This window comes from Vigna unguiculata, chromosome 9 (assembly GCF_004118075.2).
Source record: "Vigna unguiculata cultivar IT97K-499-35 chromosome 9, ASM411807v1, whole genome shotgun sequence".
Lineage (NCBI taxonomy): Eukaryota > Viridiplantae > Streptophyta > Magnoliopsida > Fabales > Fabaceae > Vigna > Vigna unguiculata.
The window spans coordinates 25,195,988-25,268,076 of NC_040287.1; the positions used below are offsets into that span (position 1 = coordinate 25,195,988).

General features: G+C 34.5%; 5 protein-coding genes and 1 non-coding gene across 8 annotated transcripts in view; 2 read left to right on the forward strand and 4 right to left on the reverse strand.

Moving 5' to 3' along the window:
- The window catches only part of LOC114196219, a 4,921-nt gene extending 2,221 nt beyond the window's left edge, over positions 1–2,700 (reverse strand). The window contains exons 1-6 of one of the 3 annotated variants that reach the window (XM_028086783.1): positions 2,291–2,700; positions 1,706–2,022; positions 1,267–1,359; positions 1,062–1,152; positions 457–508; positions 102–172 (exon numbers count right to left, since the gene is read on the reverse strand). In XM_028086783.1, coding sequence (XP_027942584.1) covers positions 102–172; positions 457–508; positions 1,062–1,152; positions 1,267–1,359; positions 1,706–2,022; positions 2,291–2,494 — 828 coding nt within the window. In that variant the 5' untranslated portion in view covers positions 2,495–2,700. Of the gene's footprint in view, positions 1–101; positions 203–456; positions 509–1,061; positions 1,153–1,266; positions 1,360–1,705; positions 2,023–2,290 lie in introns of all 3 variants that reach the window. The other 2 variants (XM_028086781.1, XM_028086780.1) reach the window with 2 other exon arrangements.
- Positions 2,701–18,659: 15,959 nt separating this feature from the next.
- LOC114163761 lies at positions 18,660–30,429 on the reverse strand. The gene is made up of 12 exons (XM_028048065.1): positions 29,740–30,429; positions 28,893–29,230; positions 28,712–28,804; positions 28,515–28,605; positions 27,628–27,706; positions 25,453–25,550; positions 25,121–25,190; positions 24,890–24,993; positions 22,872–22,985; positions 19,848–19,924; positions 19,669–19,713; positions 18,660–19,571 (listed from the first exon to the last, which is right to left on the reverse strand). The coding sequence occupies exons 1-12, from the start codon at positions 30,040–30,042 to the stop codon at positions 19,085–19,087; spliced, it is 1,899 nt and encodes a 632-aa protein (XP_027903866.1). The 5' UTR covers positions 30,043–30,429; the 3' UTR covers positions 18,660–19,084.
- LOC114163596 (protein MAIN-LIKE 1-like) lies at positions 30,152–33,279 on the forward strand. Its single transcript, XM_028047901.1, has 4 exons — positions 30,152–30,163; positions 32,139–32,345; positions 32,422–33,078; positions 33,223–33,279. The coding sequence occupies exons 1-4, from the start codon at positions 30,152–30,154 to the stop codon at positions 33,277–33,279; spliced, it is 933 nt and encodes a 310-aa protein (XP_027903702.1).
- Positions 33,280–49,868: 16,589 nt separating this feature from the next.
- On the forward strand, positions 49,869–49,940 carry TRNAH-GUG. The gene has a single exon. It is a non-coding gene; the product is annotated as a tRNA-His (tRNA).
- Positions 49,941–50,370: 430 nt separating this feature from the next.
- LOC114164532 lies at positions 50,371–52,598 on the reverse strand. The gene is made up of 5 exons (XM_028049242.1): positions 52,532–52,598; positions 51,821–52,345; positions 51,494–51,716; positions 50,703–50,785; positions 50,371–50,617 (listed from the first exon to the last, which is right to left on the reverse strand). Exons 2-5 carry the CDS (start codon positions 52,325–52,327, stop codon positions 50,537–50,539), a joined length of 894 nt encoding a protein of 297 aa, XP_027905043.1. The 5' UTR covers positions 52,328–52,345; positions 52,532–52,598; the 3' UTR covers positions 50,371–50,536.
- Positions 52,599–71,474: 18,876 nt separating this feature from the next.
- Positions 71,475–72,089, reverse strand: part of LOC114162145 (U-box domain-containing protein 26-like) — a 1,859-nt gene continuing 1,244 nt past the window's right edge. The window contains exon 1 of the mRNA XM_028045932.1: positions 71,475–72,089. This exon is cut by the window's right edge and continues 1,244 nt beyond it. Coding sequence (XP_027901733.1) covers positions 71,636–72,089 — 454 coding nt within the window. The 3' untranslated portion in view covers positions 71,475–71,635.

Below are 72,089 nucleotides of genomic sequence, written 5' to 3' on the forward strand. Positions count from 1 at the left end.
AAATAAAAATTAGTGGGATATCTAATTGAGAATAAACAAACAAGGAGGACAACACTGAGCACAAGATAAACATTTTTTGCAGAGAAGAAATCTGAAGTTACCTCCTCCAAACTTCTAGACCAGAGTGACTTTTTCTTTAAGTGACTAATTTGCTTTTTTTGACTTTTAATTTCTGTGCTCAAGACTGCAAGATCATCAGTACCTATATGATAGAGACACAATGAAGGTCAAAAGTATATATCTAAGGTACTACACATTCCTCACTGACTAAAATGATGGCTCTATTTTCAACAACAACAATAACATTATTGCCAAATTGTTCTTCACTTTAAATTAAGTCTTTAAGAGCTTCAGATTTAAGATTAAAAATTGCTACACACAAGACAAGATGAATATTATGCTATGATCCATTGGTAACATTGAATAACTCCCTCTTTGATCCTCTAACTCACTTACGCTGAAAATCTTGTTGAAGTTTATCCCAAGCATCTAACTCATGGTACAATTTCTGCAGCCAGAGACAATTGTTTTCCAATTTTAGAACTAAACCCACATATGAAAAATACTTAGATGAATAAAAGAAGAAGCATAGAGAACTTGGTTTCGGCAAGGGAAAGTAATACAAAAACTAAAAGAAGGTCAAGTAACTGCAAAATGGGAGAAAATAAGCACAGATTACAAAAGTGCAGTAAATAAGACAACTCTGGTAATTTAATAAAACACATTTCTACAATTACTTGTAACAGTCTATTGATATGTATGCAATATAAGGTAAATAGTTTGAAATCCTTGAATAATTCCCCCTATAGTGAATTTCTAAAAAATTACAAAAAGAAATTCATGGATAAAGTATTTACTGTTAGAGGACAATCACTTATTCAACTCGTTAAAAGTATTAAAAGATTGGTTTCATTAGAAATAATTAATAATTCAATTAACCACTTGACTTATTCTTATATTGCAAATGCTTTTACCATGAACCTCTTTCCTTTTCAAGTTTTCTTACACTATCAGCTTCAAAAGTTACTATTACCAGTTAGTGATACAAAGAATGCACTCACAACTGTAAGATGAACCGAAGTCATCAATCGTTGCATTATTGATTCTGCTTCGTCTCTTGACAGTCTTTCAGTGTTTAATTGTATGCTAATTCTGAAATTTACAAAGAAAATACATCAAAGGATAAATGAGAGGCTAAATATTTCTTTGATGATGAATGAAAGGTTAGACAAATTGAATAAATTGAATGAGTACACTTTGTATTACTTCTCTAAATAACGATCTAAATTGTGCCACTGAGTATCCTTCGAACGATTTCCAAATCGAATCACCTCATTAGAAAAAACTTTTAACTCCTTCCTGACAACATAATCCAAAATCATATTACAGAGCCATGGTAATGCAAAACAATAAAGTAGTTAAGGTCTATTTGCATAAATTTCTCCAGAAACACATTGGAAGAGAAAATATGAAGAAAAGACTAAAAAATCTCTCCAAAAACTAAAATTAAGTTATGCTAATTTGTAAAAGTTCTCTCATGTTATGTTGTTAGCTTTTCCATGAGTTAATTTTAGCTTTTTGAGAAGTTTATTCCTTTTATTTTCTTCTCCAAGTAGTTTTAGAGAAATTGATCCAAACCCAAACCTCTTAGTTTATTGAATGTACAAAAGTCATTCTTAGTAATCTAATTTAACCAATATTTTACCTCTTGTCTGCTGCAACAATCCTAAGAAGTTCATTCATATCTTCTGATATTAAATTTTGCACACCCTCTGAAAGAAGCACCTTTTCTTTTAAATTCCTAATACTTCCTGGAGATAGAGATTCCAGAAGATTAAAACCTCTGACAATTGTGTTTGCAACCTCAAATGCCAAAATAGAAATTCCATTCCCCTTAATTGCAGCTCCAGAAGCAAACCCACTTCCACCATTTAAATTTGTAATGCTGCTTCCAATGGTATCCAAAATCTTTCCACATCCAATAGTGCCAGCTCTGCCCAAGAGTAAACTCATCTCTGAGACCTGAAAATCAACAATTCTTTGGATAAACTTCCAAATAAGCAGTCACAGAAGAGAAAAACAAAATCAAAATAAATCAAACACCCTCTAAAAGCTGAAGTTCACAACTTGAGGAAAAAATTTTCACAGTTTATCCAAACATATCCAAGATAAGAGACACAGTTTCAAAAATTCTAATAGTTACTAACAAATATACCTTAACCCAGTTATATTTAGCAGAACACACATCAGTGAATGATTTGAAATAAAAATTTAAAACTAAGCAAACAACCTTCGAGATTGAGCTTGACTTGTGGAGAAAGCAAACATCGGCAAAACATGGGATTCCATCATAGAAATGTTGGTCGAGAACAGTAACATGTTCTTGCACTTGCGTTTGTGGTCGCAGATTATTCTCTTCAATTATGCCCTGTGTGTTTGTTGAATCAGTGCCCCTATTGACACGATGCCTCTTTGAATTTGAACCTCCTCCCATCTGCTACACCAAAGACTAAGAGAGTTCAACCTCCACACAATGGAACATCACCTTCTTCATTATAGCACCTTCAACTATGAATTGCTTATCTACAAATAATAGCTTCTGCGCAATTTCTCATTAAAATGGAAATTGCTCAGTAACTGCGTTTCAAGATCACACGCACGCGCTCACGTTTGTATGAAGAAATTTTGCTTTGTTTTCTAGAAACAATTTATTGTAGATAGTAACTCTTTTAATATGACAACCTTAAAATTTGCTATTAAACTCTACTAGATTACTATTTTTAATAATTATTCACGTAAAAGTATATTACATTATACTAAAAAAATTATGAGAAAGCAGTGTCAGTCTTTTGGGTTGAGTTTTTAGGCTAATATAATTTATTTATAGTAAGATTATAAGAAGTTGCAAATCATTTTGTATTATTTTTCTTTGTATAAATTTGACTGATTATTATAAATAAATATAATAGAAGTAAAAAAAGAGTCAATATTTCCCCATTTTATTCATGTGGTCTTTACTTCCTCAAAAATATTGGTGGGTTAGTGTTTTAGATATCATTTTTATTTTAAAATTGTGTTTTTTATGAAAATTTTATTATTATATATGATTAATAATATTTTTAATTATGTAAATATTTTAAAAAATTTTAATTAATCAGCAATTGTTATCTTTAATTGAATAAATTAAGATTTTATTGTTTTTTTCATGTTAAATTATTTATTTATGATAAATAATTAAATTCAGTTTACAAATGTTAATAATTAAATCATACTGTTATTGTATACTTTTACTATAAAAAAAATTAATCTCTTCAATTAATTTTAATTATAAACATCGTTAATTTATTAAGCATGCTTCTTTGAACTTTAAAGTGTCTTTATATGTATCTCATCACATAGATAAGAGTGACTTAGAAGTTGTGGTCAAGTGAATATTTCAGAAAAAATCAAATGGATAAACAGAGGAAAAAATCAAATCGGATAAACAAACGAAAAAAATCACTTAACGTATGCATGAAGACACATATAAGAACAAATATAATTATAATCTAATATTAAAAGTATTGTTTATATTACTAATAACAAAAATAGACATAATTTTTCGAATTTGAAGGCTTTTGCAAATTAAATTACATAAATCTTGGGTTTTATGGGATGAGATGTGTTAATAGATAATTATCTAACTATTTGAGTAAAATGGATAAAATTTTACAAGTTGACTATTTTTTTGTATTAGGTAATTTGTATTAAAAATAGTTATATAAATAGAAGGATTTAAAATTTGATGTTATGGAAGGTTATTTGAATAAGACAATGAGTTTAATCAATGAAAAGAGACATGAGACAGGTGAAGTTTCATGGAAGAAGGTAAATGAAAGCTAACTTTGACAATTTCAACTGTCATTTAATGGTTAAAGATTAAGACAAAGGCTTTTAAATATATTGTATTTAGTGTTGTGTTTTCCACTTTTATTTTGTGTGGCTATGTTAAACCAAATGTTAAATGCTATGGTCCCCACGAGAGTTAGATGTTGGCAGTTACAGATTGCAATAACAAATTTAGTCTCACATTTCACACTACTACTTGCAAGGAAGAAATCATGATGCATAATCTATATCAATATATAAACATTTTATTTCTAGTTTTATTTTTTAAATAATTTTTTTTAATTAAAATTATTATTTTATTAATTTTAACCTTTAAATAATCATTTTTTTTCTTAAATTTTACAATTTTTTCTTAATTTGACATTTTTTTAAACTTAATAATTTTTTAATTAAAAATTATCTACAAAATATATAAAATCTATTTATAATTAAATTATAAAAATCTTTATACATAAACTATAAAAATTATTTATATTCAATTTTATAATTAAAATAATAAAAAATATTATTATTAATTTTATTATTTTTTATCATATAAAAAAAGTGAATACTACGTTTCTTTTGTTTTTACTTGTGAGTACACATTAGTAGTATAAAAAATCTATCCACAAATGCACACCAATGTAATGTAGCCAAGAAAAAAGAACTTCTCTTTCTCATAATCCATTAATAATTCGGACCCAAGTCAAAAATTTTAACGCTTTTGTTTTATTTTTTATTGTGTAATTATTTTTTTTTCTGGTTTATGTATTTTTTAATCTTAATATTCTTAGTATTATCACTCTTCAAATTATGTCATTGGATGCAATCATATAATATTAATTAATGTAATGTCCACTTTTATTGAGTGTCTTAATATTTAAGGGTTGTCACGATGTTGGACCTAAAGACTGGCCCATAGGGTGCTAAGGCCCCTAAAGCAGCCAAGGTCCCTCATTTGCAATTCATTATGAAAAATCAGTGTCCTAACTCTCCCAGTTTCTCTCCATAGAATCTCTGCTAGAGTTTGGAGATCTATCCAAGTTCAAGTAAGCTCAACCTCCGTCTTCCGTTCGCGTAAGTTAATTCTCGAACCTAGCCCTTTCTAAGTTGTTTTCGTGGTTTCACTAGTGCAGATTTGGGATTTTACCTCGCCTTATAGGCCTCGGTTGACGAGCAACCGAAGCATATAACGGTGCGGTGGCAATTTTGAAATTAAAGGCAACTTATAGGCCTCGGTTCAGTCAAAAACCGGTGCCAAATGCTGCTTTAGGCCTCGGTTCTTAAGAAACCGGTGCCAAAGAGGGGTTATAGGCCTCGGTTAAAGAGGCCCGAAGCCAAAAGGTTGCCAGAAATTGACCTATAGGCTTCGGTTAGGGAAAAGCCGGTGCCAAAGAGGGGTTATATGCCTCGGTTCTACGTGGAACTGAGGCCATATTGTTTAATTAGGGCTCAAAAACAGAACCCCTTCTTCCTCGCGCGCGCAGCTGCCATTTCTCTCTGCAAATTCCGGCGACGCTGTTTCTTCTTCTCTGCGCGACTTCCGGCGAGCCCACCACCAAGACCACCACGCGAGCCTCCTACCACCACCGCCGTCTCGTCTCGCATCCAGCCACCGCAGTCTCGTCGCGCCTCCAACCACCACCACCACGCGAGACCACCACGCGAGCTCTTGCGCCGTCTCGTCTGGCGTCCGTCCACCACCACGCGAGACCACTGCCGCTGTCTCGTCCCTCTCTCTGTCTCTCTGCAAGTGTTCTGGCGTCCTTCTACCACCACGCGAACACTTTCGTTCTTTTGCCGCAATTGTCGCGCCGCAGTTTTCTTTAAGGTAAATTTCGAACGCGTTTTTGTTTGATTTTCTGTTTTTGTGTATGTTAATTTTAAATTTTAGTTATTGTGAGTGTTAATTTGGATTGAGATAGAAATTGTTTGGAGTGTTTTGATTAATTTTGTGAAAGGATTGAGTCTCAATTTAAGAGCATTGTGTCTTCAGACGTAGAGCATTAAGTCTGAATTTAATTTAAGAGAATTGTAAAAACACTATAGTTAAATAGGTAATATATGATGTTAAGGAAATTGTTGTTTTTGCTTTTATTTGTTACTTATGACTTTCTCTTGTGTTTTTTGTTATCTCTTGTAGCTTTCGAACGCGTTGAATTGCATCATCTTCCAGTGTCATCTGCTCTTTTTACGCGCTCCCAGGTTCCTAATTCTAATATTTTCCTATTATGCCAATCTGTTGTTTGCTTTATATATTTTATTAATTATTTGTTAAAACATGTTGTTTGTTTTTTCTTATATGTGAGTTAGCCTTAGTTTCCCGTTTGAGATTCAATACGTAAATTATGTATTGTCCCCGAGTTTTCATTTTGAAAAAATTACATTTTTTTAAAATTAGATATAAGGGGATACAATACTAATAATTTAAATGTATTGAATCTTGAATTGTCCGATTGGACAGTTTAAGAAGATTAATCACTTTCTAGTAATTTATTAGTGCATATATATTTAAAATACATATCTTAAAATTCATGAATATTTGTCAATTGTGTTTTTTATTGATCTTCGGGTGCATATTTGATTGTGGTTTATAATCACTTTCATTTCGTGTATCCTGAAGGCCAATGCGAAATGCTGGCAAAATTTCGTGAAATTTAAGATATGTATTTTAAAAGTAATATGTACCAATAAAATAAGGAAAGTGAATCTTCTTAAATGGGATAGGGTCACACCTTGATTACGACGTGAGCATTGATTCAAAGATTACTGAAATTGTTCACGCAATTTCAGTATGGATCGAGATTGGATTAATTTACCACGTATTAGCGCTGAGTATGAGAATGGAGTAGAAGAATTTATAAAATTTGCGCAACGTTATGAGGGGAGAAGTGATGATGAAGTGAAGTTCAGATGTCCGTGTGTCAACTGTTTGAATGGAAGAAAATTGAATGCAACTCAAGTTAGGGAACATCTTATTTGTGATGGTTTCCTTAAAAGTTATACAATATGGACATGGCACGGCGAATTAATACACATTCCAACTATTTCTCGATCTGAATATCTTGCCAATTCCTCCATGAAAGAGCGACGAGAAGAGCGACGGGAAGAGCGATGTGAAGAGCGATGTGAAGAGCGAGTAGAAGAAGACAATATAAAGGACATGATATGGGATGTTGGCGTAGAAGCTTTTGCACAAGCGCATGTGTATGAGACGATGTCTGCTGATGCGGAAACTCCGTTGTATGTTGGTTCAACTAAGTTCACGCGATTATCAGCGGTTTTAAGACTTATGAATTTGAAAGCGACCAATGGTTGGACAGATAAAAGCTTCACAGAATTGCTCGTGCTCTTGAATGAAATTCTTCCCGAAGGAAATACTCTACCCACTCGAAACTATGATGCCAAGAAAATTCTTTGTCCGATGGGTATGGAGTATAAAAGGATACACGCATGTCCTAATGATTGCATATTATACAGAAAAGAATTTGAAGATTTGGAAAAATGTCCAAAGTGTGGGTCATCACGGTACAAGAAGAAAAGAAACAGTGAAGATAATGGTCAAATAGAGAAGGAAGGATCTGCTTTGAAAGTAGTCTGGTACCTTCCAATCGTGCCTAGACTTAAGCGTTTGTTTGCAAATCCTAAAGACGCTAAAAACCTTAGATGGCATGCAACTGAGAGAAGATGTGACGGACTCCTTCGTCATCCAGCTGATTCAATGCAATGGAAAAATATTGATCAGGAATTTCCCAAGTTCGGTGAAGAATGTAGAAATATTCGTTTTGGCTTAGCTACCGATGGAATGAATCCATTTGGTAATTTAAGTACAAATCACAGTTGTTGGCCTGTTATATTATTCATTTACAACTTATCTCCTGGACTCTGCATGAAGAGAAAATACATGATGTTGTCTATGATGATATCTGTTCCAAAGCAGCCTGGAAATGACATAGATGTATATCTCAATCCTCTAGTTGAAGACTTGAAGGTGTTGTGGGTTGATGGTGTTGAAGTATTTGATGCTGTTGCTTCTGAAACTTTCATGATGCATGCAATGTTATTTTGCACCATTAATGACTTTCCAGCTTATGGTAATTTGTCAGGGTACAGTGTCAAGGGTCATAAAGCATGTCCTATATGTGAAGAAAACACTGCATCTCATCAATTGAAAAATGGAAGGAAGACCGTGTATCTGCGCCATCGAAGGTTTTTACAAGCTAATCATCCTTATCGAAGGTTAAAGAAAGCATTCAATGGACATCAAGAGAATGACAAAGCACCAACTCCATTAACTGGCATTGAAATTCATGAAAAAGTTAATAAAGTACATCATGTATTTGGTAAAACGTCCAAGAAGTCATCTGCATCGAGCCCTTGGAAGAAAAAATCAATATTCTTTGACCTTCCATATTGGTCGAAGTTAGAAGTTAGGCATTGCATAGATGTCATGCATGTAGAGAAGAATGTGTGTGATAGCTTGATTGGTACACTACTCAACATTCAGGGAAAGACAAAAGATGGAGTAAATGCTCGTTTGGATTTGGTTGAAATGAAGATCCGAGAAGACTTGGCACCAAGGGAGGTTGGTAGGCGCACTTATTTGCCCCCTGCATGTTACACTATGTCCAGACAAGAGAAGATAAGTTTTTGCTTATGTTTAAAGAGTGTCAAGGTACCTCAAGGATACTCTTCAAATATTCAGAGTTTAGTGTCCATGCAAGACTTGAAACTTGTTGGCCTCAAGTCTCACGATTGCCACATCTTAATGCAACAATTGTTACCTGTAGCTATTCGTGGAATTTTACCCAAAAATGTTAGACAAACTATAACGCGTTTGTGTGCATTCTTCTCTTTAATTTGTAGCAAAGTCATTGATCCTTTAAAGTTAGATGAACTTCAAGCCGAAATTGTTATCATCTTGTGTCAGCTAGAGATGTTTTTCCCTCCATCATTTTTTGACATCATGGTACATTTACTTGTTCATGTGGTGAGAGAAATCAAGTTTTGTGGACCAGTATACTTAAGATGGATGTATCCCATTGAACGTTACATGAAGATTTTGAAAGGGTATGTGAAAAATCAATATCGTCCAGAAGCTTCAATGATCGAAAGATATATTGCTGAAGAAAGTGTCGAGTTCTATTCAGATTACATGGCAAAAGCAAAACCGATAGGAGTTCCTCACAGATCATGGTTGAACAGGTGTTCTATAAGTAACAGCATACGAGGTGTGAGTGTGGTTACCAAAAATCGCGAAGAGTTGATGCAAGCACACCTATACATTTTGAACAACACAAATGAGGTAATGCCTTACTTATCTGCACACAAAGTCATTGTGAAAGAGAACAATCCAAGACAATCAGAGAAATGGCATTTGATGGAACATAATAGAACATTCATGCCTTGGTTTAAATCTGAGGTTTTGAAAGATGCGCAATGCTCTGAGACTTTGATGTGGTTAGCAAATGGGTTGAAATTTGATGTCATCTGTTGTACAGGTTATGAAATCAATAATTGCACATTCTATACAAAGTGTCTTGATGATAAAAGCACAGTACAAAATAGTGGAGTCAGTCTTGAAGCCGAGTCGCTACAATTTTCTACATCTAAAGATCAAAATCCCGTAGTAGGATCAATGACATACTATGGTGTAATACAAGAGATATGGGAGGTTGATTATACCATGTTTACTATTCCACTGTTCAAATGTAAGTGGATTGACAATAAGAGTGGTGTCAAAATAGATGAATCAGGAATGACTCTAGTGGATTTTCGAAAGGTGGGTTATCGAGACGAGCCATTTATCATGGCACAACAAGCATCTCAGGTTTTCTATGTTAAAGATCCTGCGTCTGAACATTGGTTTGTCGCTCTTCATGGAAAAAAACAAATTGATCCTAATGAAGAGAATATGAGTGATCTTAATATTGCTGTCACCCACCCATTTAGAAGAACGACAAATGTTGATGAAATCCATCTAGTTGATGATGTACATGCAATTCGAGAAGATCACGATGAAGGAATATACATATGACCAATCAATAACTTTATGTATGAATTTCATATTCTTGTTAACATTTAGGTGTTTTGCTAAATAATGTTTTATATATTAATTTGTCAGTTGCTTATTAATGTTTTTTTATGTTTTTATTTCACAGATACATGGCTGAACATACTTCATCAGAGGATGAAGCACCTACTAAGAGACCCACTAGAGGAGCCACTAGGTTGAGAGAGCTCTTAATTAGAAGAGCTAAAGGTCAGAAAACACATGTTGATATTAACGTCGACACTGGTGAACCTAGTGGTCGTTATGGGGACGTCTTCAAAAGCTATTTAGGAATGTTGGCACAAGAGAGAATATCAATCCTTACGCCATCTTTTGATCATGTCACTGAAGTTGATCGGGAAATGATATGGCAAGATTTATTGGTAACTAATATTAATGTTATTAAAGTTATACTTTGACTTTGTTGATAATATGATAAATATTGTTGATGACATTTTCTATATTGCAGCTAACATTTGATATTCCAAATGTGCCGACCTTAAGACAAAAATGTTTGTCATCGGTGGCTGAGAAATTTCGTGGTTTTAAGACCAAGTTGACGTTAAGGTATGTCTTTGGACATAAAAAGAATGAAAATCCATTGTTGAAATACACTTGGATTGATGAAGACACATGGCGTCAGTTTCTTGAGCTTCGGACATCTGAGGGATGGCAGGTATGTTTATTTGAAATCATCAATAGCACAATTGATAATTATGCAAAATTTTAACTAATTCATAAAATGGGTTTTATATGTTACAGGTTAAGAGGAAAAAGGCTCAAAGCATAAGTGCTCAAAATAAAAACCCGCACATATTATCTCGTGGTGGGTATAGAAAACTTGAAGAGAAGATAATGACAGAAAAGAAAAAATCTAGGCCCCCACCTTCTGAGGGTGAAGATACTGAGCCTCCTTCACCACCATCACGTCATCAGAAGTGGAAGTTAGCCCGTTTACGCTCATCGGCAACTACACTTCTGACTCTGCACGAGAAATCTCTGAGAAAATTGTAAGATACAATTCTTATCTAAATTGCTCGTTCATGTTTTATATTGTATTTTGATTTATAAATGTTTTTGTTACCTTGTAGGATTCGTTGGTTGAGCAGACCTCCCAAGGAGGATTCATTCCAGAAGGTCGTCATGACATACTTGCTGCTGCAATTGGACGACCTGAGCACCCTGGACGTGTGCGTGGTGCTGGATCAGGAGTCGACATACGCCAATTTTTTGGTTCCTCCTCTCGTTAGTCTTCATGCAGTCACGGTGCTGATTATGAACAAAGACTAAAGGAAATGATCACGGCGCAAGTGAGAGAAGAACTAATGCGCCAATTTGAGCATTATGGCATTCGTTCGCCAGTGGATCATCCGCCAGAACTAGACCCATTTGTGCCTCCCACGGGTAAATTTGTTTTCTATAAGTTATGAATTGAATAAATGATATTTAATAAAGTAATTGAATAACATTAATAAATCATTGGCTCTAACAAGTAGAAGCGGAAAGGGGAGTTGTTCAGCTCCACCCGGGGATGACATGGATGACACTCATCCATGTCAGCTATATATTTGGGATGGTACAGAGAAGACACTAGTGGCTCGTGGAAAAGTATTTGAGGCAGCCACAGTTCTTCATGGCATGGAGTTATCAGAGGATGAGGTTAAGGTCACGGTAGAGGAGGTTCTCATGCCGTATGCTTTAGTTCCTGTGCCAACAGATGAGGTGTATACTGTGGCACAGGCATTCCAGTTTTTCCTCGCCTGGCCTAGAGATTTGGTTGATACTGACCCCCCGGTACAGACTCTTAAACCCACAAATATACTACATTTTTAAGTTTACATGTTTATTATATTCAAACTTAAATTATATTCCATTTTAACTGAAATTGCATCAATATAGGAAAAACCTCAATCAAAGAAGATTCTTCTCTCTTTGGATGATCCTCTTGGTGCATTGCTCCAACTTGCAGAAATCATAGCTGATAAGCCGATGCAGGTTCCTTGGGATGCTAACATTTTTGGGAGAGATCTTGACATCCCACTTTACTTGCATTCCCAAGATGTCTTGGAACTTGCACGAGGACAAGAAGAACTCAATATTACCATTATTCAATTATGGATGATGTAAGTCTTTTAGTCATTATATATAGTTATTTGATATATTTATGTATTAACTTATATCAAATCAATTTTTGGTTTAGGTATCTGTCTGGTGTCACTGAAACTATGGGGCTGAATGATGTATATGGGTTTATAGACCCCCAACTCACCCATGAAAGCAACAAGTTTGATGACATCCAAGCATATGTGACCAAATGCTTTCAACGTGGAAAAGAAATTTATTTTGTCCCTTATCTTGCTGGGTAAATTATTTTTGTTAACTTATGAATATAATAAGTCATTTTAATGCATAACAATGAATTTATTTTCTTATCAGGCGTCATTGGCAGTTACTTGTGGTTTCCCTAAGGGAGAACCTTGCTGTGTGGTTTTGCTCTTTGCATCGCCCTCCCCCCAACCATCTTAGACAAGTGATAGATTGGTAAGAACCTCAATATCAATCTTATGAATATGACATGTTATATAAAAATATCCTAACTTATTCCCTATATCATAGTTCAATTGCTGCACATAACATGTTGTTAGGGAGATCAACGGCTAAGGCAAAAGGTCTTGTATGGTGTTCTCTCCAGGTTTTATATTTCTATCCATATCTTCATGATTGTTTGCTTGATTTTCTTCATTAATTAATTGTAACGTTGTTAATATAATGTAGTGTAATAGACAAACCGGCTCATATGAGTGCGGTTACTATATAATGCAATGGATGACAACCACTGTGCGTGCTCGTATTACAACAAATTGGGAAACGGTAATATATATTTGAATTAAAATGAATACTTTGCAATATTTCCTTTTTATATACTAACTTAACTTAATCTATTATTTTGTAGACATTCAAGAGTCCTGCAGCAATTCCCGCAAAGTCCATCAAGTTTGGTAGGATAGCATGTGCCAAATATATAATTGAAATGTACCATAGTATTGATTAGAACATGTATGTTGATTACAAAAGATTTGTAATTGTCTTTTAAATGAATTTGAATTGTAGATGTGTTTTAAAATATTCTGTTCTGCTCTATTCTGGTCTGTGCTGGGTGCTGAATAAAATTAGCAGGTTCAAATGTGGGAATAACACCAAATCAAAAACTGCATTAAAAAAAAAACAGCGTATTAGGCCTCGGTTCATACCAAAACCGAGGCCAAAAAGGGTATCGAATTTAAAAAAAAAAAAAAAAAAGCCCATATGGCCTCGGTTCACACCAGAACCGAAGCAAAAAGCAAACTTTTGGCCTCGGGTGCAACCAAAACCGAGGCCAAAAAGGGTATCGAATTAAAAAAAAAAAAAATAAACCCATATGGCCTCGGGTGCAACAAAAACCGAGGCCAAAAGGGTATCGAATTTAAAAAAAAAAAAAAGAAGGTCATATGGCCTCGGGTGGCACAGAAAACCGAGGCCAAAAGGTGGGCTCTATGGCCTCGGGTTTGTCTGAACCGAGGCTGTGCTCTTTTGGCCTCGCCCCAATATGCTTCGGTTCCCGAACCGGTGCAGAATATGATAAACAACCGCTGCCAAAGGCCCTTCCTGCACTGGTGTTTATGTCGGGACTCACTGTGTGAATCCAATCTTCTTTGTCGTGCCACTGTTTCAGTTCATAGATTTGCCCTTGGAGCTACTGGTTTCGCTGGCTTCAGAGTTGAAGTCCAATATTAGCCCCTTTTCAGGTAAGGGAAGCTAGGGTTCATCTTTTTATCGTGCTTTTCTGCTTGAGCCATTATTATATCGCTATAGTATGCTTTGTGTGTTGATGTGAACCTGTGAATGGCATTGTTGAACTATTTGGAACTTGTGGTGTGTTGGTGCACGAGAGAACAGTGGTGAGCACTGGTTTTCTCGCCCAAGCGAGCACGTCTCGCCTAGGCGAGATCAACAGAGGCTCGCCCAAGCTACTTTACGCGCGTAGTCACTTAGGCGACCTACGCTGTTTTTGAGCGAGCGAACGTCTCGCTCAGGCGAGAGGGGTCTCGCCTAAGCGAGATCACGCGTAAGGTTATTGTTCCCCTTTTCGAGCCCTCGCCTAGGAGGCTCGCCTGAGCGAGACCCTTCAGCCTGAGCGAGGAGTTGAGCGAGGGTAGTGTGATGTTTGGTTGTTTCTTTGATCTTGAATGGTTAATACTTGCTTGAATTTAATTATTATGTTAAAAGCATGAGACAAATGATTATGCATGAGTGATGTGGTTCATGGGTTGTGAATGATGGGTTTGGTATGAACTTGGCATTTGATTTAAAATGAGATGGTTGGTATCAAAGAGACATGGTAATGATATGAAATACAAATCTATATTCATGGTTTAGGAAGGATGAGTTGGTATGGATTCAACATTTGGATATGGTTTAAAAAGGTTGGTTTAAAAAGGTTGGCATGAGGTTATGTGCATGATTGATATATTACTTGGTTGTTTGAATATGTTTGGTATCTGGTCAGTACGTAATTCCTTGAAATTCTCTAGGTGAGATTTCATGGTCGTGCTTCAATGGTCGGGATGTAATTCCATGACCCATGTTAGTGGGAATTCATGGTGGTGCCCCATCTATATAATTTGGTAAGGATTCAAGGTAAGGTTGCATCCTGACACTCTAAGGAGTCAGTTAGTCTCACTTAGAGCAGACTGACTCTTGTGATGAGAGTAGCAGGAGGCCTGAAATTCATTAAGGGCTAACCTTGTGTGTGGGGGATTGAAACATTGTAACACTTGTAACACTTAGCTCGGGGATGAGCAGCTCGGGGATGAGTAGGGTAATCCACCACAAGTGCAAGCATCCGCTGAATCTGACCAGATTATATGTATCTGAATGAGTCGAGTCAGAGTCTAGTGTATTGTTTGAGAAGTCAGAACATGTTTGGATGATGTATATACTGCTTGGATTGTGTAATGGCATGTGACTGCTTGATGAACTGTTTTTACTCTAGCTTACCCTATTTGCTTGTCTGGTAGTCTTGTATGTGGTTCTTCTCTTTTTGCAATGATCATCAATTTATTGATGTGAGCAGATGCGAGAGGTTCTCGCGGTCAACAGGGAAACAGTGACTTAGCTGCTTAGTCGCCTGGGTTGGATCCTGCTTAGTGGACTTTCTTTTAGGGCCACGACCCATGTATTGCCTGTCCTTTAAATTTCCTTTTTATTGCTATCAAATTTTTTGTATCTGGTTTAGTTTGGCATCGTTGTATGCATGGGATAACTGTAAGGAGTTATGTGGGAACTCTAAGACTGTGCTATTATATCTTTGGTGTGACACTTCCTTTAATTACGTTATTAATTAAATGGGGTGTTACAATTAATGTCTAAAATTCTGCTAAAAAATACACATTTTCTGAAAAAACATGATGAACTTATTTTTTTATAGATGAAAATTAGGTTATTTTTAAATAAATATTAAAAAATATATAAATATATGAAAGTATTATAAATAATTAATTAAATGAAAATAATTTCAATGCTCAATAGTTAAAACAAACACAAACTAAAAATAACATAAAACATGTAGTTATGAGGAGAGAATGAGATAGTTTAAGAAAGAGAGAATTACTCATGAAATCACCCACAAGGAGCTACTTAGGAAATCATTCTTCGTGGAAGGCTAAGGAAAAAATTATGAAAGGACAAGATATTTATAATCCCACCAAACATAAAAAGGATGAATCTTCAAATGGTAGAATTTATGGAACATATTCCTTATGTTGTTAATGCATTATCTAGGAGTAATGCATTATTGTTGTTTATGACGGAAACTAAAACAATTTGTCTAGAAATGCGTAAAGAATCATATGTCGATGATCATGAATCTAGTCACATTCACGTTTATAAGAATTGTGAAATTAGCACTTTCAAAGATTTTTATAGGCATGATGATTTTCTATTTAAAAGAACTAAATTGTTTGTGCCTAAAAGTTTTTGTTTTTATGGATTTTGTTTTGGGTCTACCTAGGTCCAAAAGAGGAAAAAGTTTTTGTTTTGGTGGTGGTTGATAGGTTTTAAAAGATGGTCCACTTCATTCCATACCATAAAAGTGATCATGCCAATCAAGTGGCTAATATATTCTTTAAAGAAGCGGTGAGATTCCACGAAATTTCAAGGAGGATTGTATCCGATAGAGATGTTATGTTTGTTAGTCATTCTTGGAAAGTGTTATGGGGAAAATTAAGTACAAAACTTTTATTTATACGACTTTTCATCCTCAAACGGGTAGACAAACCGAAATGGTAAATAGAACTCTATCTCAACTTCTTAGATGTTTTGTCAATAAAAATCTGAAAACATGGAAGGAATGATTACCTCATATAGAGTTTGCTTACAATAGAGTGGTTAACTTTACTACTCAAATGTTGCCTTTTTGAGATAGTATATGACTTTAATCCTTTAACTCCCTTAGATTTGTTAATATTGATGCTACAACTAACAAAGATGGTTTTGCCAAAGCAACTTTTGTCAAGAATTTATATAAGGATGTAAAGGTACATATAGAAAAAGAGATGGAGAAGTTAGCGTCTAAGGCTAACCCAAGGGAAGAAGCGGATCAAGTTTGAAAGCGGTGATTGGCTATGGGTACACCTTAGGAAGGAAAGGTTTCCTTCTAAAAGAAAATCTAAACTCTTTCCAAGAGGAAACAAAACATTTCAAGTTCTTACGAAAATTAATGATAAAATTAATGATTTACTTAATGACTATGGTGAAAGTTCTAATTTCAATACCAATGACTTATTTCCATGTAGGTATGAATTTGAGGACAACCTCGCTTCAAGAATGAGGTTATGATTAGGGATGGCAACAGGTCGGGTCGGGCATGGATAGTTCCTACCCGCAACCCGACCTGCAAAAAGAATCTGTTTGTTACCCGTCCGTTTACCTGCCAAGTATCCGCTTAAAAAATACTCGCGAATATCTTTAAATCTCGTGGGTACCCGTGGATACCCGATATCCACAAATATTTAAAATATATATATATATATATATATATATATATATATATTATAAATTGTTTAATATAAAATTATAAAAATAAAGTATAAATTAAATTAACTTAAATTAAATTTTAATTATAATTAAATTTGACATAATAAAATATACTGCTAACTTTAATTTTAATTAAATTTAACTTAATAAAATATAAATTAAATTTTAATTTTAATTTTTTTGCGGGGTAACGGGTACCCGCGGGTACGGATAATATAATACTCGTACCCAACCCATTTATAAGCGAGTATTAAAATACCCGCTACCCGCAGGTACTAACTATCCACCGCGGATTTTATCCACAGATATCTGTGGACACGGGTATTTTTGTCATCCCTAATTATAATATAGGACTATTTTCAAAATCTATATAAGAGAAACTTAAAGAGGAATCATGACAATTTAAAGGACCTATGATAAGTTCAAAGAATAATTAGAAGAATAGATTTCTAATAAGCTTGCGATGATCCAAGAAGCTAGAAATTCACATAATTCAGGTTACATAAATTGTTGGGTGAACCACAAGTCACTAGGGAACACTTGAATGAGTTCTTACGCATTAATAATTTGTTGGGCGCTTCTGGTCACTAGGCAGCATAACCAAGCACAAGGCGATGAGTTCCGTCATTTTTAAATTCGATTTCTATTTTTTAAATTTATTGAACCTAAGTAATTAGGCTTATTTTTATCTTTTAGTTTTTAAACATTAAAGATTTATAAATACATAAGTCTATAACGAAATGTGAATACTTTCAATCATATATTAAATTTTATTTCAAAAATAAATAATCTTTTTTGTTCATGACTTAGACATCAAATTCTTATTAAAGATTGAGATCTTTGTAACGAAACTTCCTTAACTAATTAATCCTTTTAATTTAATTGTGATATCTCTATTATTGGTCTATTATCAAGAAATGATCTTTGGAACAAATTTTTCCTCAACTTACCATTATGCTAAATTGTGACATTCATCCATTTCTAATTTATTCTACAACTTTTATAATTATAAAATTATAAACTTTGATTTCTCCAGTCTAATATTTCACCTATAAAATTCAAATTCAGAGAAGATCATCATTTACATTTAAATTTAAATAGCAGATTTAAAAAGTTAAAATCAAAATAAAATATTCAAATATATACTATTTTTTGTTATATAAATTTTAGTTAATATTTTATTTGAGCTTATTCTCTTTTTTTTTTTTCATATCTTATCCATATATTTATGTTGTGGGCAGGTGGTCAGATCTCTCACAGCCATCTCTACCGGTATAATACGGTATCTTAACTTCCAATATGCGCATTGAATAACTTCCACTGTGGTGACGCTCCATCCATGAATTCCAATTAGCATGCTCCCAGCTGAAAAGGGGCTACAAATGTTGTATCTCATTTACAAAAAGTCATTTTGCTTTTATGGATGCGATTTTTAAAAATTTTCTTTTGCCATTAGAAATGTAAAAAATCATCTACAAAGCACGATGCTTATGCTCAACTTAGATGCAACTTAATTAAACCTCCTTATTAGTACAAAAGCTAGATGCGATTTCATAAGAAATTTGTGGTGTTCTACTTAATCTACCTAATGATTGTAAACACTAAATGTCAATAAACATGATAGATGTAATATATATATATATATATATATATATATATATATATATATATCGCAATTAATTAAAATAAATAAAATAAATGTAAAAACTGAGATGCTGAAAACTCAGTTAAAATTTTCTACATTGGACAGTGACCATGGGTAGCCAAAAACAAAAGAAGAAAAAGCCAACTGTGAGAAAGGATGGGCAGTGTATCCTGGCTACATCATAATAATATATACACTCAAGGATGAACTAGTCCACTCCGCTCCTACACTAAGTGGGTTTTGCAGTCACATTCATTCAAGAATGAATGCCTATCGTCTAAACAGTTACCTTCTTGATGCCGTATAAAGATATCTACATCACATGGAACTTCACCCAAAGGTTCCGCAAAAATATGGCATTCAACAGCAAGAAAACCCACTACCATGTCTACATGTACTATTGCTCCTTTCAATTCATTTTAAAGGCAGTCAAGAAAGCTTGCAAATTACCTTATCACATCCAGTCTGTCGATCACGTTCAGTGCTCTTTCTTTGTCAATATCAAAATCAATCACTGGAAGCTTAGACAAAATCCTATTGAAACATATCTCCTTGCTTTTACTTGATGAATGACTTCTACTCTTGGTCAATCTGTAGTTCTCCCTGAATCTAATATTCACACTGCCAAAATCCAAGCTTTTACTGATTCGCCTAACGGGTTTCTTCATATTTACATCCTGCAGCATGTTTTGCTCGTCCAGTGTCAACAATGATAATACTGCATTTGTAGACTGTTCATCTGTCTTCAAAGAAACCCCAACAGGGTACTTGGTGACAGGCCTTACTTTGCCAGTATCACTTCCTGCCTTACTTCTGATGACCAAGCGATGAAGCCATACAAGAAGTTCAAGAATATAATGTTCCACTTTGTCTTTATCTGCATGGTGGAATGTCTCAACCCGCATTGCACCAGACTTCCTGTTTATCTCAGAGCTTCAAGAACAAAGCAAGTATGAAAATAGGTAAGGATTAAAAACACAGACAATACAAAAAAGGAAAAAACGTACAAATTTTAACTCAGAAAACTTACCCTGTGTTTGCCCACTCCCCTACCCAACCAAAGCCATGATGTGCTCTGAACCAATTTTAAAACAACCAAAAGAAAAGGCCAAAAAGGACTTGAGTTAGCTTATGAATGAGGTCAATAAACTGAGGATAAAAAACGCACGGATAATAAAGAGCTAGTGGACAAAATGCCAGATATCTTACTTGGATGTGTTAGTGGCCATGGGGGCCAACCATTGTAGTGTTTTCTCCATCTCATCAGTGATATCGGCTACAGTTAACTGCAAGAATCAGACATTATGAGGAACTAGCAAATAAAGAAAAAGTTAAGGACACTTTCATCTTTGGCTGAAAGTGGAAAGCTGAAAGCAAAAGAAAATTTATATACAAAAGTTGTTGATCATTTTCCTTGTCATTCCATATATTTCATAGTATTGACTTTTGCTATAACTCAACACTAGAAAATCAACCAATAAGATAAAACGATTGTCCAAACTTTAAACGTACTATTCAGACCTAATCTCTAATTGAGGTGGGATTTATCATCGTATGTGTTGACGTCTCATTGTCTCCACACTACGACACTTCAATCGGCCTTTTCCATAATATCCATTTAGTATTGGCGAACTCATTACCTAATCTCTAATTGAGGTGGGATTTATCCGAACTCATTACCTCCCACATATCCATTTAGTATCCAATACAGGTTTACTCAAAGATATTAAGGGTACACATACTTCGTCTACACGGGAAAATATTGCATGCTAACCCCATCAGGTATTGGCGAAAGATTACCTGTGAATTTTTGTTACTCCCCGGGTGTCCAGGTGTCGACGAACATATACCCCACAAAATCTTTTTTTTTTTATTTTAAATAAAATTATCTAGAAGCAATTCTTTAAAATATAAACTCAGATAAAAAAAATAATTGTAAAGTACAATTTAAATAAAATTGCACAACAAAAAAATTAATGCAAATAAATTTAGCCTTTTCAAAAAATCAAATTTAAATGAGTTACACCTCAAAGTACAAGTTTTAAAACATGCTTTTTTCTTAAAATAACTTCAATATCTTAAGTCTAAATAACAAAATATAAATATCTAAAATAAAAATTTGACAATCAATTCTTGAATGGTTAATAAGTTTATTTTGATCACTTGATGTTTTAGAAAATACTTAATAAAATTCACTATCAATGATTAGCAAGGACGACCATGATACCCGTAACATTCCCATCAACAAATAGGTAATTAAAATATCCGAACTCATTACTAGCAAATATCCATTTAGTATCCAATACAGAATTACTCACAGGTATCAATGAGTACAAATTTTCTTGTCATCCCTAGTTCCTCCGTATCCTTCCAAAAATAAACATGCAGATTACCTGTGAAATGATTTTACTAACCGGGTGTCGACGAATATATACCCACAAATATTTGTTTATTTTAAATAAAATTATTTAAAAGCAATTCTTTAAAATATAAAATTAGATAAAAAAAAATTAAAATACAATTTGAATAAATTGCACAATAAAGAAATAATGCAAATAAATTTAGTCTTTCTAAAAGACAACTTTAAATGAGTTGCACAACTAAGTACAACAAGTTTTAAAAAATTAATTTTTTTAAAAGCAACTTCAATTTCATGGGTCTAAATAAAAAATATAAATATAAAAAATCTAAATCTAAACAATTCTTCAATGGTTAACAACTTTATTTTGATCACTTGATTTATTAAAAAATACTTAATAAAATTCATTATCAATGATTTTAGAAAGGAACATATATCCAAAATGTTAGATACCATGATATCTGTACCAGTCTCATCAACAAAAAATATAATTAAAATATCAAAACTGATTACCCACGAATATCCATTTAGTATCTAATACAGATTTTACTCCCGGATATAATTGGGTACAAATTTTCTTGTCATCCCTAGTTCCTCTGTACCCCTCCAAATATAAGCATGGAGACAAATGCTTTGTCTACACAGGAAAACATTGCATTTGCATCACAGTAGTACTAGACACTTTCACATAGATAATTCTAAAAATTATCCAAAATGCAAACCCTGACACCGCATTAGAGATATCATTGGTAACGGTTGGAAGCTGCATGGGAAACCCCTTCAATATTTTCCATACATCTATTGTTGAGCCTAACACTCCTACATTACCAGCTAACTAATCTTGCCTGACTCCAACAACATAAGAAAGCTTTGTCAAATGGTGAGACTTGCCAATCTACTAGTAACACAACCTTGGCAGCACACACTCCAACTACTCAAAAAGCTTAAATTTGAAGAAAAATCTCGAATACACCTTACATTTGACAATTGCGTAGCATTGTCTCTAGAGGAGCAAACATAGAGATAGATAGTCGTTTCATAAGAGAAAAGTTGGACTCCGGAGGCATCACTAAATTTGTCAACTATAGTCAATTTGGCTGACATAGTCACCAAGCCAAGCGCATACAACTAATATGCTCCAGTTTAAAGGGCAATCTTGTAAGTATATAAATAAGGTGCAAATCCTTTACAATCAGAAATACCTGGATTATATATACATTATTAGAACCATTTTTATTCATTCTCATATCATACATTTATTATCCATCTACTATATATATTTTATTGATTTTGTTTGCTCAGAAACACCTATTTTCAACTCCATAAATCTATATTTCTTGTAATTTAACACATCATAGAATTAATACTTAACTCAATTTCACATAATCAACTTGTAAGGTGAATATTGTCCAATATCCTCTAAGTACTACTCATGCCTTATCTCTAATTTTCAATCACCTCTCAATGACTCCACCCTTTAGTGTTTCACCAAGTCTTTCTAGTTGCATCCCCACAAAAGTAGCCCTTTTCTGAGACATTGTGGCTTAGGGGTGACAACAACATTCAAGATGTTATTCAGTGAATTAGCAGTCTAGGAGAACATAAGGCACATCTTACCGTTAAAGCAAGAATTGGCTAACAAAACTAAGGCCATTAAATGAGGATTGAGTATGAATGTAAGACAGATGACTAATGAAAGTTAAATAGGAGACTAAGTTATTGATTTTCAATGATATAGTTCATATGTTGTGGGCTTGAGGCAGAGTATGTTTCAACCTGAACACTTTTTGTTTCTTTTAAACTTTCAACTTATTTCTTTTTGTGATTCTTTTAACAAAGTGGTAAAAATAGAAAGTAGCAACAGGTAATCGTACCTCTTCTACAACGCGAAGAGATGGTAATTTGGAGCGCAGAGCTAATTTTATATTAGGAGGCAAGCTTTGATATAATGAATCCTTTGTATTAGCAGGCACAGAGGATCTAGCCACCTGAAAGTGCCAACAGTCAACACCAGACCAAACACAATATTAATCAATGTATTAACTTCGTTAGACATAAATTTGATCATCCGTGAATAAGTATATGTAAGTACACCTTATCAATCCAGGAAAGGACAACGGCAATCAGGAGTTAAGAGTAAACATAGGTTGGGTTGAGTTAGGTTTGGAGGAGAATATTGATGCCAAACCAAATAAAATGGTTTGGTTGAGTGGTGAGTGGCTCATCCCAACCCGAACACAACCAGGTTGTGACAGAGTAGGGCTATTGGGTTAGATATTGTAAAGAAAATGGAAGGAAAAAGCACAAAAGGGGGAAAACAAAAAATAGAAAGGATATAGATATCTATTCCAAGTAAATAAATATAGAAAAACAATAAATAAATAGGGTTGAAGGTTAAGGGTAATTACATATTAAGTATTCTATATTATTTTTGAATGAAAGATATCCGTGGTGCATATAAGGGATTACAATTGTTGAATGAAAGATCATAAATGAATCAAACAGTTAGTTTTTTTTTTCTGGTGCATATATTCTGTCACCCAAATTATTTTATATGAACTCATTATAATCTATATCAGGATGTGTGTGGTGGTATTCAGTGATTAGAATGTGCTATTAGAAATTAATAACAGCTTAATTCATAAAAGAAAAAAAAAATAGTTCTGTTGTTTGATGCCTTGACAATCTGGGAAGTTTCAACCTTCAGCTACAACCAAGAAATATAATGAAACCAAAAGCCAAATAAAACTTTGACATTTAAGGCAAAAGCGACCTTACGAGTTAGGTGTTAAGATCTAAAGCAACAAGGAACAAAAGGCTTTTTAAATGACTTTATATTCTGAAAACACTGCAGAAGGAACTGAGGGAAGTTTATTAACCAAGAAAATGCAAGTTTTTCTTTCCTACCGTAGCAGTATGCATGACAAATACAGTTTATATCAACAGCTCATGTCTTCCAAAATCACATAACACCTTCACAAAGGTCTACAACATTTTTTTTCCCTTTTTTAATTTTGATGGCAAATGTTAGTTGTTAATATTTTGTTAGTGGAGGGAATTGAACCCAGAACCTCCCTCACCCTCCCTTCCAAACCCACTAAACCAACCATATAACTCCCAATGTTAGTAGGGGGACTTGAACCCAAATCCTCTCCCACCCTCCCTTCCAACTTTACCACTAAGCCACCTTACAACTCCAAGTCTAAAACATCTGTATAGCAGGTTTAGAACTTCTAAAAAAATCATCAACAATCTATCAGTAGTCTATGTAAATCACAAACAAGGTCAACCTAAGACATTGACATCTTGGTATTGAGTTCACTGTCACAACTCACAACTCCTCATAGAAATATTAAGCCATTAGAAATTGTTACGAAGCTTTAAATTTAAGAGGGTCCTCCATTTCTCATTCAAACAGTTAGGATCATCAACTTTCAATGCCTGGCCACAGATTGTGTAACAACCTGAGGCAATTAGTAATAGAAACTTAAGCCCATGGAATTGTCTATCTAAATTGTCTTATATCATTATGACAGCCAAATTTAGAGTAAACGCTTAGCTTTACTACTAATTCGTGGTTGAGTTTCCCTCCTAATATTCATGATAAAAAAGTCGCATTCTGATAGAAGCATCCAATTACATAAATCTGAAGTTAGAACAGTAGATATCATACTAAATATCCTACATATAATAGGGTAAGTCATTCTTAGTCAAAGGGAGATTAGTGTGTGTATTAATACAAAGAAAGATGAATGTTTTAAGAGTCATGTGAAATTCAATACGCAACAAAAGGAGCAACTCTAGAACTCAATTAATTTTCACCTGCTCCAAGTTAAGGAATAAAATAAACAGACATGTAATGATGAAGTAAATACAATGAAGTTTAACTCACAATAGTATCAATTTGAAGCACTATATTAGCATAATGCAAAGCAAGGCCTGCAGGGCCCAGTCTTTGGCGATTGCTTGTGTGTCCAGTTAATGGTTTGTGGCTATCTGCAGGTGCCCATCAAAAAACAACATTACAAGTATGATGGATTTCAACGGTAATTTCATAAAAATACAGACTGATATTTAATAAGAATATAGACTGATAACCTAATGGCATTTAGTGGGTACAAACCTATATTGCGAAAGACATTGCTTATCTCCAAAAGCAAAAAATGGACAATATCTACAAGCTTCTCCATAACCTGTAATCCATTTACATTATGGATTATATTTAACCTTCATCAGTTCAGCATTTTTGATATGCACAAGATAAAACCACGTCTATAAATAAAAATTATATCTCTATGCTATTAGTGGACATCCTTCTTTATTTCTTTGCATAGTTCAAGTGCTATATTTGACATTACACATGGATCCAATACAATGACAGTATGAGGATAAAACCAAGAGAAGAACACCGAGGGACAAGAAAACACATTGTGCAGAGAAGCAATTTGATGTTACCTCCTCCAGACTTCTAGCCCAGAGTGATTTTTTCTTTAATTGTCTGACTTGCTTCTTTTGAGTTTTAATTTCCGCCCTCAAGAATGCGATGCCTTCACCTATATGATAGACATATACTAAAGTTCAAAAGTATATCTATAAGAGACTACATAAACAAATACTGCTTACATACGCTCTATATACTGAAAGCATGGTAGTTGAATCGTGAATAATATCGTGTATCGGAGAGCTTAAATTTTGAATCGTGAATCGTACGATTCATAAACATTTTATAACCATTAAAAAAATGCAGTTTATACTTAAATATATAAGATATAGAAATATGCAAAGAGAAAATTAATAACAAAACAATCTCATAATCAAATAGAGTGGTTGTATCTATGTGTATCTACCACAAAGTTTAACAATTTCAGCAACATGGCCTTCAAAAAAACAATGTGGTTGCTGCAAAAGATTCCTTGAACTATAGTTACATGCTACTAAACAAATTATGCATTATAGCCATTCAAAAAATAAGTGTTGTTGCTCCTTGTATCCTAAACAACCTCAAAAATACATTCTATTGTAATCATTCATAATTCATCCTCATCCTCTCCAAGATCTACCACTGTACTACAGACGCAAAAGCTCAAACCCACTGAACAAATGAACAGAGGCATGCACGAGATGACATGCAACCACCACCGCAACACCGCACAACCAACACTGCACCACTGTGCGACCACCGCAACAAACAGAGATGACGTGATGACGAGAGGCAAGAAGGAGAATGTGTTTTCAAGCACACTAACGTTAATAAGTTTCAATGTGCGAAAAAATAAAAGGGGAAAAAATTAGGGTTTCAATTTGGGGGTAGATCTGTAGAGGGAAAAATTAGGATTTCAAATTGGGATAAATTCGTATCGTGAATCGAATCATGATTTGCACGATTCGGACTCATATCGTACGATACGAGTACGATACAGGAGTAAACACGATACAACTCACGATTCGTATCGCCAAAGACCTGAATCGTTTCGTATCGTACGATTCGTATCGTGAATCGTACGATACGTATCGTGAATCGTACGATACGTATCGTGATCGTACGATACTTACTACACTGACTGAAAGGTCAAACTTCTGAATCAGAGTGACTTTTTTGTTCAAAAATGTGTAACATATATAGTAAACAGCCATTTAGGCCCTCAGAATTACATCATCGACAACAATATGAAGGGATGATTATGGAAAAAAAAAAAAGTAAGGGTAGAAACTGCTACAATTTAACAGGATGATTTTCAATGAGACGAAATGGCAGGTGGAGAAGACATTCATAACAGAATAGCAAAACCATAGAAAAAAAGAAAGTATACAGCTAAAGCAGAATATAGATAGCTAGTATTCAACCTACATTCATTTCAGAGTCCTTGATCAAAGTGTTGTTGATGCTAGCGTATTTCTTTTTAAACATCTCAAAACCAACTACATGTCCATTGTTAACCTAGTCCTAAGGTTCCACATATTTATCACCATCTGAATGTTGAAGAAAATAATAATAATCATACCAAAATCATCCCAATGTTAAACTAAAACTCTTCAATAGATTCAGATATGCACTTTGGTTGGAGGTGTTGAAAGTGGAGGATAAATTTGGAGTGCTCTGAAGAGAAAGTAAATGAAAAGTGAGGTGGTTTAGTTTAATAGAAAGACAGTAGAATTGAGTAGACAGTTTATTGATATATTTGATTGATTTGATTGGTAGGTTATATTTAGTGTAATGTCAAAAATGCCCTTAGGTGTACTTTTAAAAGACAAACATTTTATGTTAAATAAATATTAGTTGAGAAAATGAAAATAAATTATTTCTTAAAATATATTAATGATTTAAAAATATTATTTATTAAATTCCAATAATAATTATAAAAATATAAAAGAAAAAAATGTTGGATATAGTGGTAAATTAGTAATTCACCAAACAATCTACACAAATCCATCATTTTCTTCTCATCTCAACACTGTATTTTTTCTTTCAAAACTTTCCCCACAAATCACCTAAATACACACAATCCCTCACAAATCAATCCCCAGAAATAGTAAATGACCCCTACCAAACAATGCATTAAGGTTGAAAATTGCTAGTTATGAAAAAACAATGCATAGTAGTCATTGCTCAAGAGTAACATGCATAGTTACCCCTTTCATCATCATCCTCACACTTGCGCTGAATATCTTGTTCAAATCTATCCAAAGCATGTAATTCATGGTACAATTCCTGCGGCCACAGAAAATTGATTTTCCAATTTCTTAAAAAAAAAATCAAATAAAAGAATGACTACATTGAATAAAAAGCAAATGCATGGAGCAATGGCAAGATAATAGAAAATCTTGGAGATAAAGTAACTGTAAAATGGGACCAAAGAGCAGAGGCAACAAAAGGTGCAATAAATAAGATGCATACGTCATGAAGAAGGCGTATCTAACCATCATATTCGTTTCATTTAAAAAAATACATGTCTTTTTTAACTATGGCAGACAATGCCAACTTTACATGAGTGGAAGTTTTATTCTAGGGTGATAATAGAAATCAGAATCAGAATGAATTTTTAAACGTACCTACAGGTTACTACCGACCTATTGCAAATGAACTCATTCTCCTTTATATCTTTGAGTAAAATCACGATTAAAGGTATAGGGTAAGAAACAGAGTAAGGGATGGAAAGAAAGAAAACTCTATACAAGTTACAACTGATTCGTAATACATAGAAGATATAGTCGTTCAAAATCCTTAAAAAGAATCCCCCCATAATACGTTTCCAGGAAATTACAAAACAGAATCATAGGATAAAGTATTTACTATTTAGGGACCATCACTCACTAAACTGGTTGACGACATTGAAATAGTGGTTTAACGAGTAATCACTTATAAACTTGATTAACCCTTTAGTTAATTGCTCTTAAATTATAAATACTTTTAGCAAGAATTTTATTTTTTATTTTCTTATCTTTTCAGCTTCAGGAGTTACTATAAGTCCTCGAGCAACATTAAGCATCTTCTTTAGCGACACAAGGAATACACTCACAGCTGTAAACTGAACCAAAGTCATCAATTGTTGCATTATTGATTCTGCCTCGTCTCTTGAGGGTCTTTGAGCATTCAATTCTCCGCTAACCCTAAAGTTTAGGATGAAATCACAGTTTAGAATAAATACAAGAAAGGCTATTTATTTGAAAAATGAATGAAAGGCTAATAGAATTGAGTGAGTACAATTTATATTACTTCTCAAAGTAACGGTCTAAGTTGTGCCATTGAGGATTCCTAGAACGATTTCCAAAACGAATCACCTCATCAGAAAAAACCTTCAGCTCCTGCCTGACAACATAATCGAAAATCATATACAGTTCATATTTTAATTTTACAGTCATAGGAATTAAAAAAAAAGAAAAAAATCCATATTTACCTCTTGTCTGCTGCAACAATCCTAAGCAGTTCATCCATATCCTTTGACACTAAATCTTGCACAGGATGTGAAAGAAGCACTTCTTCTTTTAAATGCCTAATACTTTTAGGGGAAAGAGATTCCAGAAGATTAAAACCTTTGACGATTGTGTTTGCAACCTCAAAAGCCAAGATAGCAATTTCATTCCCCTTAATTGCAGCTCCGGAAACAAACCCACTGCTAGCATTTAAATTCGTCATGCTGCTCCCAAGAGTATCCAAAACCTCTACTGCTTTCTCAATTCCAATAGCAATTCCAGTAGTACCAGCTTTGCCCAAGCGTGAACTCACCTCTGAGACCTGAAACAGAAAGAGCTCAGTAGATATTTTCATTTTTTTTCTCCAGTATTATTCAATTTAAGCAGGAGAAAATTAATGATTTTATACATGCTCCCTTGCCTAAATGCCCATCTACCTTGTCTTATATCAGAAATAATGCCTACTAATATCAAAAGCCCTTGATAATTTCCCCTTCTAGCATATTAAACATAGTGTCAAGCCTCAAGTACTTAAATACAACCATAAACAAGATAAACAATACAATCCTAAAACTCATAATTACTAAGACAAAACAAACCCTAATCCCAACCACAAACCTTACTTCCAAATTATACAAGTCACCAAAATATTGACTAGTATTCTCTAATTCCAGTCGCGTCCTCAATAACCTCATTAATTTCCTTCCTTGCCTCTGTGAACTACCAGCCCTACATGCGACTAAACCATCAACAAAGACTCAAACACGCTATACATCACTCCAGTTTAGCACATATTTATTCACAACAGAGAAACGGTTTGTTATGTTTAACCTTTGACCTAGGCTTCTGAGGCAAGGAGTCCTTAGGAAAGCGCGGGATTCCGTCGTAGAAGTCTTCCTCGACAGCGGAAGAAGCTCCGCCGTTAGTTCTAGAAGGTTCAGGTGGATTCCTCTCCATCCTCTGAGGCGCGACTGGGAAAACTACTGCGGCGTCATCGGCGGGAGGTTTACTCTGAGCAGCAGAATCGGCGTTGACAAAAACTCGGTCGTCCTCGGCGGAGCGCGAACAGAGCCCTCCCATGACTTGCGACAACCACACCAAGAATTCGATCTTGGAATTCGAAGCCCCTGCCATGTAGTTGTTCCCCTAAGATCGCAAGGCTCATTGATTTTTGGTCATTGCATTAGTTGGTAGCAGTAATGAATAGTAACGAAGAAAAAAAATTAAAGAGAAAGCAAAAAAAATGTTGCACAAGGTGTGTGAGTAAACTAATAAAGGAATTCCAAAAGGGAAGAAGAAGACAGAAAGAGAAGAGACTGGGTGGTCAGTTATCACGTGTGGGGTAGTGCCCCAAAAGTCCACCCCTCCCATTGGGTGCCAACGAGGTGAAATTCAAAACTAGTCTAGTTGACTATCACCGATTCGGTCCAACCGCTGTGACTCACTGTCACTCACCCACGCACCCTAGCGTTTAGGCTAGGCCTTCAAAAACGTTACGGACATAAACCCTTCATTTTCGTTTATGGCTCCTTTTTTTCCGTTCCAAACTTCAACTCTCGTCTTGCTCAACCAATCGCTTTCGCTCTTGCCTTCACGCTAAACTCAAATAAATTTAATTTATTATAGAGTTGCAGATTCACTGTGGAAATAATAATTACATAGATAAGTTTATTTTACTCTCTCAAACTTAAAACTGATTCTTGAAATGTCAAACTCATTTTTCAATTTAGGCTACTTATACCTTCTATGAATGGAGTTTAAATTTTTATTTTTTAAATTAAAATATAGTGATTATAAATAAGAGGTGAAAATAGTTTTTTTTTTCTTCACTACATTTTAGACGGTTAAAATCATGAAGAAACTTATTTTAAAACATTGTTCAGTAATTTCAATTTTAGAAAGTTAAATTATTAGAAATATATAGTTAGTCATATTGGCGTTACCTACTTGTCGTGTGAATTTTTCCACAGCCAAACAAATATGTTGTTTGACAACAGACCATGTGAAGGGGGCTTCTCCCTGTACCTCCAATAATCTCTCCTGTATCCCCAAAACCTACTTTATTTTCAACGTTGCCCCTGGTTAAAAAAAAACTTACTGTGTCTTTTCTCAATTTCACCGAATTGCACCCCCAAATATCCCTGCACCCCTCACACCCCTCAGCACACTGCACCCCCAAAACCCCTCCACCCGCACCCCAATAAAAAGCAGATTCCCTCTCTCTGCACGCTGCACGCACTGCACCACCCTTGGAATCTTTGACCTAGCCTCCCCACAAAGCATTCTTCTCCCCCACTGCACCGCACTCCTTCTCCCCCACACTGCACCGCACTCCTTCTCCCCCACTGCACCGCACTCATTCTCCCTCTTCTCCCACAAACCATTCTCCCCACGCCATCCTTTTCTCCTTTTTTCCTCCACACACCATTCTTCTCCCCACCGTCGGCAACCACGTTTGATCCTTTCCCGCGGCTTCTCAATTTTTGCAGGTAAGTAATACTGGTTTTTTAATATTAGACAGTGTATATTTTTATTTTAATGCATGTGTATATTTTTATTTTAATTGATTTTATATGTAGGTTTTTACATGTAGCTTTTTGTTAAACCTGGAAAGGTGGGTTGTGTTGATGAGTGGTGTGCGTTTGAGAGGAAGAGTTGTGGTGTTTTTATTTTTTTTAAGGAAACGGATTGTAGAATCCGTTTCCCCTTTTTTTTATTTTTTTTTTCAAAACGGATTCTGGAATCCGTGTTTTTTATTTTTTTTTTTTGGAAACGGATTGTGGAATCCGTTTCCCGTCTAATTTTTTTTTTTTTTAGGAAACGGATTGTGGAATCCGTTTCCCTTTTTTTTTTTTTTAGAAAACGGATTTTGGAATCCGTTTCTTTTTTTTTTTTGAAACGGATTGTGTAATCCGTTTCACGTTTAAATTTTTTTTTCAAAACGGAATGTGGGATCCGTTTCACCTTTTTTTTTTTTTTACAAAATCCGTTTCTGTTTGTTTTTTTGGATGCGTTTAATGTTTTTTATTTAAATTCGTTTAATGAAATTGAACGTGCACTTGTGTTTGTATGAGGAAAAAAAAAGGAAAGATGAGTGCGAGTATTTATTATTTTTTATTTATTAATTTGTATTTTATTTTATTATAGATATGGTTAAGACACGAGGAAATATATCTAGACGTGGTTCAAATGATGCACCCGAGAGTTCCACACAGGGTGTTGCATGAAAGAGACCGACAACATCGGCTCGTAGAAGGGGTCAGCATGAGGCTAATGTTGTTGAGGATGACATTGTTGAGAATGAGGTTCCTGACGTTCCTCGGGAGGACGAGCAGGTCATTGATAACGATGGTGGAGGATTTCCTGGTGGGCCGTATAATACATCTTTATTGACGCAGTACCAGGATCATGTTGCACGCATGATATGGGATGGTCAGGTCAGTAAGAAGTTTTTATATAGGTTTAATTTTGTTGTTGTTAAGTATTTTTATTGTTGTTTGTTTCTTCTGGTAGGATCGAGTTGTGAAAGTGGTCTCCCATAATAAAAAAGTTAAGAAATTAGGACGTCCTCACCCTGCTGTTGCACCTTTTGTGTTAGCTTCTGGATTATCGCCTTTGTGCGATATTTTATATGAATATATCGATCTTGGGTTAGTATTGGGTTTCGTGGAGAAATGGTATCCCGAGACTAATACTTTTCATTTACCCATTGGAGAGATGACCATCACTTTGGATGACGTATGGTCACTTCTCCATCTTTCCATCAGTGGAAACTTTTGCTCCACTGAAAATCTGGAATATGAAGATTCTGTTCAGATTTTGACGACACTTCTTGGTGTTGACCGGGCCATGGCATGTGTGGAGCTGAATCAAAGTCGGGGTGCACAGGTCCGACTGAGCTGGTTGAGAGACTTGTATCACAGCTGTTGTGAAAACGAGCTATGGGAGTTTGCTGCACGTGCATATCTTTTGCACCTTGTAGGGTGCACGATATTTGCTAACAAAAGCGTCACCTATGTTCGTACACATTATCTCGAGCTATTTAGAGATCTCTCCACATGTCGTACATATGGTTGGGGAGTTGCTGCTCTTGTCCACTTATATGAGCAGCTAGGAGATGCCAGCTTTGCAAATACAAAGCAATTAGCTGGATATCTACCTCTTCTGCAGGTACCCATTTATATAACATTTTATTCTTTATTTGCAAATTTTTTTATAAAACGGATTACAGATTCCGTTTCATAATACTGTGAAACGGATTCTGTAATCCGTTTCATAAAAAAATTTGTAATTTTTTTATGAAACGGAATACAGATTCCGTTTCACAGATTTATGAAACGGAATCTGTATTCCATTTCGCATACATTATGATTTTTTTATGAAACGACTTTTGTATTTCACAGAAGCAAGCAAACAGAAAAAGAAAAAGTTTAACCTGGAAGGCTAACCTGATGGAAACTACCACTTAGAGAGAAAATAACGGACTTACTTGCACCCACTTTGCTTCAAAGAACGACACAACCTTCGATCACAAGAACCACACAACGCAAAGTAAAAACAGTGAGTGAAGAGAGTGAGTGAGAGAATAAATAACATTCCTTAAAAAAGAATAAAGGAAAGTGATACAAACCAGGGACTACGAAGCTAGAGAGAATGAAGGAATGACAGAGAAATTAAAACTTTGAGGGACCACGAACAGAGAGAATGAGAGAAAAATTTTAATTGAATGTCGGGGTGGAGAAGAAACGAAACGGAGCCGAAGAAATAACGTTTGGGGGTGCAGGAGTTGGTGACGCAGTAAATGAAATTTACTGCGTCCAACGCACTTTCACCCACTCTCTCACTGGTAATCAATAAGGGTATTACAGTCATTTTGGGGGGTACAGAAGAATCTTTTCGGGTGCAGGGAGAAGGCCCCCCATGTGAAAGATCTAGTAACTGGTTCTGTAATCACTCCACCAGGTTTAAACTCTTGTGCTAAGAACGCTAGTCCAACTAAGAGCTAACTCCAAAAAATAACCACCCTTAACACTCCGGTTATTTCTTCATACACCTCCATATTTTCGTTCTGCAGTCCTATAAATATAAAAATTTCTATTTTTTCTTTTTGAGATTATATAATATGAAAGTTAAAAGTATCGTATGGATTATTGCACAATTCCAAAAAGCTTTTCAATTGCACATTTCAAAAGTTTTTTTTTTCAGATTAGATAATTTAAAAATTATTTTTTCATAAAAAAAAAGTGTTGGATTGTATTATCAAGAATTTATTTTTTATTTTCAAATTATATAATTCAAAATTCATTTTTTTTATTTTAGGATATAACCTACATGTCAACTTTGGGATTTTCTTGAAACATTTTTTTATATGGCATGTGTCCAAAAATATTTTATCTTCCACATCATTCACGATCTTTGTTTCCACTTCATCTTTAACTACCAAAGGATAATAGCATTATATTTTTCAAAGTTTACACTTTTGGCCTTCCCCACAACCTATAAAGTCTGAACATGCCATATCAATGGCGTGTCCTGTGTTCGTTACGTATCGGACACCGACACGCATATATACTCGTATGACATGTATGTCAGTAAAGTGTCCAATTTGAAAGACATATTTTTACCTTTGACATGACTCTAACACAATGTTAATAACTACAAATTCAATAATTTTTTAAAAAACCCATAAACTTATACTTATCACATAAGTATATTATGATTATAAAAATAAGGAAAAAATCTTAAATGATCACTATTTTTCACTTTTTTGGATATTAGATAGATAGATTAGATTTATTTTTGTGTTAGTTGATAATGTGTTAGTTAAAAATTTGAAACTAATATATATATATATATATATATATATATATATATATATATATATATATATATATATATATATATATATATATATATATGCCCAACTTGGATGATCAATTATATATATCAATTTCGAAAGTAGCACTATTGTGAAAATGGAAGATTTAAGGGAGATTTGGAAAAGTTAGTTTGGTCAAGAAGATGTCCACGTGGCTCATGTGGCCAAACATTGTTGCAAAAAAACGTATTGATGATGAGATATCAATTGAGATAAAGGAAAGGATTAAGGATAAGGGGTTCATTATATATTGAGCCCCACAAGAGAAAGTGGTGGCACACAAGGCAATTGGTGGGTTCTTGACCAAAAGTGAATGGAACTCAACCTTGGAGAGTTTGGTGACTGGTGTGCCCATGATTTGTTGGCCATATGAGTGAGGTTTGGAGTAGGGTTGGACATAAAAGATTTGTGTGAAAGAAATCTTATGGAGAAGAGGGTAAATGATGTTGTTGTTCATATGAGGGATGAGTTTCTAAAATCAACTTAACTAATAGTGTGAGTTCATGTGGTCCTCTATAGGTTTTTTCGATGGGAGACATTGAAAGGTTTGGTAGCAATGAGTCATGAATAAACTCATATAAGAGATCAGGACACAACTTTCAATTCAAAAACCTTAACGCATTGTATTTATAGGTTCTTTTACTTATATACTAGTTGTCTTATTCGTTTTTATCCAATGTGAGACTTTCTCACTCATCTTGAATTCCTAATAATATCCCCTTCATATGGAACTTCATGAACATTCCTTTTGTATTGTCGTTTTACAACGGGAAACTTTCTTGAAATGGAAGACTTTCAATACAAGTAACCCCTAAACTATAGGATTCTTTATCGACTTTAAACCATACTTGTGGGGTGCTCTAACCCTTTTACAAAAAATATGATAACCATATGCATAAGAGATGCAAGAAGGCTAACATCATGAGCCTTAACAAAAAAGTTAACACAAGGATCAAATCATTGCCCACCCTGAATACAGAGTAACAAGTGCAGAATGGCTATTATCATAACCTTTAAAGAAATTTCAAACCATTGGCCACCCTGAATGCAATACAAAACCACATATATCTCCAAAGAGCAAAGACGGAAAGTTATATTATAAATGAAGAAGTGAGCCCAACACATCCAAAAGATCATCCCCATGTCCATGTTTCCTCTTGAGTTCATTTAAGGATTCCAAAATGTGGTTTTCACACCGCCCATATGACCATGCTCCGCCCGTTGTATAGCCAAAGCATAACTTGGCCACCTAAATAGTTGAAAACGATATAGAGTTGCCAGTTCACAAAAATTTTAAGCATAAAATAGGGCAAAAATACTTGTAAGATCATGAAAAATTATAATAATTAGAAAATATATATTCAAAATTTATTATTATTTATATTTAAAATGATTAACTTTTTAAAAGATATATAAAGTGGTTATTGCAATATAAGTTTTCTGAAATATATATAAAGTAGTTATTATAATATAAGCAAGTTATATATGATGGTTGTTTCTTAAACAAACTAGTATGAAATCTGTGCGTATGCACAAGTATTTTTTTTTTTGTGTTACTGTTTTTGTGAGTATTTTGTTTAAATATTATATATTATATTAGTAAGAAACTAAATTAAAGTATTGTTATTATTGGTATAATTTATGTGGATTTGTAAATATATTATTTAGATTTTGGTTAATTACTACATTCTGCTTCATTATCTAATTATTTAAGACCATTGATTAGGTTCATTATATATTGAGATAATCCATAGTTTATAGTTATAATTAATTTATATTGAAATATTGAAATGATTACATTTGAGAATAAATCTGAAATGTGTGGTTTTGGTAGCAAGCTACACTAATAAGGTGTCTTGTGAACTTTTGTCCCGTGTATATGTACATATCATTGTTAAAATAAAATGTAGGTATATTGTGAACTTTGGTCCCGTACAAGAGTATTGTCCATATATGAATAATCAACTTAGAGAAAAACTGATGAAGGATTGACCCCAACCAAGGATGAAGGCATATGCTTAAGAAGACTAAGCATGTTTAGAAAGGAAGTTCAATAATCCTTCATCCCTTTCATTTGTGTTTGTTATTTTTGATTCCCTAAGTTGACTTAGTTGAATCAACTTTAGTTGACTTGTTGACCTTTGACTAGGTTTGACTTGTTGACTATAGTTGACTTGACTTAAGCCAACATACTAATCTATGTTTATTTGCTTTGTAGGTTAATTAGGAGTAAGAAAGAAATTGTAGGTGGCGCATGGTGATTGGGGAGCATAAATTATGTGGATGAGAGAGTAAAGCAAAGGCATAAAGCATAAAGTAAAAGGCATAAAACAAGTGTACCTATGTACCTTTGGTCTCCTTTGTTTTTAGCACACTTTGGCCACTTTTTGGAGACATATGAGACACATTCTTTGTCTCCTTTTGTGCTAGAACGAAATTAGCCTTGCACACACCATAGTTGGCTCTTTTGTCTCTCATTTTTGTAACCTTATTTGACCTAGTTTCTAGAAGCTAGGGTTAGGTTTTTGTAGAGACATCCTTAGGTATCTTTTATTTGCTTAGAGGCCCCTAAACTCTTCTATATAAGGGGTGCTCCTAGACATGTAAAAGGGTTGAACATTTTGAAGTAAAAACACTCTTGTGTCTCGACCATTTGTGAGAGTTTCCTCCCTTGGGAGTGAATACTTTTAAGCCTCATCTTGCATAGCAAGTGGCGGCACACATCCACTCATCTTCAAGGTTGCCATGGCTTCTAGCCTAGTCTTGTAGTGGCGTGCTTCTCACATTTTTTTACCATTTCTTTCCTTTCCATTTCATGTTTTCTTCTTCCTTTAATTATTCTTGGTTTTCTATGGTTTATGTGCTTTCCATTTCTTTTTTGTTTTGAATCAATCCATCATCTTCTTCTCTTGAGCTTTGTGAAAGGAACCTTCACATCTAGATAGCTTGCTATCTTAATGTCTAGTGGGGATTTCACTTAGCTTTCTTAATCAACTCACACCATATTCAATAATTTTAAAAAGGAACAAGATAATCCTTCATCAAAAACGAAAAAATGCAAATAGATTGTGAGATATGGTCCCTATTTTAAAAAAATTAGAGTAACATGAATTGATGTTAAAAATTTTAAACAAAAATACATGCAGTTGTTGTTATCAATGTAGACATTGAATTTATAATAGCTAATTCTTGATGCGTACAAACAATTTATTTTTTTGTTTAAAATGGTAATATTAAGATTACCCAATAATATTAGATATAAATTTGTTTGTGTTAAATTATAAAATTGATGTAATAATTTATTGGTGATGTGTATATTAAAATAAAATGCCTATGTATGCTCTTTTTTAAAGTAAAATATAGACATATTATAAGATATGTACAAAATAAAAATAACACGTTAATGTTAAAATTTGTAAATAGTAACACATGCATATATAAACAGACAAATATATATATCGAAAGATATGAGATATGGAGTCAGAGATATTATTATTACTTTTATTGAATGATTAAGATTAAAAAATGAATATGCTTTTGTTTAAATTATAAAATTGATATTTAGTAAACATTCATTTAAGTCCGCACTCATTTAAGTCTGCATTCCACCTAGATCTGCATTTGGAAAGGAAAAATTCTCAAATCAATAATTTTGATAATTTTGTGACTTTATATCTTTTTTATTTAAATCAATTTTGTAACTTTTATTAATGGATGCAACATCCTTCAACTCAATGTACAGTACTCCCTCAATCTACCAATTCCACAAATTCCAAAGACGAAAAAAGCCAAAATGACTTTTAACCCAAACACTTCAAAATGTACTCTAGATTCAAAGCAAGGTTAAAGTTGTAAAAATGTCGATCACATATTCAAAGACACGGAAAGCATGTTTAAAAGATGAGAATTTACCGAAAAACCTGTAAAATAGATAGGTGTCAATGATTGAAGTTGGGGTATTTGGATAATTTCTAGAGGTGATTGTTTTCATATGTTTTAGATTGATATAATAATTAATGTATAGAAAAATAATAATATTATATAGTTAAAATTTATTATTAAATTTTTAAGTTATATATCATATTAAAGTGAAATTATATTTGAATCATTGATAAAGGAAAATGTAAATATATTGTACATATCGTTATTAAAATAAGATAAAAGTATATTGTAAACTTTGGTTCCGTATAAAATAAAAAAATATTAAAGTTGTTAATAATACTACTAATAATGATAATAATTATAATAACAATACTATTAATAATAAAAAGAAAAAATGACCGACAAAAAATACAATTATGCTACATTGTTAACTTTTGATTTAGAAGATAGTGTTAACTCATAAACCGTAATATAACACTCAACCCATTGTTAATATTCGTTAGAGTCCGAGTTCATTTTTCAGCTGAAGACCTAATATAACTTATAAATTTATTTAAATTCTTAATTTATACCATACAATATTAATCCATTTTTATACAAAAGTATATATAATAAACAAATAAATCTTCATATAATTACTATTTAAATATATCTTTCTTAATTTTAAATTAGACTAAATTTGAAATAATAGAAGTATCTCCGGATTTTTAATATGACAACAATTTTTATGTAATTTCCTTAATATAATAAAATTATGTAATTATAATATTATTATAATTAAAATGTTAAAATTACCTATATGTAATTCTTACAATATAAGGGTAAAAATTGATAAAAAGTGTAAATGAACCTACAAAAAAATTTCAAACTTAATACACACGTTTTTTTCGCATAGGAGGAAGAAAAAAAAATCCAGCTACATATATAACATAGGTTTGCATGTATGGAAGAAGCCTTTCAAACCAAGTCATATTGGCATATATGTACTAATATAAATATCCATCAGACTACATTCCTGTATGGATCCCTGAATGTTTGAATTACACAGCTTAGAAGCTAAAGAATTATAAAGGAATGAAAAGTAAAAGACTAAAAATATAAAACAACCATCAGGGCCTAATCATAACACCTCTCACAACAGCGAATTGAGAGATAACTATTTTATATGATACAATGGCAACATGAACTTGTAACTATATAGTCAAGCAGAACCTTTGTATCAATGTTATCAATACATCAATACAATCCTATACAAAGTGTCAGGTTGGCTTGACAAAATTTCTTCTTCGGTGGATGAATCATATAATACAACTTTGGCATCTATTTAAGACTTTGAAAAGACAAATAAGAAATGCTCCTTCAGCCACCAACCTTTTGAGGTGCCAAAACATCTACTCTCGTCGGAACATGTCAACTTAGCGATGAAAAAGAAAACTTTTCATTTAACAAATAAATAAGTACAAAACTATATGGAAAGCACATGCTAAAAAAAATTGTGGACTTGAAAAAATATGACAGTAAAGATAGAACTACTTTATTTCTTTTATTTTGTTTGACCAAATACAACTTAATAACATTGTTAACATGATTTTGGCTTGAGTTTCTTTAGCCACCGGAACAACTAACAATAATCACTTGTTGAGTTATGTAAGTTCACTTTATATCCAGGTTTATATCCAGGTTTTTATTCTCCCTAGTCAGTCTCACAATAGCATCCACATTAGTGTTTATATCCAGGGCTTTCCAGGTGTCATTCACCTTTTACGTTCCTCATCAGACTATCTCTGTTTAGTTTATATCACCAAATCAGACCCAATCAACCTCAACGTGACAAAGCCAAACTAGTAAAGAAACATACAAAGAAAGAGAGGGAGGAGGTGTATAAATATAGAGTAAGCCAAGAAAATGGTATATAAATATAACTAGTGGTATTTAAATATTTAGAGAAATGTTCAGCCAACAAATTGCATAGAGAAATCAGAAAGCTAATTTGAGTGAAAAAAAGGATTCGTCAACTAAAAAAATGACTTAAATTATGTGCCTCAGACCTCTCACAGATAATAGTATCCAAAATGACAATCTCATTGTGGCCTCCTAATGCCCTGTATGGTTTATCCACATCTCTAAAAAGTACTTATTAAAGCCACCACCGTAATGACAATGCAAAAAGAACAATATATGAAACTTTCTTTCTCCGGTAAAAAATACAAAGACCCCGGTCCTTAATCAATATTCTTAGGGTAATGAAAAACCTTATGCCATGCCTATTCAATGGCATGGATGAAAAACTCACCTATCAAAAATAGACCTCGCGGGATAACTATATGCATCTTAGTCCAACAAAAGTAGCAGAGTATATTTAGAAATCTATTCAAATATGTCAATTAAGTATATTTAGAGTGTGTTCACTCTAATAGTTTTTCATAATATCAAGACGCAGAAGACAACCATGACTATATATCTATTAGGCATTAGAATAAGGAACCTAACTAAAACAAATTTTTTAATGTTAAAATAGAATGAAAAATAAAATGTAGCAACTTGCAAGGAAGTATGCTTAAGAATAAAATTTAATTAAAAGCACTTATGCAAATCAAATTTAATTAAAAGCACTTTCCAATATATTGGAAATAAATTAATAAAAATGATAAAAGTCCACCTTTAGAACTCTATGTGATTTCATCCAAGATCTTCTCCTCATCAAGCAACAACTTTTGCAGTTTTGGAATATTGTCCTCGAGTTTTGGTATCAAATCAGTTCATTCCTTCCTTTATTTCATAAAGGCTTCAATTTTGGATGAATCCTGACATACAAAGAAGAAATAAAAGAATTAGATGTCTCTTGAACAAAGTTTCAATTGCAATGGAATCTTCCCGATACTTACCACCTCAAAAGCTTAGTATTAAGAATAAATGCACAACAATATAACTATGAAAACTAATTCAATTACAAAACCCATGTCATCCAAACCTCTTGTCTTGTCGTATAGTTGTTGTGCTTAGTTTCAAGCTCTTTGAGAGTTTGTTTAATTTCTTGGATTTTATCCCTGGAATATGATATCACGAAGTCCTTCATGAGACAAGAATACAAATTCAACAATAAAGAAACAATTAAAGTACCCTATGTAATCCAAATTTACCTTTCTTTCTTGAGATTTTCTTCTAGAGTGACGACATTCCCTTGTAACTCGTCCATTTTTTCACATGTATCATCAAGGGCCAACTTTATAGCTTTCTCTTGCCATTTTAACAAAGACAACTTGTTCAACAACTAAGCTGCATATAGTTATCCTACGATGCCTACAATCATTCTAAGAAATCCAGGGTAAAAACTGTAATATTTGAAGGAAGTAAAATTATAGTAGCTTCACTCGTATCAACCCTGCATCCACTACCTTAAACAAATAATAATTTAAAATGAAACATAACAACATCAGGAAAAATCACAACCATAATCCAACAACATAAAAGCATGGAATCATAAAACATAACTAAAGGCAAAAAATAGAAAAACAAAGAGACATCAACCTTAAGCCACACGCATGGCATTCAGTTAAGTTGGATAAATCTGAAGTCCTTTTATCTATTGGAACAGAGTCATAGAGATTTTTAGATAACTCTGGTTTAGCCCAATTCTTTCTTCAATTGAGGAGCTTCGTTGCCGGTGAAACTGGTAATTAAAGAAGAAGAAGAAAATGAAAAAAACTTTAACATGCTAGTCCAGAGATTAAACATTAATACACATCTTAATGAAAATAGGAACTCAGAGCATGAAATATTACCCTAATCAAGGAATATTACCCATCAACACCTTTTTCAAGTGAAAAAAAAGTTAGAACGACATACCGGTCGTTGATTTCATCTTTGTTCTCCATCCAGTGAAGATTTGGGGAGGAAGGTAGCAAAGAAATATAACTTGTTGAAGAAATTTTCAATACACCATCAAGACATTATATAGTGTTCCCTTCATCCCACAATCCCAGAAGCAGTAAAAACAAAATGACTTATAATCCAACAGATGCTATTGTTAAAACACAGAAAAAAAAATGGGGCAAAGCTATAAAATCAGGACCTTAGAGAAAGGAAATGGGAAGAAAGTTCAAAAAAGGTTTAAACGGAAAGAAAGTAAAAAAGAAAAAAAAAACTAAATTTAAACAAACCTTCAATAGAACAACAAAACATGAAAGAATAGAGGGAAAAATAAAAAAACATTAGAAAACTCTACAACACACAACATATTCTAAGAAAATACCCCTTTACATGAAAACTCATCACCACCGGAGCCAGAGTCAGTCATGTCGTCGTCATCCTCATTAGATATCATAGTTCTTTTTTATATGCAGAACTTCCTAAAAAAAACCTAAAAAAACATGAAATAAATTCAAATAGGAAAACAAAACCTAAAAAACCTATAAGTAAAATAAAGCTTAACAGGAAAAAAAACCATCATGGTTGCTCCACCAGGAAGGATCTTCACATGGTTGTATGGAGTTCAATTATTTCTTCAGTGTTGGAAAGTGAGATCTATAGAAATGGCCAACTTCATGTTGGTGGGTAGCTGACCAGAAAGATTTGATTTTTCCCACAATTATTCCATCATGGTCATTCAAAATAAAGGTTGGCACTCAAAATTGGTGCACATATGCAAGTGACGTAAGGTTCTTTATTGGATGTAACATCCATAAACTCAACTCAGAGTATTTCTCCTTCCACCAATCTCAGAAGCGGGAAAGTTGAAATGACTATTTAACTCAAATGCTCAAACGGAAGAAAGGAAGTTGACAAAATGGTTAAAGTAGTATTTTACTGATCACAAATCAAAGATGGAGAAAACACCTTTAAAACAACGTAATTGACGGAAAAACATGTAAAATGTACAGGTGTCAATGATTAGAAATAAGGTATTTTAGTATTTTTCAGAGGTGATTGTTTTCATATAGTTTAGATTTATTAGAAATATATAAGATTTATTAGAAATATATAAGATTTATTATGTGTGTAATTATTGTCAACACTAAATTCCGTCCGGATGGCAATGATAAAAAGAATAATAAATAATAATAAACAAATATTAAAGTTTAATTGAAAAATAAAAAGAAAAAATACAAAATAAAAAAAATGTGTTTGTTAATTTGAGAAAAAATACGTCTTTTTTTATTTACGTTTTTATTTTGATTTTGATTTTATTTTATCATGCTGTGTTTTATTTTATTTGTCTGGTTTTATTTTGGTTTAGTTTATTTTACTTTATTTTATTTTCATTTTAGTTTATTTTTATCTTATTCTTTGTTATATATATATATATATAAAAGTTAATTGGTAGAAGTGATTTTGAAAGAGGTTAAAGGTACCCACACACCATCCAACCTTTCCTACCCTTTCTTTATTTCTTTGTTTACGAAAATGGAAATTGCGTTTTAATTGGACTGATGAACAAGAGATAGAGTGGCTAAGTTGAAGAGAGTAATAGCATGGCGGAAGCAATCGCCTTTTTTGTTGGGGACTTATGTTCACATGGCTCAAGAATTAAAAAAAATAAAATAAAAAAGACATAACTTCCTAGCACAAGTTGATAGTCCACTCCTCGTGAAAAAAATTTACAGTTTAAAATACACATACAACATAACAGAGAAGGCAACAACAGAATAGAGAAAGAGAAGAGAAAAACATGAGCGGGAGAAAGAGAGGGCAACGCTTACATAACTTTTAGGAATTGTCCAACCAAAAGTCGTGCATGTTACCCCGACAAAGCAACCCGAGATGAAGCCCCCACAATATGCTGCCATATCAATGGATGTTGAAGCCACCAATAATAAGTTAGAAATGTTGGAGGAGAGGCTGATGGCCATAGAAGGTGGAGGAAGCTTTGAGTTTGAAAATGTTGCAGGGGTGGGCTTAGTCTCGAATGTGGTGATACCTCCAAAGTTTAAATTACCTAAGTTTGAAAAATATAGAGGGACCACTTTGTCCTAAGAGTCACATCATGATGTATGGCAAGAAAATGGTTATGCATGCACACAATGAAAAGTTGTTAATCCATTTCTTCCAAGATAGTTTGGCTGACATTGTGCTAAACTAGTATGTTCATCTTTAGCCTTCACGCATCCAGTCTTGGAAGGATCTGGTAGATGCTTTCATGAAGTAGTACAAATATAACATGGATATGGCGCTTGACAGGTTACAATTGCAGAACATGGCGAAGAAGGAGTCTGAATCATTCAAAGAATATGCCCAAAGGTAGAGAGAGATTATTGCTCAAGTAGAGCCTCTTTTGAGTGACAAGGAGATGGTTACCATATTCCTAAATATTCTATAATCACCATTTTATGAATACATGATAACCAATGTCTGCTCGAGCTTTGCTGATATGGTGATAATTAGAGAGAAGATTGAAGGCGACATAAAAAGTGGAAAAATTGCACTAGGCCTGAATCTGGTAGCAAATTTGAATGAGTATGGTTTTGAATATGGGAATAATAAAAGACAAAGAGCTAATCCACATTTCATTGTCTATCCTCAAATGTCTAAGTCCGTTAAATTCAATCAGGCCACTGGGAAATGAAATTACAATCGGGACAAGAAGGTTGTGAATTTCACTCTTATCCCCATGATTTACTCAGAGCTATTACCAGATCTCCTTTATAATAACCTTATAGAGGTTTGTCCTACCAGGCTTGTACAACCTCCATACCTGAAGAATTATAACGCAAATGCAAGATGTGATTATCACAAAGGAGCATCAGGACATTCAACAGAAGCATGTGAGGCTCTAAAGCACAAGCTGTAATCTTTGATTGATTCAGGAAGGTTGGCACTTGATGAAGGACAATCTGATGTTGAAGGGAATCCTCTACCAAGGCACAAAAACACCCCCGCATGAAGAACTTCATGAATTTGTAAACATTGACAATTTCATGTTTTTCATATTATGATAGTTGTAAGGCTTTCCTTTCATATTGTTATGACGATTCTACTTAGTTGAATCATTCTCCTTCATGAATTTCAAGCATATGAGATATTTGATCTTTCATCTAGAACAAGTCCTAAAGGGTGTCTCGAAAAAATAAAAGAAAGCAAAAAGAAATAAAGCAAGATTGTCATGTTTTTAGTCATTTATTTTCTTGCAAATCGTCAAATTTGTGATTTAAAAAAATGAAAAAAAGAAAAGAATAACAAAGAATGTCATATTATTATGTGGTCAAATGTTTTAATCTAGAATAATAAGCTGACTTTTTCTTTTAAGATGTTCGCGCAAGCATTGCTTCCACTTTTTCACTCTCCCAAAATAAAAGGATTTGCCCTAATAAAATTATTATTGCATGGATGATAAAGTTGAATTTTCACTAGGGCATATTTGCCAATGTTGCCCTTGCTTGTGCTTGTTGGGGAGATCCTTGAATCCTTTACGACAAATAAAAATAATTTCCAAAAAAGGAAAAGAAAAGAGAAAAATATACTAGATTGAAAACCCAAGAGACAATCTAGGCAAAAAGGATAAATTGAAAGAAAGAAAAGAAAAAAGATTCATGTTGAGGTCATTGAGTTCTATTGTAGAGTTTATATTTTGAAAATAAAGCAATCAAGATTTAAAATGATGTGTGACCGTCTTTCTTTATCTGAAAAAGTAAATAATATCCATTACTACCCCTTTAAGCCAAAAATAAAGTTTCCTTTTAAAATTGTTCCTAAACAATGATTATCATCACACTAGAAGTCAGCTTGAGATGCACACAAAAAACACTCAATGATCAAATGAAAAGAATTTGAAGGAAAAAGAAGCCAAAATAAATCACAAAGTGATGAAAAGAATACAAAATGAAATATGAGAAAAAAAATAAAGTGTTAGAAGAGATGACAAATAAATGATGTAATGCCTGGATGGTAACCCTTGTTTCAAAAAATAATAACCGCCAAACATTCATTTGGGCCTTTATATCCTCTCGTTCAGTACCTTTCAGCCCTTAACCACATTACAAGCCTCACAAAGCCCACAACCACAGATTCCCTCCATCTATCCCTACCATATTCATACTTCATCATCTGTCTCCCATTCATTTCCCTCATTTACACCTAAACACCCACGCACCCAAAGCACCTAAAGTCATGGCCATTTTCAGAACCCATTTTCACCATTATTTCATCTATATCTTCCCTCAACATCATGACACCACTTCTGTAAGACCCGTGAAAATTAATTAATTAAATAATTAATTAATTAATAAATGCGGGTAGAAAGCGCCCTTATGGAATTAATTATTGTTTGATGTGACGTGGAAAAGTGTTAGCTCAAATGGTTGAGAGTACTTTGATTGTGAGAGGACTTGGGTTCGAGTCCTATGTATGCCAATTATGTGTTGTTGTTTTATTATTGATTTTTAATAATATGTATGATTATGGAATTGGTAATGTAAACTTATCTTGATTGGGGTGTATCACCAAATGTGAATTGGCATAGTGGATGTGCTTTGGCATTATGAATGGAGGGTCACGAGTTCAAACCTTGGTAGACAAAACTTAACCTTTATTTTACTGAATTTAGCTTGGAATGAATGTGGAAAGGTAGGGAGAACCTAGCAGAATGGCGTTATGGTTTTGGGTCAATTCTGTTTTCAATTGATTTCTGTTGGCATGAAATTCGTACAATATGTGTGGTGATAGAAAGCTTAATTGATTAATGTTGTGCGCATAAGCCTGTAATGCATTATATTTTTGGGAATGAGGGTTTTTGGTAAAGGAAGGGTGGTGGAAGCCTAAATTTTGTGTTTTGGTAGCTTAATGGGAGATAATGCATGATTTTGATGGTTGTTTGCCATCATTGTCTTGTTAATGATTGAGTAGAGTTTTGGTATTGGTTTGGTGCATTGTGCGCTTGATCAGACTCGAAACCCTGCAAGTCTCGCCCAAGCGACGCCATCTCGCCTAAGCGAGAGTTGCAGAGTCTCGTTTTTGGTCCTGGTCCGCGTTACTCGCCCAGGCGACCTTGGATGGGGTTGAGTGACTTAGTATCTCGCTCAGGCGAGAGACACTCGCCTAAGCGAGGTCGCGAGGAAACCTGGATTGTTTTGAGTGCGAAACCTCGTCCAAGTGAGGAGTTTGGTGGGTTTGAGCGAACCAGGGTCTCGCTCAGACGAGACGGTCTCGCCTAAGCGAGATGTCGCGATCATGTTGGATGTGTTGCTTACATTGTAGCTCAGGCGAGACTGAATTGGGTGTTTGGGCGAGAGATGATCTCGCCTAAGCGAGATAACGTGATGCGGCCACTGTTTTAAGCTCGCTCAAGCGAGGTGAGCTAGCCTAAGCGAAGTTGAAGGCTTAACTTGGGCGAGAGTCCCTGGCTTAAGCGAGTTTATGCGAATTACTATGTTTGTGTGTGCTTGTGTGTGTTAGTTTGGCTACTTTTTCCTAAGTATAGGAAGTATATGCATGTGGTGTGGTATTTGGGCTTGAAGGACTAAGTCCAATAGGGGTTTGGGATGTGCTTGATGGTTGGACACATGATAGGCATGGAACTGGTTGTGTTCCCGTCGGCTACTAATGGGCGAGGAGTCCTTAGTATGGTGATTACATGTGTCGGGCGCACGATGGGCAAGGAACTGATATGTTCCCGTCGACTACAATTGGGTGAGGAGTCCATAGTATGGTGATCGCGTGTGTGTTAGGGTCCAAGTTGAGAAGACTTGGATGATTTACTACAGACGAGGAGTCTGTAGGGCAGGACTATGAGCGGGATAGGCTCATAGGATTGGACCACGAATGAGTTAGTTTCGTGGGAGCACAGTGAAGTCCCAAGACCTAGTTCATGCATATGACTCATAAAGGACTATGAGGTCATGGTTGGGTAATTTGACAATCGCGAAATTTTAGTTATGTTATTTGGGATGGGTGGCATATTTATTTCATGTATCTGTTTATATATATTATGCATAGCTCACCCTTTCCGTGTGTGTGTGGCGATGATCGGATGACTCGTTATCCGGGAGCAGATGATTTGACAGGTGGGCTAGGAGATGTTTAGACTCGGAGCGAGGGATAGCTGGGATTTTATTTATATGTTATTATTTTGATTTTTGAGATAAATATGTAATCCTTTGGGAGCCATGTGAATATTGTTTTAGTTTTATAAAAATTATGGACTCCTGATTTTATGACGTGTACATTAAAGTTTTAAATTTCCCGTGTTTTTGGGAAATTGTTTTATATTAAATGTGGTATTTATGTTTATTTCGGATTTTAAATTTTAAATATTAGTAATATTCCTTAGGGATGTTACAACTTCAACCTGCAAAAAGAAAATACAACACTTCAAAGACAACCTTTCTACCTACACAGACCATAATCTTCAACCCACGCTTCACAATGCTTCACTTCCATTATTTCACTAAGGCCATCAATGATCCACACTCCACGCTGAATTTTCACCCAAACTAACCATCATGCTATTTTCAACAGATTCACGGCTAGTTCCTCCATCACGCCTATACAAAAACACCATCAAATTTCACCCGTATAAACTAAAACAGCAACCCAAACTTCACCATCCTTCACCAAATTTACACTAGATTTTTGCCATTTCCATCCACCATCGTCTTCATCTTCCTTCTCCCAAACACCCACACACCCTAATGGAGTTGTCATCTATCGTAGTCAAAATCGTGACGGGACGACGAACCAAAAAGTAAACGAGTTTAAAAAGATGTTTTGGAGTCGCCACCATAGTTTATTATAGAAAAACTATGGAAAACCCTAAAGATAAAGCAAGTATGCAAAAAAACTAGATTTTGAGTCCGGAAGTCGACTACACGTAGGGGAGGTGTTAACACTCTGCAACGTCCACCCGAGGACGATACCTTTAATTAAATATGCGAAGTTGATATGGTTTCCAAGGTGTTAAACTTTTCCCAAAAATAATAAGAAAATAATATAAAAAATAAACAAAAATATATTTTTTGTTATTTGAGCTCGACAATAATTGATTCAAAATAAAAAAATCAGAAATATATAATTTTTTTAAAAATATTTGAAAAACTATTTAGAAAATCATTTAATTTTTTAGGAGGTGAAACGAGTAAACAAAACAAACAATTAGATTTCGATCTAGAGAATAACATCATGTTATCAAAAGGTAAAAACAGGTTTTATGATCTAAAAGGGATATATTATTGTTGTGATATAATTTAGTCAAATGTTCATCAACAAAGAAGTGGCTGTAGTTTAGTGGTAAGAATTCCACGTTGTGGCCGTGGAGACCTGGGCTCGAATCCCAGCAGCCACATCTGTTTTTGTGTTCTAAACAACATATCAATATTTTTCTTTTGCTATTTTTATTATATTTATCTATATGTTCATGTTTCTAAATTATCAAATTTAGAATGTGATTTGGAATTATATGAAACTTTCTCAGAATGAAGGAATTCCTTGATGCATTCCATGTGTAGTTATTTTTTTTTTTCAAAAGGAAATTCTGAAAATCACACTAATTTGCATAAGAACAATCCTTTCAAATATTAAAAACACATTTCATAAAACACATTCCAAAATATAAAAATAGAGACATATGTTATGTGAGTATCAATCTGGAATTAAAAATTTCAAAATAAGCAAAAAAAAGTTTAGGAAGATTTTTGTGAGATATTGGAAGAAGAAGCCTAACAATAGAACAAAGTAACCTTTAAATCACTCTATCAAGAACCCAACATTAGACATGAATAATAATACATCTTCCAATGCTATATCATCATTATGTATATAAGACAAAATAAAGTTCAAAAACACAAACTTGCTTCCTTCATGGCCTCTCTGTTCTGTGAAGTTTGAATTAACTGCATCACTCAAAACAAAAAGTTAAACACAAATAAACGAAAAAGTAAATTATCCTTCCAACTGTTGTGGCAGTACATCCAACCACGATGGATCTTTCCATGGCAAGAATGCCCCTTCATGTGACAAATTCTGCCACCATAAAAATGTATAAATCACAAAGAGGCCATTAAAATAAAATGTGTGTTGAGATGCTGACATATCATAAGATACTCACTTTCAACCAATAGAAAAATCCACGCAAGAGATTCAGAACTCTGGGATGATCACCATGAGCTGCTTTTATTTTCTCAGCAAGATCTGCAGAACAAGCACACATGTCTTGCAACACAACTTCAAGAAACCAAGTTTAATGCAACAGAAATGTAAATGGTTTTTACTTTGCTATATTGTTGTTATATATTATATTAAAATTATTGACTTCTATAATAATTACTTTGAATTTCATATTTGAGATGGTTTCTAATTTATCGACAACGTAAAAATCTTAACATTAACAGTGTACAAAATCTGTGTCTGCATTCTGTCATATGATATCCACTCGTATCCGTGTGTCAGAACAATTCTGCTAGTTTGGTTTGGTAAAATAATTACATATAATGTTGCAAATAATTAAGACATTCTCAAAGTGAATAAAACATATTATGTATGCAGCTTCCTGCAGATTTTCCTTACCCAAGAAAGCAACTAATTTACTGCTTGCTAAAGTCCTTTGTCAACATGCTCTTCTTCTAAAATCTAAATATGCACAAGTGACAAATTGAACACTGATACAAACCACAAAAACTATCCGAAGTCTCCCAGACAAGTTTGTAGTATATAAATGAATATAAATTTATTTTACAAATCATTGTTTTAGGATTGACTTAGATTTAAAATCTACTTTTTAACATCATATCAGAATCATAAAGTCTAACATTTGTGGTGGAGATGTAACCACCAAATTACCATAAGATCATGCAAACACAGCAAGTGGAATGTAAAAGAGAAGAGCCATATCTTACTTACCAACATTACAATCAAGATAAGACTTTCCAATACGAGATTCATCATAGATTTTGAAACCTCCACGCAATTCTCTGTGGCGTTGGACTGGCTTTCGAACAGTAATGTTGTGTAGAAGCCTCGTGTACTCTTCCTCACAGAAAGGAGCCTTAAGTTCTTCCATTAGTTTTTCTTTGAAAAGTGTAGTTTCCTTGCCTTTATGATGCTCTTGCCAACAATGTTCCACCTTCAACAGGAAGCAACAGATAACATAAATATATATAACAAAAACTAAGTTATAACAGCATCATCATAAGCAAAAAGGAAAAACTCATGATTTTGGATACATACAATTTGACATGCTGCATCATCATCATCATCACTATCTTTAATCACCAATATTTCTGAGCAGATAGATTGGTTTTTCATCCTCTCAGGACTTAATGATGATTCAGGTTCATACTTTACACAAACACCATCCTCAGGGATATCTAGTACATAAGATTTTCCATGAGGCCTCACATGATCCATGAAATACTTATGCTGGGGATCCACTATCACACCCTTTTCCTCAGCGGTGTTCTCTATGTTAGAGTGCTCAAGATGATGAAGCATCTGAGACTTTACAATGCTGTGCAAACTATCCATGAACTGTACCAATTCTGGGTCACCCTTAGGATCCTCCACAATGAAGCACTGCAAAAGGGTATTGAAGTAGTCGAACTTTTTAGTTCCACATTTGAGGACCCTATTCTTCTCTTGCAAGTGGCTATATATGTCATATTCACAGTCCCAGGTTCTGTTTCTCGGTAGCATCTGCAGTACCAATGCCTTTCGCTTCTTTGGAGTAGGTACCATTCCGCTGCTCAAATGCTTCTGAAGTGAACAATTTACATTACTTAGAATGAAACTTCTCTTCTATCACCAGAAAAAGTTCATTTTCTTTTATTTGGGGTGAGTTTGTGATTATAAAGAACAAAGAAAAGAGAAGAATGGGAATGGCTTTGTTTGCACACCACACAGAAAAAAAAACCGAAGAGAAATCATGCATGCAAGGCTAACCTGTGGAACAGACGCAGATTGCAGCAAACTCTGCTCAGATGTTGATGGTGGAGAAGAAAGAGACGAGTAAAAGAATGACCTTTAATAGATGATGTGATAGGATTATTCTCTTTTATTTTAATTTTTTTAATGTTATCTATACACAAAAAATAAACAATAATTAAATTTATCCCGTAATGTTATGTCAAGAATACAAAAAATAGCGACACTTTCCAATACTTTCTATTAAAATTTATTACAAATTTTTAATTTTTAACTGGACTAGGAAGTATCATTTTTTTTTTTAATTTTAGGTAATAATAAAAGAGTTTTGATTGTCCGTTTAATCTATGTAGTTTTAAGCATACAATTTTAATTTAATTAAGCTAACTTTTTAGTTTCAACTAATTTTGTTAAGTATTCTCGTAGTCTTTCAAATTGTCAATCAATTCACTTATTCCATGATCATATCATTACTAAGTAATAAAGAAGACATAAACAAATGCTTAAAGATTACAATTTAATGGAGAGAAATTTTAATAAAAACCTAGATGGAGAGTATTCGTTCATAGTTATACATCAATGTTGCTGTTATATAGAGTATCAGGTAGGTACATTTCTCATATGTTTTTATAATTAATCAACAAATAGAAAATTTAAATATTTAAATTTATTCAATAATATCTTTGATCATATTATAAATTTATATACTATAATAATAATAATACAATCATGGGCTATTTGATTTGGTATTTAACTTTTATAGTCTTTTAAAGAGAATATTTTAAAAGGTAGATATTATTTTAGAAAATTTCAAATATCTTATGGTAAAATTGTTTGAGTAATAAATTTGAAAGAAATTAAAATTCTCAAATTTTATTAGAGTAACTTGATTATTTAAAAATTTTAAATTTTAAATTTTATCTAAAATAATAATAATTTAAAATTATTTATTTTCTTAAATTTATATTTTGGTATTCGTAATTTGGACGATCTGAGATTGATCAATTTGACTCGACTTGACCTATCTAAACTTAACTCACTCTTAAATGGAATCAACTCAACTTGATCTCACGTGGGATGATCGAACTTAGTTTGGCATGACAGCAACTAGATGTCTTGGCCCAACAAGACCACCTTGACTCGACCTAGATATGACTCAATTTGGACCTGACTGAAGTTGACTCAACATGGACCTAGCCCAAGTCGACATGGACCTAACTCCACTCAACTAAACATGATCTACCTTGATTTGGCTTGACTTGACTTAAGTTGACTTGACTCAACCTTTCGTAAGCTAGACCCGATGCTATCTTACTTTTGTTTGACTTGATATAGTACTTCATAACCAAAATAATCCCATTTAACATAAATAGAGAAAAATTTTATCATATATAAAATAAAATAATCTTGAAGAACTTTGACAAAAAAAATCAATAAAGATTGACTACAAAAGATTATCAATATTGATATTTTTTTAATTCTTAACAATTATTTGATATTTAAATAATTTTTTTTAATTTGGTGATAAATGGAATACTTCATCCAAACAACAAAATTAAATTTTATTAAATTTGAATTGTCTTATTAAAAAAATTAAAGAATGAAAAGAATTTAAAATGAGAAACTCACTATATTTTAATATCAAAATACAATATTAGACTCTCACGCATATAATAGACTAATATTTTTAATTAAGTTTCCTCTTATACTTGAATTATAATACTTATTGGTTTTAATGATAGTTGGATTACATATAGATTACTGATAAGATGAATTAAGGTACAAACTAAAACCAATAGACTAGCAAAGTTATATAAAAAAAAATTATTATTATTGGATTACTGGGATAGTGTTCATAGAATGTAATTTGTAACATCCATAAAAAAATTACTTTAATTAAAATGTAACGATATAAAAGAAGTTTAAACGTCGCAACATTAATTATCTCAAACGCGGAAAAACAAAATTCAATATTCAATGCGACAATACTCAAAGAAAATTAAACCAAAAGTTATTACAATTTCCATAAAAACCATAAAATCAATAGTAAAAATCCCTAGCTCTAGCCCTTCTATCCCTCACTCCGCAGTCCGAGCACCATCAGCATCATCTGTATTATCATCTGCTCCCGTGTAACGAGTTACACGATCATCGCCAAACACAACCAGAAAGGGTGAGTTCAACAATATAAGAAATCACATAAATTAAATAATATAAAACACCCAATCTTATTATCATAGATAGACCTTGGTTACATTCACAACACACTCCAAGGCTTTTCATCCTCTAACATACAACAAGGTTAGCCATGGACTCAGGATTTCATGATGCTCACACGAACCTGCCCGCTCGTGGTCCTGCCTCTACGAACCTCCCCGCTCGTAGTCCTACTGTATGGACCTACCCACCCGTAGTCCAACACATGTGATCCTTAAGCTACGTACCTCCCCGCACGCAGCATCTCTCAACTGTGAGCACGGAACATACGAACCTACCTCGCTCGTATCCCCACAGGAGAGTAATCGAGTATGAACCTCCCCGCTCATACCATCACATGTTATCCATCATCCATGAACATACCCGCTCATGGCACAACATCTCCTAATCCACGTTTCATCAAAGAGTACAAACATTACACACAAACTGCACTAAAATCGCTTGGGCTAGAAGCCTTAGCTTAAGCGACCAGGCCTGTCTCGCTTAAGCTAAGCTTCCTTGCCTAAGCGAGCGTGCTGCCAGGGTTCACGTACGAAGGCTCGCTTAAGTGAGCTGGCCCCGCCTTGGCGAGATCTCCCTTCGCTCAAAACAACATCACTCGCCTAGGCGGCAAGACATCAGAACACACACTCCTCAGTTGCGATTTCTCGCTCAGGCGAGTACCTCTCGCTTGAGCGAGGTACTCTGTCGCTAAACCCATGAGCTCCTTGCCTGAGCGATTCCCTCGAGTACAACCTCCCCTCTACGCGATTTCTCGCCTAGGTGAGCTGCTCTCGCCTGAGCGAGATGTGCAGACATAACCCAAAATTTCGTTTCTGCTATTCTCGCCTAGGCGAGCCTATTTAGCTCGAGCGAGAATAGTAAACACTCTCCCTGTCATACACGTAGAAACCTTTACCCAAAAACCCAAAACCCCATTCAACTATGTCCAGCAATACACCACATGATTCAACATTTTGTGCATCATTTGAACATCAAATTAGTCACTCCAATTGCGAAAACAGACCCTTAACACCAACAGTACAACAATTTCCCCAAAATTCCCATACAATGCATAACAAATTGACCCCAACCACATAGCAACAATTCCACCACTGATTCATACCAGGAGAAGCACGAAAATTCATGATCAAACACAGTTTATACATACATTTCAAAGTATACGAAATTCATAATCATAAAAACAAGCAAGAGAACTCCCCTAACCTGAAATTTCCTTGCTCAATTGGGTCTTTTAACCTTAACTTTGCACTACCACCAATAATTCCCCTTTGGTCTCCAAAACTCAGATTTCTTGGTTCTCTTTGACTCCCCTTGGCACCCCAAACTCGTGCTCCCCTTTCACTCTAGATTTCAGACTTCACCAAAACCCTTCTAATTACCTAAATTTCTCTTTTTATAGGGTTCTTAATTTTGGTTAATAAAAAAAACGAAAAAGGCTTTTAATTAAGTATAATTGTCTTTCATATCTCATTATGGGTTGTTGTCTTTCCCCTCCCTTGGCTGCCCATGAGTTCTAGGGTTTTTCCCACCCTTTCACATTATGACCACAAGCATTTTAACAAAAATAAAGGGCTAATTTGTTCTCAACAAGGGTTGAACCCACAACCCCTCAACAATAGGATAATTTATTACGAGTCATATCAACCAAAGGTTGAAATAATTTGGATTTTGGAGCTCCCAAAAAAATAGGAACACCCAAATAATTAAAAGGGACATTACTTCTGGTACACAATAAAATATCTCGAATTATTCTATCAAAATAAGATGTACTCACAATGTAGAAATGGCTCTTGGAAGAACTCATCCATTGAACAAAAACTTTCCCATATTATGAAAAAATTTGATCAAATTTGTCAACATTTTGTTATCACCTCTGCGAAAAAACAAAGATATTATCACCATACAAAACACGAGACAAAAATTGGATACCTTTGATATCAACCATAGGAAGTATATGTGCTTAAATTATATAAGTTGAGTAATCAGTCCACTTAAAACTTCTTCTGAAAAACAAAAACAAAAATGAAAAAGATGATCTCTTTGCCTTACACCCCTTCTACATGAGAAGTATCCAACCAAACTACAACAAACTCTAATAGAAAGAGGGAAGATTTTAAAATAGTCAAAGTCCAAGAAGTAAATGTATTATGAAATCCAAAACCCTTTAATACTTAAATAAAAAAATCCCAATTCAAAGTATCAAAAACTTTAAAAATATCTATTTTTAAAGTAACATTACCCCCTCTTGATTTTTTGGAAATCATTACCATTGAAAAATATCACTCTACTAACAATCATACATAACCTATCAACCAAGATTTTGGATATAATAAACCCAAAATACTTTAATATGATCATTTCCTGCAACTTTAGGGATAAGATAATCCACATTGGACTTCATACCTGGTAAAATCCAATTGTTGTTGAACATTGTTGTACAACCCTACAAATATCACCTCTAGTAATGTCTCAACATGCGTGATAAAGTGATCCACCAAAACCATTAAGACCTGGTGCAATATCCCCATTTAAGTAAAAAGTCGATCTCCTTATTTATTCATGATCAAGATATTGAATATATTTATTATTCTCATATGCAGAAATGAGCATAGGAATACAATAAGAAATTCGTTGACACTCCTAAAGTAGAGTAATATTCATAATATATATTGATAAAAATCCAATATGTGTTTCTCTATCTGATAAATGTATGTATACGAGTCAAGTACATCTTGACCTCTCGAGGGTCGAGGACATCTCGACCTAGACCAAAAGACCAGACATGTGTATTACTGCTATAGTACAAATCCACATAGCCAAAAGGACAAGTCATATAGAGATTAAGGACGAGTAAGTATTACGAAACCCTAAGACAAGTTAATCCTATGAATTATAGGTCGAACAAGCAGGGCCCATCCAAGTAATATAAATAGTCATTGTTCACAAGGTAAGTCAGTATCTCATTTATTGTAATCTCGTTATTCATTACTAGTAACAAACTTAGGTGTTAGAGTGTCTTTGCAAGCTCTCCTGCCAAGGTCTTACATCATTGTCGAAGGATAACATTCCGACCTAATTAGTAAGGAAGAATGATTATCTGGAGAGCAGGAAGAAGAATGGACTCTGAGTTGCCTGATACATCTTAGTTGAGATATAAGAGTTGTGTCGTTGGGCCGAGTTGAATATGCAAGCATGGTGTCTACTAGGAACATGGCAAGCAATGGACGTAGTGAAGCGAATAAAGGACCATATCATATAGCAATGATTGCTAGTTTGTAGGAAGAATTGGCGAAACTAAAGGAAACAAGTTGTCGTAGACACTAAGACAATAAGGGTGTTGAAGAAAAGATTGGAGGATCAGGAAGAAAAAGGAGGAGGCCAACCTCATACTCACTCCGAGACGATTGAGCAGGGAACTAACCAATGTACATCTAGTATGGCTAACACATCCACAATGCTCTTGGGCTCAAGGAGACATCCTTTCATAAATGGTATTGTGGAGACACCTTTTCCCCTAAGATGGAGGGTTCTCCACATGGATAAGTATGATGACAACCATGGAGGAATTCCACCATTGAAGAAAGCCCTGTGATTAAACAACACAAAAGTGGAAGGGGAGGCATTGAATGCCAACCTCATTACTACCCTGAGGAATGCAAACTCACCTCCTGAGAAACTACTTGACAATGCCGATATTACCGAAACTTTGGTCATAATAGTGATGAATGCACCACACTCAGGTATTACATCAAGAAACTCATTCAAGTTGGACACCTACGACCTTTTATATCCCATGAGGGATAAACAAGTCAAAGGGAGCCTATAAGGTACGAGGAGAGGAGAAAAGATTATCGCAAACGTGAAAATGATCGTAGCAATTGTAATAGACGAGATCAACTAGTAGAAGGGAGAAATCAACAACTTGATACCAACCCTCCCCCCTTGAAGGTAACCATCAATACCATTGTGGGAGGATTTGTTGGAAGAGAGTCCTCGATAACTACCAGAAAGAAGCATTTGATGATAGTGCAATCTATGAATTCAGTATCAACATCCACGAGGGGGTGTATGTCACCAATCACCTTCACCAATGCAGATTTCATGGCCATAGATCCCAAGCAAGATGACCCAATGGTGATTAAGGTAGAGATAGAATGTTTCACGATCAAGAATGTGTTGGTTGATCAAGGAAGCTTAATAGATATCCTATATTAGGAGACATTTAAAAAATTGCACATTCTGGACGACACGATGCATCCATACATCAATGAAATCATCATATTTTTAGGGGAAAGAGAAGGAACCGAAGGATATAGAGACCTGTACACTACATTTGGTGAATGTTGGCACACTAGGATTATATCCATAAGGTATCTGATACTTGATGCAAACACTTCTTACAAAATCCTCTTACGATGTCCCTCCATAAATAGCTTGGGAGCTATTATATCAACACCTCACCTAACTATGAAGTTCCCATCTTGGACAAGAGACATTATCACGAGTTATGTTAATAAAAAAACAACACGAGAATGCTACATTTCCAGCTTGCAACTTCCTACACCCCAAGTTCATCATTTTTCTAACAATGTAGAAAAGGTTGTTCAATCGTGTTAACTTGAGGCATGACATTTGCATCTCAGAGCAGAGGATGAGGGTCGTGTTAAGCCAGTTCGAGAAACCAAGTCTCTTCCAGTAGTGTCTGAAAAATCTTCATATAAACAACTCTTCGAAAGAAAGATGAGGAAACTTTGACCATTGTTCTGAAGAACAACATTAAGTTATTCACTTGCATAACAAGGGAGATACAAGGTATACATCCTAGTTAGCATGCCAAGGTTATCAACTTTTAAGGAGTCCAAGCCTATGTCCCAAAAGAAATGAAAAAAGGTGAAGAGAAGAGAGAAACCGTTATAATAGAAGTAGAGAAACTCTTGCAAGTTGACTTCATCCAGAAGCCCATTACAAAACTTGGCTGGCAAATATAGTCTTAGTGCGCAAACCCAAAATAAGTGGTGCATGTGCACATACTATACCAACTTGAACAAGGCTTGTCACAAGGATGCGTACTCATTGCATAAGACCGCTTAGTAGATGGAGCAACATGTCACAACATCCTTAGCTTCTCAAACACTTACTTAGGGAATAATTAGATACCCATGGACCACAAAGATAATTTGGAAACAACTTTCATCACCGTCAACACTAACTTTTACTACGAGGTCATGCCTTTTGGATTCAAGAATGTTGGGGCCACCTACCAAAGGCTTATGGATAGAATGTTCAAAGATTTGATAGGCCAGAGGTTTATGTTAATGACTTGGTAGTCAAGTTTGATTCACTTCAACAACATGTTATACACTTGGTCAAAGTCTTTTTTACGTTGAAATCATATGGTATGAAGCTGAACCTAGAAAAATGTGTATTTGGAGTAGAAAGTAGAGAATTATTGGGGTTTATGCTAACTAACAAAGTAATTGAGGCAAAACCAGATAAAAGTCAAGCAATCATCAACAACGTGAAAGCAAAAAAACATTAAAAAGGAGCAAAGACTGATTGGTCGCCTTACGGCCCTATCTAGATTAATTCTTGAACTTATTTGAAGACTAAGTCCATCATATGGCTCATGAAGAAGTCCTCTCTTTTTTAGTGAGATATTGTATACGAGAAAAAAATTGATGATGTCAGACAATTTTTAGCCTTTCCAACAAAATTACAACAGCATAACACTACCAAGTCGTTAATTGTATACTTATCAGCAACAAAAGACGTGGTGAGTGCGACCATAGTGCAAAAACAAGACAGAGAGCAACTACCTATACACTTTATTAGCAAGATCTTACAAGATATTGAAACAATATATCAGGCGGTAGAGAAGGTGCAGTTGTCCCTCCTCACAACCTCGCGACGAATCAAACATCACTTGCAAAGCCATGAGGTCATTGTCAGGATAGACCACCCAGTACACAAAGTCATATGGAAACCCGATTTGGTAGGAAGGACGACGACATGGGCAGTAGAGCTGTTAGAATTCTAGATCTGATGCGAGCCAAGAGGGCCAATAAAAGCCTAATGCCTAGCAGAATTCGCCATTGACCTATAGGAAGACATCATCTCAGACAATGGTTGGTGGACCTTGAACGTAGATGGGTCATCAAATGCCAATGGTCGAGGAGTCGGGATAGTCTTGGAAGGCCCCCATCAACATCATCATTGAGAAATCACTACAATTTGCCTTTAAAGTGTCAAATAACCAAGCTGAGTATGAGACCATGGTAGTTTGGCTAACACTAGCCATGGAAATGGGGGCAATAAGAATAATCTACAAAATAGATTCCTAGTTGACAGTGGGACACTTGATCTGGGAATACTAGGTCAAAGATACATTTTTGTTGCAATATTATCATATCGTCAAGACAATGTTAGAAGGATTTGAAGAGTACAAGATAAAACATGTACTAAGAGCCAACAATATTAGAGTTGATATACTCTTTAAGCTAGTCAGCACCAAAGGCCAAGGTAAACATCGCTTAGAGCTATAAATAGAACTGTTAGCACCTTCAACTGAAGCAGACAAGTGTATGGTTGTGCACACAGTTGTGGAATGGAAATCATCCATTATTTAGTTCCTTAAGACAAGAGACAAGCCTGAAGGTGCTAATTCTGGTTGGGAGAGAAGAACGACGAAGTATACTTTAATTGGAGAGGAGCTATATAGAAGAAGGTTCTCCACGCCTTTGTTTAGATGCATATCTAAGTCACAAATAGAGGACATCCTAAGAGAACTCCAAGAAATTTGTGGATGTCATTTCGGAGCAAAAACAATGGCAACCAGGATCTTGAGAGTTAGCTACTATTGACCCACAATGAAATTTGATTGTGTTGAGTATGTCAAGAATTGCATACCTTGTCAGAAGCAGGAAAATGTATCCACCTAAGACATGAAAAACTACACAATGTCTTTTCACCATGGCTATTCGCAAAATGAGGAATGGACATTATAAGTTCATTTGCATTAGGAAAGGGGCAAGTAAAATTCCTGTTGGTAGTTGTTGATTACTTCACTAAAAGGATGGAAGCAAAACCCCTTACAATTATCACGACTCAATAAGTGCAATGATTTGTATGGAAAAGCAAAGTTTGCAAGTTTTGAGTCCCACACGCCATTATCAAAGACGAGAGACAAATTATCGACAAGAACATAAAAGAGTTCTTCCAAGATTTTCACGTCAAGCATGTCACAAGCCCCATAGAGCACCCCAGGCCAACAAACAAGGAAAAATAGTAAGGTTATTCATAGTGAACTTAAGAAGAGACTAGAGACAACTAAGGAAAATTGGTCTGAGAGGTTGCCAGTGTACATCTCAATCCACCACTAAGGAAACCTAGTACAACCTCACCTATGGCATTGACACCATGATCCCCATTGAGATTGGGGAACCATAAACCAGAGGATAATAACATACAAAAGAAGACAACAACTAGTGTATTGCAGTGTGCTTAGACTTGTTGGAAGTAAGGGAGAGGGCGTGCATTCAAGAAGAAAACACCAAAAAATGGGTGTCTAGGTGGTACAATACAAAGGTACAATTGAGAAAGTTTAATAAAGGGGACTTGTGTGGGGAATGGCTAGCAACACAAGGAAAATTGAAGGTAATAAACCTTTCAGCCAGGGTTAATTATTGTTAAAGTGCATGTCAAGACTTCCTCAACAAAAACTCACTAAATCAACCTCAATCCTTGCTAAAAGCCTCCTCGACCAACGTCAAGGCTCATGTCGAGACTTCCTCGACCAGTAATCATTAAATCAACCTTTGTTGAAAGCCTCTTTAGCCAATGTCAAGACCCATGTAGGGACTTACCCGACCAATATGACCAAGTCAATAACCTAATATGTTCTAAGAGTATCCTTAGCCAAGTTTGACCCCTTACGAAGGACTCTATCAAGACCTATTTGACCCACATCAATTACTTTAGTAATTAAGTTTTAAACCTTGTGTCTAAATTGACTAGTTACATAGGTATCTATCGAAGACATCTCAACATAATAGCCTTCAATCAACACACATAACAACTTATAAGTCAAAACAAGTTTAAGAAATACAAGTTTAAGAAGAATTATACCAAGCCAAGACAAAACGTAAATAGATTTAAACATGATACATACAATATTCAAAAACCAAAAGGGAGGGGGTGAGGGAGCATTAATACCTACAAAAAAGGGTGATGGCTACCCTATTGTCATAATAAAACCGAGGCATTTCTAGTTCTCTGCGTCATCTCCCTCCACACCACCATCTGCATTGTCTTCATCATGAAGTTCTACCAAAGGAATGGCCAGATTGTTTCCAGCCACCGCCTCTAGTGAGAGAATGTTTGTAACATCCTGACCAGATATTACGAATTTAAATAATAAAATAAAATAAGAAAATAAAATCTCATTAATTATAAATTCATTTCCCAAAACCGCGAGAAATTTCAAATAATTTATTTCATAATAAAGATAACTCTATATTCAAATTTCTCAAAATTCAATAAAATACCAAAATAGTCTCTTAATAGTTTACAACTTTATTCCAAAACCATAAGTGATACAAACTCAATAAAACTGTTTCCATGAGTTTTTCCCGCTCCGCTGCTAAGCCTCACCAGATCCACTTGCAACATCATCTCCTCTCGTGTACCACATACACGATCATCACCAAACACAAGCAGATAGGGTAAGCTAACAAAATAAACATACATATATATATATGGCACAATTATACAAATCACACAATCACACTAAAGGAATTCCATCCTTTGATATCACATCACATGGCCACCACCATGTTAATCGTGTTCTACGTCTTCTAATGAGTACCTCAAGATGTCTTGCTGTCATACCTATCGGCCACAATCAATAGAGCACGTGCGAGAAACCATTTATACGGATCATACACCGTAACGCAAGGTGGAGTTCTCAAATACGAACATAGTTCGTAACGTCCCAAGACTACCAAACTCGTAAGCTAATTACTGAGGAGGACAATCTATCTGGACCCATCTGTATTGGTCACAACTAGCACACTCACACCAGCAACACTCGCCAACCCGAGCTCAACTCAAGGGTTCCTCGTGTTCATCTGCCATCCCGAGCTAAACTCGAGGGATGCCATTTTGAGCCACAACTCAAGGAATGCCACGTGCTTAACCCTATCCCGAGCTCAACTCAAGGGATATGTTTCGAGCCACAACTCAAGGAACACCAGCAAGTTGACCTTTAAGGTGTCATAGAAGCCTTGTAGATCACGCACACAAAGCCAGCAAGCGTAAGTCCTACTATAGCAAAATCGCATGGCGCTGCTCACAAGGCGTTAGGCGCTGCCCGCTTCCAGACTGCCTAGCGGGGGACACGTACCATCAGGCGCAAATGCGCCTTTGATGCCCATGTCTCCAGTTATCGCCTGGCGGAACTCTTCTCACCGTCAGGCGCCACGTGTTCCAGTATCCACTGGTTTTGAAACTACCCCCTAGCGGCTCCAAACCTTCTGTCAGGCGATACATTAGTACAACGAGTTATACTGGTTATCCCCTTATAGCCTGATTTTTTCCAAGTTCGTGTAAGTGCTACAACAGAATTTCCACCTCTATTCCCATAACAATTCCCTATACCCATGTGCTACTTTCATATAAATGTAAGGGTATCCCCAACTCCAACCATGTTATTTCAGCCATTTGCCACAAAGTTATTCCCTTCCAAGGGCTTTAAAATCGTTAGGTAACATCCATGTGTTTCCTACCTCAAACCAGTACATATATATATATATATATATATATATATATATATATATATATATATTCGTTTATGGTCCTGGCGGAGCTTTAATATTTACATTACCTATGATAGCTCCCTATAGTACCCCTTAACGTTCCATAAACTCTTTTATACGCACATATGATCAATTCAGTTACAAGATAAACTATGAAACCAACAATCGTGCATAACATATATCTCTTGCTAATTACCTCCAAATATAATCTCCACCGTTCAAAGTGAAGAACTACATGTTATGGACCACCTATCAAAATTTCACCTAAATCGGACGGTTAACGAACCGGGAAATACAGTTTTATGAAAATTGTGCAAACTAGAGAAAATGGTGGTACCTAGCGCCCAACAATCAGGAACCTTGTGCTTGGCGGTACAAAGTCAGCGCCAGGCGGTTCCTGTCCACAAAAATATGAAAAATAACATTTTTTGTGAATCAGAGCACCCCTCGCATCTTTGTTATGGTGCCTGGCGGTAACCAATGTGCCGCCAGGCGGTTCCTGTTGTTCCAGGAACCCCAACATTCTTCCCTGCCTTTGCAAACCTTAACCCATTCATAACAATTCTGAGTTCAACCAATTTATGACTCTATAAGATACGATTCCATCTTTTAGGATTACAAGTCATCTCTAACACTTCCCATACCTGAATTCATTCACATTTTTCATTGAATTAACTCCCAATCACATAGGTTTCAAGATTATAATATGTCTAACCATTCCCATAGCATTAGAACATGGTTTCTCCCCGTTCAAAATCCACCCAAAATACGTAAAACATAAAAATCAAACCAAAATTGGTTCGTGTCACTTGGCGGGTGTTCATCACCGCTAGACAGTTCAACCAGATCCCAGAAAATTGGGTAAGCAACATGTGTCGCTTAGCGGCTAGGGATGTGCCGCCAGGCGGTTCCTCCCTCAGGAACCCAGAATTAGGCCACAACATCAGTATCGCCTAGCAGCTATGCATAGCCCGTCAGACGATTTCTGGAAATTTCCAAAAACCCATAATTTACGAGTTGAATCAAAAAGAAAACTTGTAATTTCAGATAACATATTATGCAATTATCACACAAACGTATAATTTCAGGTTCAGCTCCCCTAACCTGTTTTCCTTTGCTTAAAATTGGATCAACACTAAAGTTCTTGATGATCTCCAATGGCCTCCCCTTGACTCGCCAACCAACAGCTCTTAATCTCTTTGTAATTCAGCTTTAATACTCTGAAACTTTGCATCCCAAAAACTCACAACTATGCAGTGTGGTTCTCTCCTCTAATTCCCTTCTCTCTCACCAATACCACCCAATTATTACCCCATCTACTCCCAAAACGAAAATTAATTAGCAATGTGTTTAATTGTTATTCAATGACCATAATTTAGTGGTTTTGCAGCCCTCCCTTCTGCCCATCTAAGGTGGCTAGGGTTTCTTTGCCCTTTCACCTTCATGCCAAAAGGAATTTTGGCAAAAAGAAAGTTTATTTTGGATTCACCAAGGTTCGAACCCATAACCATGCCAATGCCAAATCAATTGCACAACCATTCAACCAATTCATGTTTCGTGATGACTAATATAATTGGGTTAAATATGTTTTTGGTCCCTCAAGTTTGAGCGAAATTTGGGTTTAGTCCCTCATCAAAACTTTTGACCAATTTAGTCCTTCATCTTCCAAAATGCGTGAATTTAGTCCTTTTAACCAAATTTTGTTAAGTTTATCTGACATTTCAAGCGCATTTCATGATAATATTTAAATTATTTATACTGTTTGACATATTTTTGCTTCAATGTTAATTTAAATACTATTATGAAATGCGCTCGAAACTATAGATAAACTTAACAAAATTTGGTTAAAATGACTAAATTTACACATTTTGAAAAATGAAAGACTAAATTGGTCAAAAGTTTTGATGAGGGACTAATTCCAAATTTCGCTGAAACTTGAGGGACCAAAAATATATTTAACCCAATATAATTCTATGATTATATTATCACTCAACATGATCAAGCATATTATTAAAAATAATAATAATTAAATAACACACAAATGACATACATAAGACTTGAATCCAAGTCTTCTCACACAATTAAGTACTTTCAACCATTTGAACTAGTACCTTTTCACATCACATCAATCAATATTAAATGTCATAAAGGCTCCCACTACCCGTATTTATTTATTAATTATTTATTTAATCAATTAAATTTCACAGGTCTTACAATGTCCTCAACCAACACCATAGACTTCTGGTATACATCCTTCCCAACAAAACAATCTTGACCTCAAACTTCTTAGTAGGTTGAACCTTCAATAATTCATTACCAAATTGCCTCCTAATCGCTAATGCTCTTGATTGGTGCTCCATAAAAGCATTTACCAAAGAAGAAAGTGGGGTTGAGGAGAGGATAATGACCTCATCTTGGGAGACCGTAGTATGTAGTAAAAAATCTTCATCTTTGTCCCCAATTGAAAGCTTCACCCCTTCAGCGCGAGAATGCTTTGGGGAGGGACGTCGAGATGTACTAGCCCCTTGAGTCTTTTTTCTTTTCTTTTCATTAGGAGGAAGAGGTTGAAATGTTCCTTTTCCTACATTAGACACTACCAAGGTTGGGTTATCGGGCTGAGGGATAGAAGCCCATGCTTCCTTGTCATGAGCATTAAATTAGTCACACAAGAGGTGAAAACAAATCTTTTTACCAGAACCAACACCTTCATGGAAACCCATTAGACCTGCAAAAAAACAAACAAGAAGTAAGCCGAGTTAGTACATGACCTAATAAAGGCATAAGGCAAACACATACCAAGCATTTCATTGCATGGAAAAAAAGAATTCAATACGATCACCGTCTGCCGAGTTGGAAGTCAATAAGGGAGGGTATCCAAGAGGCTAAGAAACCTACAATTACTGGCCATGATCATGGTCCTCGGCCAATCATCATAGTGAAAAGGATGGTGAGTCCAAAGGTTTGTCTCCATCAAAGAAGTAGGAACAACTCGACGGATTTATCACTACCCCTAAAGAATGTGTTTTTAAAACTCTTGAAAAAAGAGATATAAGGTGCAAAGAGACATGTTTTTAGTTGACCAAACAAGGATAGCAAGGTAACTAGGTATTTAGGTCGAGTATTGTAATGATGAAGGAACATAGGAGGAGAAGGTATCAGACCTAAAACCTTACAAAGAATCCAAAGTGCTTGCAAAGTTGCCCAAGCGTTAGGGTCAAGTTGTGTCGACACTATGTTTAAGATACACAACATCCCATGGTGAAGTCGTCAAAGGGAAGCAAGACATGCAAGTGAGTTAGTAACACCACACACATGTAGAAGAAGTCACCATCATACCCTCTTGTCCATGACAAGTATTATCTACTTGCCTAACCTTTTCCAAAGACACAACGTCGTTTGGGCTATCCCTCTCCAAAGTCGGATAAGCATTGACAAAACCACTTTACTCATGCACATCATTGTCTACCCAATCATATCATGTACGAAGGGGAAGGACTTGTAATACATTTGGCAACACTACTAGAAGAGACCGTTGACGACGTACCTACAAGCTCTAAATGGGCCTTACTAGCTAGAGAACAAGAATTAGAGGAGGACGAGGACGAACACATACCTACATAGTAGTAAGAACAAATAGTTGGGAAATCTCTTGGACTATCGCAACAAGCACAAATGGTCCATCAATCCCCCACTAGATTATTTATAAGCCACAAACCAAAGTTGAAAGAGTCGCACCCCTTCAACTCCCTACTATTAGATCCGACTAGATGTAAGGGTCTTGAGAGCTCTTGTCCCACTTCCCCATGAAACATCACATCAGTTTGGACCAGGCTCATTCGTGTTTTGGACCTTTTCAGCCTCTTCATTCCCTTCCTTGTCTTTGTGGTTGGGGGGCATTGTACCAGGAAGGCCTAAGAATATCCAACAACTCAAGACAAAGGAATTTTTCTTCCTTGATACACCTCAAACTCCAGGAAGTCGAAGACATGTCAACTTCCTTAAGAATAAACTAGAACAGTCATATTCACTTAAGACTCTCAACTAACACGTTTCGACTCTTGAGAGCTAATGTACATATACTGGTCGAGTACATATTGACCCTCAGAAGATTGAAGACATCTCGGTCTAGACCAAAAGGCCAGACACGTGTTATGTTTTGCATAAAATGTACTTTGGTAAATGATTTATAATATTTTTAAATTAAAAGATATAATATTTTAAAATATAATTTTTAATTAGAATATTATTTTAAAACATGATTAATTTAGAATTTTATTAAAAAAAAAATTTTTCTCTAGTGGAAATTAAGTCAATTATATGCTTTGATAACATTTTAAAAAATTTAGCAGTATAATCCCATTGGATGGAAAAGTGCAGTTGAGTGTTAAAAGATATATAATATAGAGAAGGAATTATTTAGGAATGGGATAAAGTTGGGAGTAAGTACAATCAATATCTCCTAAGTCTTTGGGCCTTTTACAAGGACAGGACAAGGGGAGAAGGAGATTCCACACAACCTAAGTCCCATCAACTAGACACAGATGCTGTTGCCCATATGCATTGTTTTACACTTATATTCACACAACCCTGTTTTGTCAATTTCCACATAACATTTTCATTTGGTTCGGTCAAGCACATGTGCTTCTCATTCTTTCACCAAAAGATGCACCACACTCTTCACTAGGTCCCCAATCACCACCACTCTCATGCATTTTATTTTTTTTTTCCTTTTTTCCTCTTTCTTTGGTCAATATGCACCATATTTATATCTTACCTGCCTCCTTGGAAAAAAGTGGCTCTCGTGTTGGGTTCAATCAGCATGAGGGTGGAACATGGAATCCAATTTTGATGGGTGAAAAAAATAAGAAAAAGAAGGCAAAAGGGCAAAATAAAAGGTGGAAAGAGAATTTGTCTTTTGAAATGATTTTAGTTGGTGCCCCCTATTCGTTCAACCCATATTCAAAAGGTGCATCATCACCCTCTACGTGCCTCGTATCATGGGGATGTGACTTCATTTTGTTTCTCAGATCATTAAAGTGTCTCCAACAGTGTTAGGTTAAGAGCCCTAGGTATGAATACATCATCGCCCAAACAGATTTTCCTATCATGTAATCTAAACCATCCCCACTCACTACTTTTACTTCATTTATTTTCATTGCTACAAAATATCAACCATTTTCTTCATGACAAAATATCATTATTATCAAACTCTTATTTTCGGTTCAATTTTTTTTTCTATCCTAAACACCTAAATGCAAGATATATATTTCTAAGTTTTCATAAAAAAAAATATATTACAAAATATTTCGTCCTATATTTTATGAAAATGGTTAAATATGTCTTTTATTTTTTAAATTTTTAAATTTTAGTGAAAATTGAAATTAGTTCATTTTTTAAATTTTAGATCAATTAGTCTCACATATTTATTTAAATGCATTTTATGATAATATTTGAATTGTTTATACTATTTAACATATTTATACTTCAATATTAGTTGAAAAACACATCTAAAATATCCTGATAAAATTTGATTAGAATAACTAAATTTACGCATTTTTAAAATTGAAAAACTAAATTAAAATAAAATTTTAAAAAATGACTAATTATAATTTTTCTTAAAACATCATAAACATATTTAACTTTTATTAAAATTATAAATTATGTAAATCATCCTCTTTCATAAATAAAATGAAATATAAAACTTATATCCTAGTTTATTTTCAAACCTTCCTTGTCATATAGAAATATTTAATATTACTTTATAAAATATAAAGATTAAATATTTTATAATTTAATTTAAAAATTAAATATAATTTTTTATAGTAATTCAGAAATATATTTTTGAATGTACCGTGTAAATAGTAACTTGTGTGATTAATTAACCTGTTACTTGATTATAGTATTCAATTTGTCAAATAATTGGAAAGTGGGCTCTTGTCACAATGGATTGATCAAACCAATAAATCTCATCCGTTTCCTATGTCCTTTTTCAGTTTATATAAAATCATTATATGCACCAATATAGTCAAAAAGTTACTCTATTCTTGTCAAATCAAACGCAATTTTTAACTTGATTATCATGACATTTTCCTTGATTATGTAGTCTAGTTAGTTTGTATTACAACTACTTTGAATCTATAATGTATTTTAATCATATAGTCGTATGTTTCTTTGCTATTTTAATTTTACCTAATACTGTCGCTGTCGTATATGATATCAGAAAAACTCAGGACGGTGAATGTTAATAGTTATATGTTTTGCAATTTTATTTGGTCATTGCTGCAAGTGGCTATCTAGAAATAATGATTCTTGCATATATTTGAACGAAAAAATATCTGTAATAATAAGAATAATTTGTACTCGTGATGTTTGTTGTAATTTTGAAATTGGGAAAACAAAAAGAAACTCAAATTTGTATGACATGTTACATCAAGGACAGACACCTTTCGACCAAAAAATTACATTGCAACTAATATTTTTATATGATAGAATATGATAGATACTCTTTATTCCAATAAAGTTGTAGTAACAAAAAACACTTGCACTGGTAGATAGAAAAAGTATATCCAAAGGAAAAAATCACTGTGGTAAGTGTAGTTTTCACCATGGTGGAGTTTGCAGAATCAATTCCACCAAACTAGGCTAAACATCGCATCATTCAGAATGGAGTCGTATGCTACACAATTGCATCCACTTGCAGAATTTTTCACTCAAATGCTAATCATGTCTTTGATTTTCAGTCTCTCTCTTTAACTGGATTGTGTTTAGGTGTTCTATTTTGTATATTGCAGCTTTATCTGTTCATGATGAGAAAAATTCTTCAAATCTATCTAAGAAATTCTTTCATCTGTTCCATCAAATGTAAGGTTGATAGGTTGCAATCAAACGTACCAATAAGATATTTTCGGTAGTGAATACCAGATATAACATTGAGGACAAAACTTAGTTTTAAATTTGCTGATAAAATTCAAAGAGTACAAAGTATATGGGTACAAATACTGCACATAGAAAACAAGACCTCCCAGAGCCATCAAATACTGATTATTATTATTACTATAACTATTAACATTTATGATTCACGTTTCACAATCTACACCTGTTTTGGTTCCTCAATCCACTTTGATCTTAGCAACTTGAGCAGCATTCTTGCTTTTGTTTTAGTTTTGGGGCCACACTGACTCTGGAGAAGAAACAGCAACTGAGTCAAAACTCCAGCACCGATTGCTTCATCTCTTGCACGCCCAAAATCTCGGCAAACGATTGCAAGTATCCCAACAGCACTCTCACTACACTCTTGATTACACACCCTGAAAACCATCTTCACCAAAGTTGCAACCCCACAAGGGTGATTCACCAGTGCCTCTTTAGCACTCTCTAGCACCAGAAGGTTCTTTATTATTGCCATCGCAAATGGAGCCAAGTTCTTCTGCCTTGAATCACAACCTGAAATGTATATTATGACCCCATCGATTGCTCCTGCCCTCACCAAATTGTCCCGGTTAGATTGCAAGTAACATAATGCTAACATGGCCTTAATAGCAACC

Coding starts and splice junctions, on each gene's coding strand:
- LOC114163761 (XM_028048065.1), bottom strand. CDS start 30,042: ATGGCAGGGGCTTCGAATTCCAAGATCGAATTCTTGGTGTGGTTGTCG. Junction 28,805..28,892: donor ATTGTTGCAGCAGACAAGAG/GTAAATATGGAT, acceptor TTATGTTGTCAG/GCAGGAGCTGAAGGTTTTTT. Junction 24,994..25,120: donor CAATGTCTTTCGCAATATAG/GTTTGTACCCAC, acceptor GGGCACCTGCAG/ATAGCCACAAACCATTAACT.
- LOC114163596 (XM_028047901.1), top strand. Junction 32,346..32,421: donor GCATGATATGGGATGGTCAG/GTCAGTAAGAAG, acceptor TTCTTCTGGTAG/GATCGAGTTGTGAAAGTGGT. Junction 33,079..33,222: donor GATATCTACCTCTTCTGCAG/GTACCCATTTAT, acceptor AACGGAATACAG/ATTCCGTTTCACAGATTTAT.
- LOC114164532 (XM_028049242.1), bottom strand. CDS start 52,327: ATGGTACCTACTCCAAAGAAGCGAAAGGCATTGGTACTGCAGATGCTA. Junction 50,786..51,493: donor TTATCTTGATTGTAATGTTG/GTAAGTAAGATA, acceptor CTTGTTCTGCAG/ATCTTGCTGAGAAAATAAAA. Junction 50,618..50,702: donor GATTTTTCTATTGGTTGAAA/GTGAGTATCTTA, acceptor TTATGGTGGCAG/AATTTGTCACATGAAGGGGC.